This window comes from Jaculus jaculus, chromosome 6, assembly GCF_020740685.1.
Source record: "Jaculus jaculus isolate mJacJac1 chromosome 6, mJacJac1.mat.Y.cur, whole genome shotgun sequence".
Lineage (NCBI taxonomy): Eukaryota > Metazoa > Chordata > Mammalia > Rodentia > Dipodidae > Jaculus > Jaculus jaculus.
The window spans coordinates 143,330,470-143,402,558 of NC_059107.1; the positions used below are offsets into that span (position 1 = coordinate 143,330,470).

The following is a 72,089-nucleotide window of genomic DNA, read 5'->3' on the forward strand; positions in this document are numbered from 1 at the left end:
CAACAGGTCCGGTGGAAACCTGAGTACCTACATGTGCCTAGAGTATATGGCCTCTCACAGCAGACTTGAACTTGGCGCCTCAGGGCCTTCCAGAGAAAGACTATGGCAGCATCATAGATGGAGACATCTTCCTGCAACCCCAGACGTGGTATTAACCATAATTTCAATCCCAGTCTAGCATGCATTTAAGCCATACCCACTAACAGCCAGGTCTTGCTGGGGCAGAGGTCAGGAAATTTGGTGGCACAGAGCAGGAGGGCCAGCTCACCTTGTCTACGAAGATTTGAAGGTGAAGTGATGTCTTCCTGATGCGGCCATCTCCAGAGGTTGCCCAGATAAAGAGGCAAGGAGGGTTATTAAGGCCTGGGGCACGGCTTCTGTAAACTCCAGAGGCAACAGGGGTCTCGTTGAGTTCAGTTCCCTGATTGCTGCTACAGAGAACAGAGGGACAAGAAACAAGGGTCTGGGGTCCCTGGACGGGGGGGGGGGGGGGGGGTCGGTTCTTAGGTGCATGATGAAGCTTTTATTCATCTTGAGAACAATGCGCAGCCAGTGAGGAATTCAGTGTGGGTGTGAGGATTGGCTCAGATGTCTTCATTGAGTCCTAATGGCATCCGTGTGCCACACCTTGACAGCCTGCTCTGGGGAAGAGGTGCACATATATGTGCTACATGGCTGTGGCCTCGGGTTTACTATCAGCCTGACGTGCAGCTGCTCCTCGGACCTCATCTGTGCTTATGCCTGGCTGTAAAGCTATTTCACGCCCCCGACCCCCCAGGGGAATAAAAGGCATGACTGGTGGCTGAGAGCTGTCTGTAAGGCCAGACCTCAGAAAAGCAGAAGACTTGTAAATGTTTCATGAACTTCACTCTGGGTGCCTGCTCTAGCGAAGAGCCCATTAAGCCCCGGCAGCAGAGGGGCAGGTGTTGTGCTGGGCTGGTGACTGTCATGTCACCTGGGGAAGGGTCACTCAGAGAGAGCCGCAGGCGAGCTGGGTGAGGCAGGAGGGGCTGGAGCTGGCTGCAGATGCTGCTGCTGGTCTCGGGACCCCTTGTGGGCTGGAGCCCACGTTTGCTTCTCCAGCTGCAGCCAGGGAAGGCGACAGGCTGTGCTCAGTGTGAGCGTGGCTGTCCAAGACAGCGGCCACAGGCTGCTGCAGAGCCTGTCGGCTTTTGGAAAGGGCTGGATTCCTAGCCAGCAGCCCCTCAGCCCCTCTCTCCTTTTTCTTTCTCCTCTCTCACTATCTTTTTTTTTTTTTTCTTTCTGGAGAGAGAGAGAGGAGAGGGTTGTCTCTTCTTGAAAGATCTTGTCTGGAGTTCACCTGCTTTTGGATTTTAAGTCGTTCCCTCCATGAGGACTGGCTTCCAAGTATTCTTCAAAGCAAACACAGTGTCCCCCACGCCGGAGATGAGAAGGGGTGAGAGTGTCTGAGACCGCCTGCTAACCGCTCTGAGCTGTGCCCTATTCAACATGCCTTTTAAAGCATTTGATACTTTCAAAGAAAAAATTTTGAAACCTGGGAAGGAAGGAGTGAAGAATGCCGTGGGAGATTCACTGGGGATCTTGCAAAGGTAAACTCTGTGCAAACCTCAGATTTATTTCTAAGTAGACTCACGCTGCCAACATGGGAGAGACGTTGAAGTGTATTTATAAATCCACATATTATTGAGGAAGAGCTGCAACTGGCTGCCTTCTAGAGCTTCTTTCAAAAAGAAGTTCGTGCCTGGGAACATCAAAAGCACTGGGGTTTTGTCAGCACCAGGAGAGGTGTGGGGAGTACTAGTTCAAATTAGGAAAGTACCTAGGCAAATCCTCTGTTCCTCAGAATTAGCAGTTACTGGTAGTGATATCACCTATGTCTTAATTATTATTGAACCAGAGAGATCTAGGGATGTAAAATCTTATATTCATTTAGAGGTAATGATGGAGCCATTCTTTAAGCTGAAATAAATTTCAGAGAAGTTCACTTGAGTTTTCATTACAAATGATAGTTAAATATTTGCAAATTTTAAGCTTTAAGTATAAAATAAAGTGGCTCTTGAGGGGGAAGGAGGGTACTACCATGTGTTATTATTTACAATCATGGAAGTGGTTAATAAAAAAAATAACTTAATTAAAAAATAAAGTGGCTCTTTAATGTATAATTTGCAAAAGGGATAGTTACAAGATAGTTGGAAGAAGGCACTAATTCCTTAACATAGAAAATCTCACATGTTAGCAGTGGGAAAATGTTAAGAACAATGAAAAAATTTGATGAGATTTTTGGTCCATGCCAAAAATAAATATTCTACAAGTAAAATATGTTGCTGTCGGCAGGGAAGTTTGCCATAAATGAATGAATTAATTTGACATTTCAATTTGTAAATTTTATGGACATAGTAAATGTTTTCTCAGGCTTTACAGATGAATTAATCAGTAGCCTTTATGTGTGAGGTAGAATGATTATTTTCTTTCTCTATTAAAAGAAGTGTGAAAATAGCCTTGATAAGCTTTTTCATGTTTGAATAATTATTTCTAATCCTGCTGAGTGAAAATGCCACCTGGCATCTCCTTTTAACTTTTCCACATTTTCTTAAGTTAAAAAGCATTTGCATTTAAAGGATTGTGTCTAGGTAAGCTACAGTTATTTCTGAGATTCTTCCCATTTCCTGTATTTTTTTTTTTTTTTTTTTTTTTGGTTTTTTGATGCAAGGTCTTACTCTAGTCCAGGCTGATCTGGAATTAACTATGTAGTTTCGGGGTGGCCTTGAACTCATGGTGATCCTCCTACCTCTACCTCCTGAGTGTTGGGATTAAAGGCATGTGCCACCACGCCCGGCTTTCCTGTATTTTTATAACATGCGTTTCTGTTGGTGTAGAATTGTTTCTTGTATCACTCCCGATAGGCAGTAATTTAATAAGTGAATACAGCCGGGTACCTTATTATTTTAGTAATTAACAATAAAAAGACTTCCATCAGCTCTGCTGAATTATTACGTACAGACGAACCGCAGTATAAACCAGCCAAATATAGAAGTGATTGTAGTAACATCTTTAACTGAGTGTTTTATCCTTCTGTTGATCACTCCCTAGGTAACACCTTATTACAGCAACATTTGTTTGATTATAAATGAAAAAAAAAAAAAAAACCCACAATAGCTTTATTGGCTTGTTCAAGTGATGACAAGGGAATCTGGCAAAATCAGCAATGAAAAAGAAATGTCTAAAACCCAGTTGAGCTAAGTGTTATCCCCTTGGCCAAGTCCATTCTTTTTATGATGTAAAATTTGTCCTCATGATTATGTACTGAGTTTCATCCATTAAAAGTGTAGGCATGTCTTTCCCATCTTATTACATAAAATAATGAATCATTTTCTTTTGAAACATTAATTGCCTTTCTGAAAGATTATTGCTTTCTTACTTAGGAGACCCTAAAAGCTTGTGTCACTGTGTGGAGGGGTAACCTGTATGAAGGGTTCTTCATTTACCAGTTCAGCTTGCTGATGTCTGTAATGAAATTAGTAACATCAGTCATCTTATGCAGTCTTAGCTCAGAGCTGAACTATAAGTTTAGGGCTCTTTGAACAGCTAGCAAATGCTTCGGGATGAGAATACATGAAATGAATATTATCTCTTCTGTAGTAATTTGAAAAAAAAAAAAGAGGCAGACTGGGACTTCTTTCAGTGGTCTCTGGGTCGAAGCTGTGGCAGAAATAGGATAAAAGGACACCAGTTGACCAGTGACCCAAGCTGCTCCTCAGTTCTAGTGGTCTTTGCAGCATAATTGTCCAGACCGGCTCTGCCACGAGCTTGCTGTTAATTACAAGTCCCTAAGATAATTTTATGCAAAGTGTCCTGTCTATAATGTGCCTGTCCAGCATATAATGGACCTTGTCTCCTTGTCATGTTGATTTTCACATAAAACCAGGTGACAGAATCCAATCTTAAAAAAAAAAAAAGATAAGAAACCACCCAGTTTTAGGCTTTGCAAGGTCACTGAGAAGGTGGAACTCTTGATTTTTAACTGATCAGGTGGTAGGAATCGTAGACACAGACCTCTTGTGTTTTAGACTGAGTGCATCATCTCAGTGGAATTCTCAAGAAGCCTTTTAAGGAGGGAGGGGTTTTCCTGGGCAGGGGAGTGTCAGCAGCCCTGGGAATCCTCTTAGAGTTCACGCATGGGGTTGATTACAGCCCAGCATCATTAGCCCTTCTGGAGGAAAGTTACTGGGGAGAAGCGGCTCAACGATTACTTAAGCTAAAGGTTCAGTAACGTTTTCGAGTGTAGGGAGACAGAAGACTCTGTCCCTGATTGTCTAGCCAATATCAGACTTTACAGGTGATGAAGAAGATATTAAACCTATTAATGAAAGCCCAGAAATTGACGTGCAGATCTGTTCAACTTCTGTGCCAGTCACCGTGACCTCTGCTTACTCATCCACAAAAAAGTAAGAATGCTAAACACACACTATGTTCCAGGCATTCTAAGTTTATTCAAACCTAATTAAAACCCCATGATGGGCTGGAGAGATGGCTTGGTGGTTAAGGCACTTGCCTGTGAAGCGTAAGGACCCAGGTCTGAGTCCCCTGAACCCACTTAAGTCAGATGCATATGGTGGTGTGTAGGTCTGGAGTTCGTTTGCAGTGGCTGGAGGCCCTAGTGGGCCCATTCTCTCTCTCTCTTACACACATAAATAAATAAATTAAATATTTTAGATGGGCATGGTGGTGCACGCCTTTAATCCCAGCACTCAGGAGGCAGAGGTAGGAGGATCACTGTGAGTTCAAGGCCACCCTGAGAATACATAGTGAATTCTAGGTTAGCCTGGGCTAGAGTGAGACTCTACCTTGAAAAACCAAAACTATAAAATATTTTTAAAAACTCGTGAGGAGGGATCATTACAACCATTTTGTACATGAGGAATTCAAGGCATAGAGAGGCTAAGTGAGTTGCCTGTGGTGACACAGCTTATGAACAGCACAGCTTGGATTTCAAACCAGAAGTTCTGTGTGTATATCCTGTTCTTCGCTTTTGTTTTCAACTGACACATAGTAATCGTGCATATTTAAGGCATGTGGCATGGTGATTTGATGCATTATACAATGTAATTATCAGATCCAAGTCATCAGCATTTCCATCTCCTTAAGCACACATCATTTCGTTGTATTCGGAAGCTTTGGACTCCTTTCTCCTGCTCTTCATTGGATTTGCAGTAAGTTGCTGTAAGCTACAGTTACCCCACTATACTGTGGAACCCTAGAATGTATTTCCTCTCTCCCCACTTGGTCTCCTTATCTGCAGTAGCTACTGGAAACCATGATTTTGCTCTCTTGTTCTGTGAAATCTATTCTCTCTCTCTCTCTCTCTCTCTTTTGTGGCACTGGGTATTGAATGTAGGGCCTCACACATGCTAGTGCACATCTTTACCAGGGGCTCAGAAGCATGCCAGGAACTGTGTCTTGTATGTTGGAAATTTCTCTGCTACAGATGCCTAGCTTTATTCCAGAATATATGCCATAGTCCTCCTTTTGGGTTTTGCTAGAAATCCCATGTGGTATGTTTCCTACACAGTCTCGTTTGGTATCAGAGAGGTGTTGGATAGCATGACCCTTGTGGCAAGATGGCTCTTATTGTAGCCTGGACCACTCTCTTGTTTTTTATCTCATTTAAAACTAGCAGCCTTTTATGTCTTGGACTAAGTGGCTTAGAACAGTGGTCCTGAGTATGGAATATGGCATCTCTAAAGCCCAACGAGGTCTACTAAGCACCATGCTTCCTTCTTAGTGGTAGAAAGTCCAAAGTGCATGACTTCCTTTACGTGGGAGGGAATGTTCCGACGTGCCCCAACCACCAAACACCTGTATGTGGTGGGCCTATAAATCTCTGTAGCTTTTATGCCTCTTTCTGGGGAGCATATGTTTTTTATGAGGCATCTAGAGTACCTGCTTAGAAGATTTATAAAGCATAACATCATCTATTGGCTATAATAGATCAATGTGATATTCTGTAGAAATTCGAGGGTCTTTCTGTGTTATGAGGGAGAGCAAGACCATGAATATATAATAAAATCCAAATGATGTCAATGCAGACTTCTAATTCTCTTTCCTAAAGGCCATGGAAAGCATGCTTATATCTGGAGGGACATGCTGTATGTCTGAGTTAGGTGTGGATTAGTCCTCTGTCATATACGGTGATACATTGATCTTTATTTTTAATAAGTCAGGCTGGTGAATTAAATGGAAGTATATTAAGGACTATTTCCTGTATCCTATTAGAAATAATCTCTGTCAGTCTGTATAATGTAATGCTCTTTTTTTTTGTTTGTTTGATTTATCATCCTATCCAGGAATGGAAGTTTCAAGGACTTCCATTTGCCTCATTACGTAAGTCAAGGAATTAATATAAGTGTTTTTCCAAATTCTAAGTATCTCCATCCTAATTATATATGAGGAAATGACCCCTGGGTAGGTTTATGGACGTATAAATCTATCATAAGATGGATGTGGGCCAGGAGTCCACTTAGAGCTTGAACTTCCTAACTCCCAGTCTAACAAGCGACCTGATAAGCTTAAGGACTGCACACACCAGTATCAACTTGACCAATATCGATCTGACAGTCCTCACTACCATTGCCACTCCAAGTCTGTGGTCCTTGCCTTTGCTTCCCCTGGCTTCAACTCTCCCAGGAAGTTTTTATCCTAATTGGCACCACGGTGGACCAGCACCTTGTATGGTAAGACCCACCTGCAGAGGGCAGTGCCTCCTGGGCTTCATAGTGGCACTCCAGCCCCTATGACCACTGTATTTAAAATAGTAAAAAGGATATTCCTCAGGCCTCCTAGGAATATAATTCGTGTGTGTGTGTGTGTGTGTGTGTGTGTGTTTTAAACATTTTTTTTTAAATATTTTTTTTGTTCATTTTTTTATTTATTTGAGAGCGACAGACACAGGGAGAAAGACAGATAGAGGGAGAGAGAGAGAATGGGCGCGCCAGGGCTTCCAGCCTCTGCAAACGAACTCCAGACGCGTGCGCCCCCTTGTGCATCTGGCTAACGTGGGACCTGGGGAACTGAGCCTCAAACCGGGGTCCTTAGGCTTCACAGGCAAGCGCTTAACCGCTAAGCCATCTCTCCAGCCCTTAAACATTTTTTTTGAAAGCTCTGTGTGTGTATGATGTGGTATATGTGTATATTTGTGTATGTGAGTCTGTGTATTTGCATATGTGCCACAGCGCATGTGGAAATCAGCTGTCTATTCTCACCTTCTTTGAGGCGGGGACTCTTGCACACCACTTGCTAGCCTATGGTTTTCTGGGGATTTTTGGCTCTGTACTTCCCATCTTGCTGTAGACTAGCTGGGGTTATAGACATATGCTACCACATCCAGCTTTGTGTGGGTTCTGGGGATCTGAAGCCAGGTTGTTGTGTTTTCATAGCAAGTGCTTTTATTATACCCACTGAGTCACGTCATCAGCCTCACCTGAAGGTTCCACAACCTTTCAAAACAGCACCACCATCTGGGGATCAAGCGTTCAAACACACAAGTCTGCAGGAGACATTTCACATCCAAACCATAGCAGTATGTGGTATTTCCCTTAATCCTCAAAACAGGCTTTAGAAGTGTGATTCCCCACATTTTACAGCTCAGAATCCCCTAACAAATCCTTACCAGAAGCCAGCAAGTGAATGGATTTTAAAAACTCATAAAATCACCAGTAAGTTCTGCTCACTTTGTGTGTGGCAGGGGGAGGGGGTGAGAGCATGTGTGCGCACAGGTTCGTGGAGGCCAGAAGACAACTTCCAGTCTTGTTCCTCAGGTACTGTGCCCCTTTTCTTTATCTTTCTTTCTTTCTTTTTTTTTTTGAAACAGGATTTCCTATTGGACAAGAACTCACCAAGAAGGTTAGACCGACTGGCTAATGAGTCCAACCTAGGGATCTGTCTCTGCCTCTCAAATCCTGGAATTCCAAGTGTGTGCTATCATGCCTGGCTTTTTTATTTATTTATTTATTTATTTATTTATTTATTTTGAGGTAGGGTTTTGCTCTAGCCCAGGCTGACTTGGAATAGCATATGATTTGGATGTGAAATGTCCCCTGCAGACTTGTGTGTTTGAACGCTTGGTCCCCAAATGATGGTGCTGTTTTGAAAGGTTGTGGAACCTTCAGGTGAGGCTGATGACGTGACTCAGTGGGTAAAATAAAAGCACTTGCTATGCAAGCATGACAACCTGGCTTCAGATCCCCGGAAACCACACAAAGCTGGATGTGGTAGCATATGTCTATAACCCCAGCTAGTCTACAGCAAGATGGGATGTACAGAGCTGAAAATGTAGTAGTCTCGGGGTAGCCTTGAACTCAAAGCAATCCTCCTATCTTTGCCTCCTAAGTGCTGGGATTAAAGGCATGTGCCACTGTGCCTGGCATGGCTTTTTAATTTAATTTTATTTTTTATTTTAACTTTGATTTTGGAGATGGAACTCAGGTCTCTCAGGTCCTTTGTTTGCAAGGCACTTTACTGACCTATCTTTCTAGTCCTCTGATCACTTCTGTGTGCAGAATGTTAATATTCTTACCTACGAAATGAAGAACCTTCTCTATAATTGGGTGGGAACTTCTGGAGTGTCAGTCAACAGTTTTGTAGGTGCCCAAGGGCTAGTTAGCATATTTTAAGCGATTGAACTGGGGGCGGGGTTGGGATGCTGACTGGTCAATTGTGTGTGAGAACAATGGGCAGAAACCTCCCCAGTATGGAAAGGGCTGACAGCCCACAGTCTGCAGCTTTCTATATTTGGAGAAGCAACAATGATGGATGTCACACTGGAAAGAATAGGGATTCTCTGATCTAAAAGACCAAACACAGGCAAACAGGGAGGGGGAAAAAAACCCACCCACATGGTGTGGATAGCTATTATGGATAATTAAAGTTCTCCATTTCTTAAGCAAGCAGTTCTTCTCCCTCCCTTCTTAGTCTTAACTAACCCCTCTGTCTAGCCCATCCTCCCTCTAAGGTTCATCTTGGGGCAGGAATGAACAGATTCTTACGGATTTCTAAAGGCTGTAAAGTCATGAGTGATGTATGGAGTTATTTACCAACTCAATTCATTTGAATGAGAATTGATTGTGTCTAGGCACTGTGCTGAGCACTGGGAATAAAGATGAGGAGATAGAGCTGGAGAGATGGCTTAGTGGTTAAATGCACTTGCTTGCAAAGCCTAACATCCTGGGTTTGATTCCCCAGTACCATATAAAGCTAGATGTACAACATGACACATGTATCTGGAGTTTGTTTGCAGTGAGGCTAGGCCATGGAATACCAATTCTCTCTCTCTCTTCCTGCTTGCAAATAAATAAATAAATAGATAGATAAATAAATAAAGAAATGTTTTTTTTTTTTTCAAAGATGAGGAGGGCTGGAGAGATGGGTTAGTGCTTAAGACAGTTGCCTGTAAAGCCAAAAGACCCAGGCTCGATTCCCCAGGACCCAGGCAAGCCAGACGCACAAGGTGGCACCTGAGCAGCTGGAGGCCCTGGCACACCCATTCTATCTGTCTCTCTCTCCAATAAATAAATAAAATATTTTTTTAAATATGAGGAGATGCTCCCACCTTCTCAGCATGCCTGCCAGGTGGGGAAAGTATTTATTCACTTGTGTATGCAAAATCAGAAATACTTATTACCTACTATGCTGAGAAGAACAAAATTTCTAACTCAATGTGATAAATGCTCTAACAGAGGAATGCATAAAACCCTTAAACCTATAAAACCCCAGGTGGCTCAAGGTGTGGCTCAGTGACAGAACATGGGCATAGCATGTCAGAAGCCTTCACGAAGACCAAAACCAAAACAAACCACTCGAAACGACACTAAGGGAATGGCAAGGATGGCACAAACTTTAACAGTTAGTCAATGCTTACTTATTTATTGCTGGTGATATTTTACACTGTGTAAAGTCTTTAACAACAGCTCTTTGACATACCGTGTTTATTGACAGACGAGGAAGTCTGAGATTCACAAAGACCAAGCCAGCTGCCTAAGCCACGTAGCTAGGGGCTAAGTGTCAGAGCTTGCAGTGACATGCAGGTTCTCACAGCTTGCCTATAAGAGAGAAATATCTCTCCAGGCTGGAGAGATGCTCAGTGGTTCAGTGAGATTTCTGTGTAGGCATGAGGGCCTGAGGGGGCCTGAAATGCCTGAGTTTAAATCTCCAGATCCCACGTAGAACAACTGGGCATGGTCACACATGCCTGTGACCTCAATCTCTTAGGGGAACAAAGACCTGGGAATTGCTGGAGTTGTTGGGGGTGTGGTTGGTGGAGGCAAGATCTGAGATCAGTAGTAGACTCTGACTCACACAAGACCTAAGAAAGGGCAGTGGCACGGGACACCCAACTTTCCACTCTGCCCATAAGTGCACCCAGTTGCAGACAAGCACATGGGTGCTGCAAGAGTCCTTACACTACACATGAATAACACACACACACACAGAGGCAAAAAATTATTTTTAACCCAATTTCTTAAAACTAGGCAAGTGTTCTCTCACTAAGCAATATCCCCAGTCTTCTCATTATTTTAATATTTTTAAAGCAAATCAAATCTGGTTTGAGCCCCCTCCATGATGGACATTCAATTTTTTTCAATTTCAGTGTCTCCTCCTGTTGCAACCAGGCTGGAAAATGACTCACAGACAACCAGGAGGTCCCCGTAGTTGGCCCACATATGCTCGTGATGCCATGGTCCCTTAAAGTGGTGGCTCAGCTGTCACACTGGGCAAGGGAAACTGGGCCCCAGGCCCCAGGCCCCTCCTCTTTGCTCTCATATCCAGGTCAGGCAGCCCTAGCTGTTGCTCCAAGAGCCCACACTTCCTTTAGTTGGGGACATCTACCCTTTTCTCATCACTCCCTCTCCTCCCATAGCATTGTGCTCTTTGCCTGGAAAGACTCAGGAAATCCTAGATGGTGCAGGCGCACAAGAGTGTGTTTGGGTTGGTTTGGGTGCTCTCAGAAGCAAATGGCAAGACAAGACTAGGTATGGAAGAGGTTTATGAAGAGTAAATGGGCAGGGGTGTCTGGGAGAGCATTTGAACCACATGCTTTCTAGGGAGAGAAAGAAAGAAAACAAGGACGTTTTGCCAAAACACTTTGCCTCTTGCAGGAGAGGGCCTGCCTATGTCCCTGCTGCACTCCGCTGCTAAAAGCTCTTTCACTTATCAGGTCTTTACTAAACCATTTCAGGCATCCATCGTTAACATCCCTATGACCCAGATATTATAATCAGCCCATTTTAGAGATGGGGACCCCTCATCCAGTTCATATGTTGATGTTCTCATTCCTAATCCTTAAGAATATGTTTGTGTTTGGAGACAGGGTCTTTTATTCTGTTTGTGAGGTCATTTGGAGAGGTCATACTCCAGTTGATTTCGAGCAGGAAAAAGCCAAATACCCAGAACGATACTCATCTGAGCCGTCAGTGGTGCTAACGAAGAAGATGACAAGAGCTTTTCAAATGCAGCCCTTTTCCCATGTGGACCTTCCTCTTTTTTCCTCTCTTGGTATACTTTTCCTTTTTGCTTAGAACACTTTCTTCCGCTCTCTAACACTGGCTTTTATGTTCTGTCCATTCTTCTTTTCACGTAGAAAAATCGATGGCACCCGTGAACAGGAAGACGACATTGAGCTGACTGAAGAGGGGCAGCCGGCGCGGGCATCCAGGCCACGCCCGCCGCCCTGTGACTGCAGCTGCTGTGGCATCCCTAAACGGTACATCATCGCCGTCATGAGCGGGCTGGGGTTCTGCATCTCCTTTGGGATTCGATGTAATCTTGGAGTTGCCATTGTGGAGATGGTCAACAACAGCACAGTATACGTGGACGGAAAACCAGAAATTCAGGTCAGTATCAACTCATGCCAGGAGCTGTTCATTCACCCAAATGACGAAAGTGTAGAGTGACAACCGTGTGCCGGGCTGTGAACAATGTGACAGGGTAGAACGGTGCTACGCTGGTGCTCATGGAGATGCACAGTAAGCAGCAGCTTGGGGTTCTAGTTGCTGTTTATGATCCTCAAGCCCATCTAGGAGAGGGTATAGCCCAGATTTTAATATTGTCAGAGGAGAGAGGGGAGGAGAGGGAGAGGGAGAGGGAGAAGAGAGCTGGATTAGACAGAGAAATTATTTTTTCCCCCCATGAACCAGGAAGCAGAATGTTTAAGTAAAAGGAACACTGTGACACTGGAGAAATTGCTCAGTGATTAAGGCACTTGATTACAAAGCCTGGTGGCCTGGGTTTGCTTCCCCAGTACCCACGGAGAGCCAAATGAACAAAGTGGTGCGTGTGTCTGGAGTTCGTTTGCAGTGGCAAGCAGGAGGCCCTGGCACGTCCATTCTCTCTCTCTCTCTCTCTCTCTCCCTCTCTCTCTCTCTGCAACTAATGAAATAAAAATATTTTAAAAACAAGAAGGGAACACTGTGTATGAAGGACTATAAGAGAGATAGACAGATGCACAGACACACTGTGCTGTATTTTATAAACTGAGATTTGAGACCCCCACTTTTCTTTTTCCTCTGCCCCTCCCTTCCTCTCTCTCTCTTCATCTCTTTTTCTTTCTTTCAAAAAGAAAGGGAGGGAGAGACAGAATGGCAATGCCAGAGCCTCTTGGTAGTGCAAACAAACTCCAGGCACATGTGTCTGGCTTTATGTGGGTACTCAAACCTGACCCAGCAGGCCTTGCAAGCCTGTATCTTTAACCATTGAGCCATCTCCCCAGCCCCAGCCTGCACATTTCTATGACATGAGCATCTTCGACATCTTGGTGAACTTTTTGCTAAACACAATGTTTTAAATTCTTTGCATGAAATACAAAGGACTATAAAGACAGACAACTAGTCGAGTGTGGTGGCACACACCTTTAATCCCAGCACTAGGGAGGCAGTGGTAGGAGGACTGCTGTGAGTTCGAGGCCACCCTGAGACTACACAGTGAATTCCAGGTTAGCCTGGGCTACAGTGAGACCCTACCTTGAAAAACCAAAAAAAAAAAAAGACAACTATATTAAAATTTAGATATAAAATATTTACAAATCAAATCTGTGATATAGAAACATATGGGCTTCTTTACTAACACACCAGATGACAAAATCCAGTGGTGGTGTGCCGGGGAAGTTGAGGTTCTGTGGTGCTTCCTGGAACCCCAAGCCCTGAGTTCATGTCTGCAAACTAACCAAAGAATTAGACTTTTAATTTTATTCAGATTTTATAAAAGAGTGTAGAAAGGAGAAGGCTGGGAGGTAAGGGGAGATAAAGGGGGGAGAAGAGAAGTATACCACGTGGAGCCCAAAAGCCCATGTGGGCCGCCTGTAGCTCATCAGTCCATGTGACCAAATATGGATCTGGGGAAAAAGGCGTGGAAAGAAAACAGAAAAGAAAGTTCGAGGAGCTCCTGCCATGTGGGGAGCTGGAGGAGATCAGGAACCCATGCAGAGTAAGGGCTCAGAGGCCCTCCTGGCTGGGCCTGGCCTGGGGAACATCTCACCCACAGCTGGAAGTTCCCAAGTGATCAGAGAGTGAGAACGCCTGCCCTCCCTTTGCAAAGGTAGTTATAACCTTAGGGTGGTGGGCTGTCTTTTGGCCTGGATGAACCACAGGGCCGGTTGGTCAGTTAGGGCTAGGGGTTGTCACAGGAAGAGATTAGCTCTGGCACTTGAACTTGACCAACCACAATGTTGAAATCCTATGAAAGACCTCCTTCCCAGGAGGGTCCTGCTTGTTTGTAGTAAAACAGGTCTCTAGGAAAACTAAGAGATTAAAAAAAAAAAATTAGATTATCTTTGGCTTTTAGCAAGTGCAAATTTTCCTGTCCTTTTTACCTTCAAGGGTCCAGTCACCCTAACTCTATCCTCCTTCAGTGGGTCTAAAAGTCACTGTAATTTTAAGTTTGAAGTATGAACAATAGTTTTGAATAGATTTGTGGCTTGTGGTACCTGTTTATTTTTGCAGAAAATGCTAAATTTCAGTCAGTAAAGATATTGATGTTTTTCTATACAAATTCACAGATACATAAGATTGTATCCATAGACTCTAGGATGGTCTCTGCCCAGTGGAAGGAGGCTGGATGAAAATGGGGGCCTCCCCTCAATTCAGAAGCTGTTACTGTTAGAAATAAACTCTGATGTGATTTAATAATACTGTTTTATGAGTCACTGGAAACATGAAATCTGCTTTACTTCTTAAACAAGAACTAATAAATTATTGAGGTTATGGAAGGGGAACAAAAAACCAAAAGGAAAGTGACAGTGTATGCCCATCCAACAAACGTCTGTTTCAATGAATTGAACACCTCCTGGAATGACTCCAGGGAAGGATCTGTCCATTTTCAGAGGGGTGAATCAGAGTTTTCTGGTACCTGCCTGTATTTGGGGAAGTGCTTAGATCAGAGTCCCAAACCAGTGCCTGGGAAGTCACGCTCTGCCAGCTGCGTGTGGAAGAAGATGCGGCATGGCGCCGGGTCTGTACCGTCTGCGTCCTGCGTGGCTCTGCAAGGCAAGGACACTTCCCGCGTGACGGGATGCTGGAATGGTCTTTCCCATGCCCCATCTACTCAAATCACCTGGCACAGTCTCTTGCCAAGTACTGGCTTGAAAAAAATTGATGTCAGTCTACTAAAAAAAAAAAAAGTCTCTAGTTGGCCTGCAAGCTGGCTTTCCTTTTTTTCTTACTGAGATTATTCTGCCGGAGGAAAATGGCACCATGGAGATTCTTTAGTCCCATTTTAATGCCACAGCTGAATTTGTCAAAAAAAAAAAAATCCTGTTTTTTTTTTTTTGGCGGGTGGCGGGGAGAGAATGAAGGGGATGAGACAGAGGTAGAAGTGCATTATTGCAGTTTTTAAATAAAGAATGATACATAGTAGTGAATTCTCAGATGTGTATCACATGCATTCTTTCAGCCTTTTGTGAGGAAGGCTTGCTGATTAAAACTTGTCTAGTGAGGTCCAAATGGAATGAGATGCTGTTTGCATTCATTTGTTGCTGAAAGGAAAGGCCTGGGTCAACAGTCTCTTTGAGGCATATAGAGAAGACAGCTTGGTAACAATGCCAGTGTGCCATTGTGACTCCTATGGTTTTACTCTCTGAAGTTTCAGAGGAATGGATTAGGTTCCAAACTATGCTTTATATCACTGTGGCCTCTAGAGCAGGATTTTAGGAGCCTGGTGTGGTGGCTCATGCCCAACACTCAGGAAGCTGAGGCGGGAGGATTGCAAGTTCAAGGCCAGTCTGAGATAAATAGCAGGACCCTATCTCAAAAAAAAAAAAAAAAAAAAAAAAAGGAGTTGTTGCCTCTCAGGGGCTCAAGCATAACTCCAGTTTATAGCAGGTCATTCCATTCCTCTTCTGTCCAAAGCTGAGCATGCCCAATGGGGTGTGACAAAGTACTCTAAATGGCTAGTATTTCTGTTTGTGTGCCTTGTTTTGTAGGGAAAAAAATAGATATTTTACACAGAGATATTTTGGAATCCTCCTTTTCAAGAAAGGGAGAGAAGGGAGAAACATGAAACAAATACAGGGCATGTGTTCTATAAGTGGTAGGAAGGGTAATTTTAGTTGGTGTGGGTAATTGCTTTTTAGTTTAGATTTTCTAGGTTATAGCTCAGTGGTAGGACATGTGCTTAGCATGCTCAAGGCCATGGGTCTAACCCCCAGCTTTGCTCTCCCAAATATGAGTTAAAACATGTAGAGCCCTTAGCGTGTTGTCTGGCATATGGTAAGCAATATATATGTACTTGTAATTATTTCTCATTGCCCTCAAGAGAACACCATGTGTTTTGTAAGGTTTAAACGATAGCCTTTAGAGTTGCTGGAGCCTACTTTCAAACTTGATGCTGATATTAGCTCTGGGGCTTTGAACATGCTACCCCAGTGTCTGGTTAAGGTTGGCTGGTTGCAGAGAGTAGAACCAGCTCGGGTTAACAATGGGATCAGTGCAAGTTGAAGGGGAATCCCATGAAGGCAGAGCACAGAAAGCAGGACTGTGGGACGCATGTGTAAGTCAGTGGCCTGGATAGGATGAGCCAGCCTGGGGGGAGATGGGACCCAGGATGTACTCCATCCAAGGAGGAGAAGGAGTCTATGTAACCCTTGCTGAGCCAGGAGCAGAGGCCCTGCTGGGAGTGCGGAGGTGAGGCTTTACCCTATGAGAACTAGAAAATTCTTTGCTAAGATGAGAGGGGTTGGGGACCCCAAGGGCTTTTTTTATTTTCTTCTCCAAGTCTCCTCCATTTCCCCAGGTTTCTCAGTAACCTGCTCTCTGTTTTTCACTCTGGCTTCTCCTTGCCTCCAGAGCTGAATCCCATGAGCCAATGGCTTGGTTCTCCTAATCTCAGTATGTAGCTAGCTGTGCTGGCATAATGGTTTATACTGGTTGTCAGTATTTTTTTTAAAAGAGAGAGAGAGAGAGAGAGAAAGAGAATTGGCATGCCAGGGCCTCCAGCCACTGCAATCGAACTCCAGACATGTGCACCATCTTGTGAGCCTGTGCGACCTTGCTCATCTTGTGCATCTGCCTTATGTGGGATCTGGAGAGTTGAAAATGGGTCTTTAGGCTTTGAAGGCAAGCACCTTAACCACTAAGCAATCTCTCCAGCCCTTGGTTATCAATTTGGCTGGATATAAAGTCACCTGTGAGGGATTATATAGATTAGATTAGTCTCTGTGCATATCTGTGAGGGGTTATCTTGATTAGGTTAATTAAGGTGGTTCATAAGATGGGTCTCATGAACCATTCTGTAGGCTGAGGTCCTAGACTATACAAGAGGGAGAGAGCCGGCTGGGCAGCAGCGTTCATCAGTCTCTGCTTCTTCACTGTGCTGAATGTGACAAGTTATTGTCAACTTCTGCCACCACGCATTCCCTACCATGATAACATGATAACCTGGAACTATGTGTAAGATGAAATTCAACCCTTCCTCCTTAAGCTGATTTGTTGTCTGGTATTGTGTCCCAGCGACAAGATGGTAAGTAATCCAGCTGGTCAGTGGGGACTAATCTTATAGACAGGGGAACAGAATGCTCATGGAGGAAGGGTAAACAGGGTGACAAGAATCATCATTTCTAGCAACTCTTTGTTAACCCTCAAGGCCCCAGTTATAACACGGGAAGAAAAGAACTGCTTGTAGTTCAAGTGAGATTATTTCTCTTCTTATATTAGTTCCCAAAGTCTGTCATTACCCCAAACTTGATGGCTTAGCACAAAAGAAATATATTCTCCCTTGGTTGAGGAGACCAGAAGTGGAGTGTTGGGGAAGTTAAGTTGGAGACTTGGCAGAGCCTCACAAGAGTCGTATGGCATCTCTAGTGGAGAGACCATCCTTAGCTCTGCCGCCAATGGCGCCAGAAGTTCTCATGTGTGCGACTGCATCACTCATGGCCTCTGTCCTCATGGTCCTGATTTCCTGGGTCTTCTCGTATCTCAGTGACACTTGTCACTAGACTCAGGATCCAGCTGGATAATTCAGGACATCTCCTTTCCAGATCCTGAAAAGATCCTTTTCTCCTAAAGGTCTTTGGGCTGCATGGGTTTCATGTGAATATCTTTTGAGTACTAATATTCTACCACCAAACCACATCCCCAGCCATTATTATTATTATTATTATTATTATTGTTGTTGTTGTTGTTTTTGAAGGTAGGGTTTTATTCTAGCCCAGACTGACCTGGAATTCACTACGTAGTCTCACAGTCTCCTTGAACTCACCATGATCCTCCTACTTCTGCCTCCCGAGTGCTGGGATTAAAGGCGTGTGCCACCACGCCCAGCCCCAGCCATTATTTTAGTTCTTATTTTGAGGCATTGCCTCACTTAGTTGCCCAAGGTGGACTTTGACTCACACTGTAGTCCAGGCAAGCCTTGAACATGACTCCCTGCCTTATTTACCTCACGGTGTGTTTTCTTTTCTCCTTAGCACACATCAGTGTTTACTGTGTCACTGTGTGTGTGTGTGTGTGTGTGTGTGTGTGTGTGTGTGTGTGTACACATATGTATATCTCTCTCCTTTCTCTCACTAGAAAGTGACTGTATGGGAGCCGGGACTCTTCAGTTCATTGCTACCGTTGCCATATCCCAAGAGATAGTTGCCAAATATGAAAGGAAGGACCCCTGGGCTGTGCTGTGGGGTTATCACCAGAAAATGGTGTTCAGTTCTCTCATAAACATGGCCTCATTGGATTTCTTGTTTCCAGACAGCGCAGTTTAACTGGGATCCAGAGACGGTGGGCCTTATCCATGGGTCTTTCTTCTGGGGTTATATTGTGACACAAATTCCAGGTGGCTTCATTTCAAACAAGTTTGCTGCTAACAGGTAAGACTGTGATGAGTATTGCCTCGGTCATGATATGGCTGCTCGCCTCTATAAAAATGCATATTCCTTCTCTATTCAGGGCTGCAGACTGGCAATAAACAGCAATTTAAGCAGGTGCAATGTACAGATATTGATCCCAAATTGTTTTGTTCTTAAAAGGGTCTGGATTATTTTAGTTTTTGAGGCAAACCCAGCAGACTGGCCTTTTTTTTTTTTTTTTTAAATTTGAGATAGAGTGGGAGTGAGAGTGAGTGAGTGAAAGAGAGAAAGAGAGAGAGAGAGAGAGAGAGAGAGAGAGAGAGAGGGAGAGAGAGGGACTGAGAAATGGCGTACCAGGGCCTCCAGGCACTGTAATCAAACTCCAGATGTGTGTGCTACTTAGTGTGCATGTGCGAACTTGCATACTTGTATCACCTTGCATCTGGCTTACGTGGGACCTAGAGAGTCGAACATGGGTCCTTAGGCTTCACAGACAACTGCCTTACCTGCTAAGCCATCTCCCTAGCCCTGGATTTACTTATTTATTTATTTGTACAGTCTCATTTAACTGATTCTGTGGTTACAAAGATGAGTTCTGAGCTTCTCTCTATGGGCCTTGGATTCCTCATCTGTGAAAATGAAGCATTGAATTAAGCTGTGTTTTAGACCAGTGGTCTTCTGTACTTGTATGTTATGTTAATACCGCCAGTATGATAGAGGGTATGTCTTTTATTTATTTTTTATTTTCTGTTTATTATTTTTATTTTTATTTATTTGAAAGCGACAGACAGAGAAAGAAAGAGGCAGATAGAGAGAGAGAAAGTACGCCACAGGGACTCCAGCCACTGCAAATGAACTCCAGATGCGTGCGCCCCTTTGTGCATCTGGCTAACGTGGGACCTGGGGAATTGAGCCTCGAACCGGGGTCCTTAGGCTTCACAGGCAAGCGCTTAAACACTAAGCCATCTCTCCAGCCTGGGTATGTCTTTTAGATGAGAAGATATGAGTACCAAGGTCCTGTAGATGGGAACATGTCTTAATACTATTTTTTAAAGTTTTATTTATTTTAGAGAGAAAGAGAGAGCGAGATGCAAAAATGGGCAGGTAGAAAGAGAGAGAGAATGGATGTGCCAGGGTCTCTAGTCACTGCAAACAAGCTCCAGACGTGTGTGCCCCCTTGTACATCTGGCTTACTAGGGCCCTGGGGAGTCAAACTTGGGTCCTTTGGCTTTGCAGGCAAGCACCTTAACGCTAAGCCATCTCTCCAACCCTTTTAATGGTCTTTAAGATTATTTGGTGGTAGTCTGGTTGTCACTAGAGGTATTTAAGCAGAAAAAGGTGACCACTTGGGGGAGCTGTTGTAGATGGTTCCATGTTCCAGAAAAGGAGTGAACCAAACGTCCAGATACTTTCCAGTATATTTCCTCATATGATATTACATAAATCACTTTCATGATGTACTTCATATTTTTAGCTCTTGAAATCAGCTTAGTGATTACCGATGACTACATTTTTTTTTTGGAAAAAGGGAGAAATAGAAGATAATCCAATAGAATAACAAGGAATTGAAATGTTCTGAATGCATTTGAAACTTGTCCCAGTTACATCTATGTGTATGAGTATAGACTAGGCTTTAGTATACAATATGTCTAAAGTATCAAGGTCAACAATTTTCAAAGTCACTACCATAATATCCAAATATGTATAAGAATTACTATCTTTTTGCATGTGTTTTCATGTTCGTGTGTGTGTCCCTGTGTGTGTGTGTGTGTGTGTGTGTAAGCCAGAGGACAACCTCTTGTGTCATTTGTCTCTGGCATTATCTACTTTTATTGAGACAGGGTTTCTCATTGGCCTAGAGCTTGCCCAGTAGGCCACATTGGCTACCCAGTGAGCCCCAGGCTTCCACCTGTCTCAGCGTCAGTGCTGTTATTACAAGTGTGTGTTAGACACCATGTCTGGCACTTTTACTGGGTTCTAGGGATTGAACTTGGGTCAACATGCTTTTAAGGCAATCATTTCACCAACTAAGCTATCTTCCTACCCCAGAATGACTATCTTCACCTATGTATTTGCCTAATTTGCATATTTTACTCCCTATTATTTATTATATTCTTTTTTAAAAAATAATCAGATAGTCTTCATTAATTGCTGCTTCAACCTGTGAGCTGAAACAATCATACGTAATAAGATCTTTCTAGTATGTAAGGAAAATGGAAGTAGCACTGACCTATGGGAGGAGGGTAGAGAATGATGCCTGCTCTGTATTTTTCCCCAGAGCTCTCTAGGCCTGGCAGGGAGGAGAGAGAGCAAGTGATGCTTGCGGGAAAGCAGGGAGTTGACAAGTTCACGCTCGTCTTGCACGTGGGTGGTCCCAGGCCACAAGCTGCCTGTTGGACCAAAAGTCAGGATTCCTGTCTGGTCTTCTGAGAGTAACATGGGAAGCAACAGAACACACTAATTACTCTCTGGCTACTATGTCAGATACCTGACCAGAAGCAGCTTGTGGAAAGGGTTAACTTTGACTTACGGTTTCAGGCATTGCAGACCATCGTGGCAGAGAAGGGCATGATAGCAGGAGCAGGAAGTCAGCTGGCCACATTGTGTCAGGAGTTACGAAGCAGAGTACAAACAGGAATTAGGGTTGGGCTGCCACCCCACCAGCCCAGACACCCACTTCCTCCAGCAAGGCTCCATCTCCTATAAGTTCCGTAATATTCCCGAACAGCACCATGAAATGGTTTGGATGAAATGTTCCCATATAGCCTCATGTATTTTGAACACTTGGTTCCTAGTTGGTGTCAGCTTGGGAGCTGGAGCCTTACTGGAAAGGGCGTGTCACTAAGGACCGACCTTGAGGTTGTTTAGTCCAGCCACTGGGTGTTCAGAGCTGGTTCACTCTTGTGGCTCCTGTCCTGCTGCTGTTATGTGGCAAGATGTAATGCCCAGCCTTTGCTCGGCCATGCTTTTCATGCCATGATGAAACTTCCTGTCAAAACTGTAAGCTGAAATAAACCCTTTCCTCCTCTAAGCTGCTTTTGGTCAGGCATTTTGTCCCATCAACAAGAAGCTGACTGCTCCAAAGGAACCTTAAACATGCAGAACTTAAGAAGATAGGGAAGTTCACATAGAAAGAACAAGGTTGAATGTGGTCTGTAGGAAATCCTACAACCTGCTAGGATATCATCCAGGTGGGATATCCCTATGCAATCATAAACATGCCCATGATTGGTCTATGGACTAGAAGTTGGGAATCAAAGCAGCCCAGGAGTCTACTGTGGGGCACACCAGATTCTAACACACTATTTTTATGAGTAAATCTTTTGTTTTTCCATCATGATTATTTGTGAACTGATGTCAGGCTGGTTGCTGATGTTTAATAGAAGTATTTCATTCATCATTGCTCTGCCCAATAACACAGCACTTTTGGTCCCCTAGGGTCTTTGGAGCTGCCATCTTTTTGACATCGACTTTGAACATGTTCATACCGTCTGCGGCCAGAGTTCACTATGGCTGTGTCCTGTGTGTCAGGATCTTGCAGGGTCTAGTGGAGGTAGGAGAGACACCTTATTTAAATGTCTCAGTATTACCCAGGAATGCATGGCCCTTTAGGAAGTTCAGCTTTTGAAGGAAATCCCTTCCCCAGTTTTTCTGTTGCCCACCTTTGCTGCTATTGCAGCTCCTTGGTGATTGGTATGAGCATGAATATTTTAATTAAAATTTTTTGTGTGGCTTCACATTTATACACAGCAAAGGGCCATTCATTCCATAAGCAGTTTCAGAGACAATCGATCCCAACCTCCTTCCTTTTACCAGACGATGAGACAGAAGCTCCAAACCTTCTTCACTTAGCAAGAGCTCTTTCCATGAGGAAGAGCAATTACATGCCTTTGCTAATCAATCTGGGAATGTCTAGCGGTATATTCTGGTAAGGAGATTTTTCTCCACAGAGCAAGAGGCAAGATTTAGAACCAGGTGGTAAATATATGGGCTTTGTGGCATCTATTACAACAACTCAATTCTATGGTTACAGCACAGAAGGAGGCCCCAACAACGTAGAAGCATAGCTGCGTTCAAATTTATACAATGAGAGTTGAATTTCATATGAGTTTGATGTGCCAGGAAACAGTATCTTCTTTTTTTCTTCCTTTTTTTTTTCTGTCCACTCTAACGTGTAAAAACCTTGCTGGCTATAGAAAAACACACGGTGGGTCAAACTGGGCCACTGCTTGTCAGCTTCTGATCCAGCGAGTCATTGCCCAGTCCCTGACATTCACCCCTCGCTTTGCTGCATCCATGTACGGCATGTGCTGTTACTCATTGTTTCTGCCTGGATGGATCCGCTTTAAAATCCACCCCATACCCCCCAAAAAATCAGTCTCTAAGCATGGTTCTTTTTGAAATCATGGGTTTGATATGGGGTTGCATTCTTTTTTGTCTAAAACATACATTTCGTGTGTCTATGTAAATATATACATATATAGGTAGTATAGCATTTTTAATTAATGATGAGCTATGACCAGTGGTGTAATTCTAGCTACTGAGGAAGCTGAGGCAGGAGGATCTCAAGTTCAAGGCCTATATAGGCCACAGAGTGGGTTCAAGGTGAGCCTAGGGAACTTAGCCAGGTTGTCTCAAATGAAAAATAATAAAGTGCTGAGGATATAGTAGTGATTGAATACTTGCCTAGCATGTGTAAGGCCCTAGGTTACATCCCCAGTAACACCACCACCAAACTAATCCAATCGAGGGACATATGTATGTCACACTGGGAAATACCAGTGTGGGGATCAAATGTGGCATTCATAGCTATGATCACTAAGTCCCTGAGTGACTATGAGCTTAGATTCTGTCTTGAAATGAGAGGATGAACTGAGTGATCATGGAAGGTTCTTCCTACACTGTTATTCTTAACAATGAATGAAGTACACATCTAAGCTTTCTTCCAGTTCCCCATCATCCTCATATTTTATTTTATTTATTTATTTGAGAGCAACAGACACAGAGAGAAATAGGCAGATAGAGAATGGGCACGCCAGGGCCTCCAGCCATTGCAAACGAACTCCAGATGCGTGTACCCCCTTGTGCATCTGGCTAACGTGGGTCCTGGGGAATCAAGCCTCGTACCAGGGTCCTTAGGCTTCACAGGCAAGTGCTTAACCACTAAGCCATCTCTCCAGTCTCGCTCCTCATATTTGGACTGTATTGGAGTTTCAGTATCAGTGCTATGAGTCAAAATAGGCAAGTTACGTGCTTTAGTGTCTGTTTTAATCTGTTTGTGCTCCTACAGCACAATGCCACGTCGTACAGAAGCTTATTTCTCATGGTTCTAGAGGCCAGCAAGGTCACGGTCCAAATACCAGTAGATTCAGTGTCTGGGGTGGGCCTGCTTCATGGTCCTACACAGTCACCTCCCTGTGTTCTCGTCCTGCAGAAAGGGCAAGGAGGCTGTCTGGGGCTTCTTACATAGGGGTATGAATCTCATTCCTGAGGCCTGCACCCTCACACCCGTGTTGCCTCCTCAAGCTCCCGTTCAAACACCATCACACTGGGGATTCTATTTTTGCATATATGGTGTTTTGTTTTGCAGCTTGAAGTGTAGCGGATTGACCTAGGGCCTCCTGCGTGCTAGACAAGTGCTCCTCTACTGAGCTATGTCCCCAGCAATTTCAGCATACAAATTTGGAAAGGAACATAAAATTTCAATCCATAGTGTGTATAAATTGTGCTTCATATTGCAGTTTAATGTGAAGAAATGGCTGTCATGTTTCAAAGAGAAAGAGTAATTGAAGTCAAGTTTCATCACTGTCTTTTGCTTTTTTGAGACGAGGCAGTCTCATGTATGTAGCTCAAGCTCGCCTCAAACTTGCTATGTAGGTGAGGACAACCTTGAACTTCTGATCCTCCAAACTGCCTCTACCAAAAGTGCTAGGATGCCCTGCAGCTGCCATCCTGTGCAGCTAGTCGTCGTTCTTTGACTCTCCTTTCAGGGGGTGACCTACCCTGCCTGCCATGGCATGTGGAGCAAGTGGGCGCCACCTTTGGAGAGAAGCCGGCTGGCCACAATGTCTTTCTGCGGTAAGCTTCTCAGCACCTGGACAAGATTCATTTCGGAATTCTTTGGGTTTCAGATAGCTGGATGTTCTACCAAGACCTTTAAAAATAATTCATTTTTTTTTTTCACATAGCAGAATTCCAGAGGTGAGTGGCTATTGTTGATTCTGCAGCTCACTGAGCCATCAAGGGCTACTTACTTTCTGCTGTTCAGGCCTTAGTGATAGCATTCTACTCTGGTGTTTACTCCGTCTGACCCTTTCATCAGGAAAGCAAAAGATTTCTCAATGTCCACCCCCCACTCCTGCTTTCTGCTCCACAACCACAACTAGGCTTCAGTTTATGTTCCCTTAGCCCCAACTGCGTCATGTCTTTCTAACTGCAGAGACAGTTAGGATGGCAAGTACTTAGCTTTTCCAGCCTCTGTAGTAGAAAAAGACAGCAGATAGTGTGTTCTAAGTGGTTGTTGGATTAGCAAACTAAGGATATTTTCCAGGGACCAAAATGGAAGAGATGGGATTATCGAGCTCCTCCTTCTCTCCTTGATTTTGACATCAAACGTAAAGTGCGATGCTTATGCAACGTTGCACAGATGCTATCACAGAGCCGGGATGAAACCATTTGACTCTTTTTATTTATTTATTTGAGAGCGACAGACACAGAGAGAAAGACAGATAGAGGGAGAGAGAGAGAATGGGCGCGCCAGGGCTTCCAGCCTCTGCAAACGAACTCCAGACGTGTACGCCCCCTTGTGCATCTGGCTAACATGGGACCTGGGGAACCGAGCCTCGAACCGGGGTCCTTAGGCTTCACAGGCAAGCGCTTAACCGCTAAGCCATCTCTCCAGCCCCCATTTGACTCTTGATATGGAACCTTCCTGACACACCACTGCCATGTACACATTATTACAGAGATATTTAAATTCTTTTTTTTAATTTAAAAATTTTTTAAATTATTTATTTAAGAGGGACAAACAGACAGAGAAAGAGGCAGATAGAGAGAGAGAATGGGCATGCCAGGACCTCCAGCCACTGCAAACGAACTCCAGATGCGTGCGTCCCCTTGTGCATCTGGCTAGTGTGGGTCCTGGGAAATCAAGCCTTGAACTAGGGTCCTTAGGCTTCACCGGCCTAATGTTTCAAAGAGAAAAAGTAATTGAAGTCAAATTTCATCACTGTCTTTTGCTTTTTTGAGATGCTTAACTGATAAGCTATCTCTCCAGCTCTAAATTCTTGTCCTTATATTCCAGGTAAAATGAATCAGAGCCCATTTATCTTACCCCCAAATAAATAAGTGACCCCTGAGTAGTGATGCAACATTAATTTCTGGATCCCCAAAGTTCACCTTGCCAAGGTAGCTTCATTCCAAGCATCCTTTTGGGAATGTGCATGGCTAGGAGAGTCAGTGGAATCAATGTTCTAAAGGGTACACCTCAAAACTGTACAAAGTGAGAAAAATGAGAGATATCAGCACAGTTGTAAAATAGATAAAAGTTGCTTTTATAAATGAGGGGCACATGAATGTAAGAATGCTTTAGACTAAAAAAAGAAACAAAGTGAATTGGAACTGCCTGATTATTTTTTAGACTATTATCTTTATTGTTGTATTATAGTATAGTTAAGAAAATTAGGTAGAGTTTACAAAACCAATTTCTGTCTATAAAAGAATCACTTATGAAAAATTTTACTGTTATATACTATGTTTAGAATACTTTTTAGTCACATTATTTGAGAGAGGGAGAGGGAGAGAGAATGGGTGTGGTGGTTTGATTCAGGTGTTCCCCTAAACTTATGTGTTCTGAATGTTCCCAGCTGATGGAGATTTGGGATTTAATGCCTCCTGGAGGAAGTGTATTGTTGGGGGTGGGTTTATGGGTGTTATAGCCAGTGTCTCCTTGCCTGTGTTTGGCACACTCTTCTGTTGTTATTGTCTACTTTATGTTGGCCAGGAGGTAATGTCCACCTTCTGCTCATGCCAGTGTTTTCCCCTACCATCATGGACCTTTCCGTTGAGCCTGTAAGCCAAGATAAACCTTTTTCCCAAAAGCTGCTCTTGGTCAGGTGATTTCTGCCAGCAATGTGAGCCTGACTGCAACAGCAATATTGGTACCAAGGAGTGGGATTTCTGCTAGACACCTGACTGTGTGGCTTTGGCCTTTTGGAGCTTATTTTCAAGAGGAAAGTGAAGGATTTGAAACCTTGGCTTAATAGATGCCTTACAGTGCTGTAACTCCAGCTTGATAGACTATTCTGATCAGAGTTAAAAGACTTGAATGCAGTAAGAACTATGGACTGTGAGATCTGGCTTGTGAGGGTAAGAAAGAGCATTGCCTGGACTGGGCTAGAAGCAGTTTGTGTGAGAGGCTTGCTGTTATGCTTGTATCATGAGAACTTGTGCAGGGTTGCTTTGCATAGAAACAGACTGATGTGAACAGGGGGATATGGCACAGAAATAAAATAAAATCTTTGGGCAGAAATTGCTGCCAGTTCAGCTGCAATTGTATGAGAGATTATAGCCATTGAGATTGGGTCATTTGACCTGCATTAGGACAACAGAAAGAATGTAGCCTGGTTGCTCAAGGAGTGTCCTGTTCTTCAAAGTTTGCTTTATTTCCCTCTGGATTAACAAACTGACACCCCACCTGGTATTATAGAGTATAAGAAATGCAGGAAAGAGAGGGTCTTTGAGTTTGCAATGTGGTCTTGTGTTTTGGAAATGGCCATGGGCAGTGTGAAGCAGGTTTGCTGGGTGCCTGCATGGAAACTCGAAGGAGCCATGAGGATGAACCATGGGTTGCAGTTGAGACCTAGTTGAGGTGCCGGAACCATGAGATGGCTGCCAAAGAGATGCCACCCTTGATGAAATTTTCCAGGACTGTGAGTAGCCTAGCTGGAGGGGCTGAATTGGAACTCCAGAGACTCGCTACTAGTGAGAATTATTGGACTTGTCGATTTGTCACTGACTAGAGTTGTTGGGCTTGGATCTACAGAGTTTGGTGTTTGCCCTGGTTTTAAATCTTGTATCAGCTGAATAATTCTTTGCCATGCCCAATGCCATCTTTTGCAGTGTGTTTATTCTGTGCCATTATTGGTTTTTTTTTGTTTATTTTTGGTATTATGGCTCAGTTAAAAAAATCTTGAGTTATGATGATTGCTTGAACATCATTAATATTGATAAAAACTATGGGACTTTTAAAATTGGACTCAATGCATTGTGTTTAATATCATGTATGGATATCAGTTTATCAGGGCCAGGAGTGGAATGTGGTGGTTTGATTCAGGTGTCCCCCATAAACAGGTGTTTTGAATGCTAGCCTCCCAGCTGATGGAGATTTGGGAATTAAAGTCTCCTGCAGGCAGTGTATTGTTGGGGGCAAGCTTATGGGTATTACAGATGGTGTCCCCTGGCCAGTGTTTGGCACACTCTCCTGTTGCTATTGTCCACCTGATGGCCAGAGGTGATAGCCACTCTCTGCTCATACCATTATTTCCCCCTGCCTTCATAGAGCTTTCCCTTGAGTCCATAAGCCAAACAAACCTGTTTCCCACAAGCTGCTCTTGGTCAGGTGATTTCTGCCAGCAGTGCGAGCCTGACTGCAACAGTGAGCATGCCATCCTGCCACTGCAAATGGATTCTAGATGCATGTACCACTTTGTATGTCTGGCTTTATGTGGGCCCTGGGGAATTGGACCTGGTCATTAGGCTCTACAAGCAAGTATCTTTAACCACTGTAAATCTCTCCAGCCCTGATCAAATGTCATTAGAAAAATTTTGCAAAAAATTGTTTTTTTCTTTGCTTAGAATTGATTCTTAACTATTAGCTCAAGATTTTTATTCTAAGGAGATATAAAACATATCCATACTTTTGGGACTGGATTGCAGTGACTGAATGGAAGAATTGGCCATTGACTCCTGATTATTATCACAGCTAAGTAGTGCTTTCTACTTTACTGAATTTCAGATTCTTCATCAAAGGAACTGACATCCTTTTCCATGCAGAGCTTCTTTTGTAAAATCTGAGTTCTCATTTCCTATTCAGTTGGGCTATTCTTTTCTCAGCATAGTCACCAATATCATCTTTTTTCCCATAAAGAATTTATTTTGGGGCTGAAGAGATAGCTCACATCTGGAGGATTTTTTTTTTGTTTTTGTTTTTGTTTTTTACAGTGTCAAGAGACCTGGAGCATCCATGTTCTCTTTCTCTCCCCCTGTCTCTCTGCTTGCAAATAAGTAATAAATAAAAATATTAAACAGTTTGCATTTGAGCTGGGCGTGGTGGTGCATGCCTTTAATTCCAACACTCAGGAGGTAGAGGTAGGAGGATTGTGAGTTGGAGGCCACCCTAAGACTACCTAGTGAATTCCAGGTCATCCTGGGCTAGTGGGAGAGATTGATTGAAAAGAAAAACCAAAAAAAAAAAAAAAAATTGCATTTGAAGCTGCTAATTGATTCTTCCCCCATTAATCCTCCATAACATTTCCTTACACGGGCTTCCTGAATTGTGAAGGTGGTATGCTGCACAAATTGGTGTTCACATTGGTTTGTCTTTTGGGACGTGATCACTGGAGGGAGTTGTGAGAGAGTCTGGCTATATAACCTAAGCCAGCCTTCAACTGATGATCCTTCTGCCTCTGTCTGTCTGTCTAGTGCTGTGATCACAGGCATGCACTACCACAGCCACAGGTCTGCCTGATTTTTAAGCCAGCTTGCTTTTCCCAAGACAAGCTGACTTGGACTTTTTTTTTCAAATTTTTATTAACAACTTCCATGCTTATAAAAAATATCCCATGGTAATACCCTTCCTCCCCCAACTTTCCCCTTTGAAACTCCATTCTCCATCATATCCCCTCCCCTTCTCAATCAGTCTCTTTTATTTTGATGTCATGATCTTTTCCTCCTCTTATGATGGTCTTGTGTAGGTAGTGTCAGGCACTGTGAAGTCATGGATATCCAGGCCATTTTGTGTCTGGAGGGAGCACGTTGTAAGGAGTTCTACCCTTCCTTTGGCGCTTACATTCTTTCTGCCATCTCTTCTGTATTAGACCCTGAGCCTTGGAAGGTGTGATAGAGATATTGCAGTACTGAGCAATGTGGTCACTTGTTCCAGCACCATGATACCTTCTGAGTTGTCCTAAGGTCACTGCCATCTGAAAAGAGAAGATTCTCTACCAGAAGTGAGAGTAACATTAACATAAGAGTACAAACATTAAGAGAAGAGCTTACTGGGTAGTTTGATAAGCATAGTATATACATTTAGCCAGACAGCAGCAGATGTTACACCCATGGAATGGGCCTCCAGTCCAATTAGAGGGAAGTTGGTTTCCACCATGATAGATGTGTCACTATTGCACCTGTTGGCTCATTTGGCCTGGCTGGCCAAATATAAGGCTTGCAGTATCCAATGTTGAGTATCTTCACTGGTGATTTCTCTTTCTCCCATTGTACTGCATGCAGAATGGCTTTTTCCAGCTTTCTGTTAGCTGGTCTACATGGAAGAGGTTTTCAGCTCAATTCCAGCTGGATTTCTCAGTGGCCTTGCAGCCCATAACTTGGACTTCTTTACTAAGGGGAGCTCAATCAATCAATTAATCATCAATCAATATTTCCCTTTATCTCTGTTTAGTTCTTTCTTACTGTCTCTTTATTTCTTCTTCTTTTTAATTCTTATTTGAGAGAGAGAGAGAAAGAAAGAGAAAGAAAGAGAGAATGGGCATGCCAGGGCTTTCAGCCACTGCAAACAAACTCCAGATGCATGTGCCACCTTGTGCATCTGGCTTATGTGGGACCTGGAGAATTGAACCTGGGTGGTTAGGCTTTGCAGGCAAGCCCCTTAACCACTAAGCCATCTCTTCAGCCCTTTTTATTTCTTTTAATCACCATCAGTACCATAAAACATCCCTTGGAATTTGGGGGTGAGGTATTTTCCATGTCTGTTTTGTGTCTCCTTTGAAATGACATGGACAGCTGAGATGTGGTTAGCCTCACATGTCTGGAAATCATCTCTGGTCTCTTGTTTGCCAAATCACCTTTCTACCCTACAAAAGTTGCAGCCAACCCTAGAACGTGTAGAACTGTATCCACTGACTGTGGATTGTCAGGTCCTTGGCTTGTTTCCTGTAGATGGTTAATCAGTAAGGCCTTTCATTTTGACTTGCCAGTAAAATAAGAGTGACTAGTAGCCACTCCCCATTCTAAGGGTGATTTTTATAGCTTTACATGAAATGGTTCGACTCTCAATGAAAGGTCAAGGTCACAGGCTTTATTGCATTTCTCAGCTAAGGTATGGCCTCCTCAAAGAGTAGTCAATGAAAAATGTCACCTGAAGGAAACCCAGGCTTGAGTTTACTCAACTCTTAATCTCAAATGATACTGGAGTGGGAACAATTCGAGAAAACACCTAGTCACAAGCCACTATTTCAGCAATGATGAAACTGAGAAGAAAAGATTGAATTTCCATGACTAGTGAGGACAAAACTGGGTCGTCTGTCCTGCATCCACTTCGGCTCTGCCCCTCGCCATGGCAGGTGTGGACACTGAGGACTTCATCTGCCCTCGGCGGTAAATACACACAGCACTGAAGTCCACTCTGCTCTTCAGGGCAGCCTGAGGGCCATGTGTGGAGGGAAGACAAGGCTGGAGCTGTGGCTAAAAGGAAGAGGAAGAGTTTGATAGACAGGGAGGGGAGACAGGCAGTGATTCCAGTGGTAGCTTTCCCAGTGACAGAATGCTTCCTACAGTGGGGAGTGTAGCAGTTACCTTCTCACTGCTGGGACACTCAGCCCGAACACCTTATGGAAGCAAAGGGTTTATTTCAGCTTACAATTTTGAGGGGAAGTATCGTCATGGGAGGGGAAGCATGGTATGAACAGAGAGCTGGACATCACATCTCCTCTTCAGCGGGAAGGAAGGAGAGAGAGAAGGGTGTGGGGGGGGATGCTAGCACTGGCAAGCAGGGCTGGACCATATGACCCTAAGGCTCATCACCAGTGACATGTCTTCTCCAGCAAGGCTCCGCCTCCCAAAGGCCCCACCAGCTGGGAATTAAGTGTCAGAATCAAGCTTAATCTCAAACACATGAGGATATGGGGGACTGTACAGTCAAACCACCACAGGGAGTTATTAATAATGTGGGGGTAAAGAAGACCAAGTTTGCATGATTAGAGTAAGGGTTTTGCAGTCCCACAAACCTGAGCTCATCTACCATAAACCTGCCCTTAGATCTCTGTAACCTTCGGCAATTTATTTCTCCTTCTTTTAAACTTGTTTTTCCTATAAAATGGGTGATGATACTAGTATCTGTCCCTGATGGAAAGATGTTGAGTGAAAGCACAGGTACAAACTTAGCACAGTATTTGCCTCACAAAAACGACTCAGTGCATGGTAGTGAGTGGTTAAGTGGGATTACCTAACCCTCCTGCTTCCCTGCCCAGAATGCGAGACCCCGGGGCCGAAGACTACCTTCTACACACACACAAACACACACACACAGACACACACACACACACACACACACACACACACACACACACACACACACACGAAAGGGGGTATGAGGAAGAGGCACAGGGGGAGAGAGAAAGAGAGAGGTCTTTTCCTAACATATGCTTGTAGTTCTCACCTTATTGCTGTGAGGAATTTGGAGGCTTAAGAAATGTGCTTTGAGCTGGGTGTGGTGGCGCACACCTTTAATCCCAGCACTCAGAAGGCAGAGGTATGAAGATCACCGTGAGTTCAAGGCCACCCTGAGACTACATAGTGAATTCCAGGTCAGCCTGGGCTAGAGTGAAACTGTACCTCAAAAAGAAAAAAAAAGAAAAAAGAAAATGTGCTTTGTCATTATGAATGTGATAAAGCAGCAATAATTGGCATTTGTGCAACTCATTCAGCTCACAAAACATCTTGTGACATGGAGCTTCAATTACCCTCCAACCAACCCCAGGAGATGACTATTTCATGACTGTCTTATCTCTGAACAAGTCTTTCCATGTCCTAGGGTGTCATATTCGCATTCTGGATCCCAGGTTGTACCTTTCTCGCAGGGTCAAACCCCACTTAACAGTTGTGATTTTTTTCTGCTTTCTGGGACATCTCCCACTTCTCATTTCCTAAAGGTCTTCCTCGGTGTTGGGCCGTGGGGAGTGGAATTTCCTTCTATGTTGCTTCCTTGTCTCAAGTCAAACTTTTCTCACTTGTGACCCCAAAGACATTTTAGAGAGCGGCTTTTCAATTAAGATGGTATTTATTGGCAGCTTGTAGGGGCTTGAGTTTACCTACCAGATATCCAGCACCAAGAGAGACAGGGAGGCCAGGTCACTGATACTAGCCCTTGTTATCTTGTCTAGACAAGATAATCACCCTCACACACGTAAGGGTTTACAATGTTAAGTATTTACAAAGCAAGAAATTTCAAAGGACAAAATTGCAATTTTAGGCTCTTAATTGGCTTTATTTTTGATTCTATAATCAACAATATTTTATTTTATGAGATAGAATGATTTTTCCAAATAGGCCAAGCAGAAGGGTTGGGTTTGATGGGCTGTAAAGGGCTGACAGAAGCAGAAGCAAGTACTGAAAGCAGGTTGGCCTTTTGACATTCCTTCCCATATGCGGCAGCAGAACAAAGACACAGACAATAGGAAAATAGTTGATCAGCTAGACTAGCCCTTCGGCAAGCCCCGGAGATCCTCCTGTCTCTACCTGTCCAGTGCTGGGATCACAGGGGCAGGCCAGTACACCTGGCTTTTGCATGCATACTGCGGATCTGAATGTAGGTCCTCAAGCTTGTTCAACAGGCATTTTACCCACAGAGCCATCTCCTTAACCTCCCCATTTTGAGTTTTAATCTGCTGTGAGGACCTAGTAGAAGAACTTCATCCAGACATGCCCTGTGATAATTTTTACTCAAAATAAATAAACTTTAAAGTGTAACTATTAGGAAGTAGATGGAGACAACAGCCCTCCTGCCATCCCAGAATTCAACTGCTTTCTGAGGTGTGTGCATGTGTGTGTGCATGTGTGTGTGTGTGTGTGTGTGTGTGTTTATCAAGACTATAGAAGCACAATGCCTCTAATAGTTCGGTATATGCTTGGAATTGTGAGGTCTGAAAGGCAGGTTCCATCTGTTCCCTTAAAACTTGCTATCTTCAGCTCCCAATATTGTTATCTAGTTTCATTTTTTTAATGAGAGAGATAGAGAGAGAGAGAGAATGGATGCACCAGAGCCTTCAGCCAAAAAACAAACAAACAAGCAAACAAACAAAACCTTCCAGATGCATGTGTCCCCTTGTGTGCATGTATGACATTGCACACTTGTGTCACTGTGCGTCTGGCTTATGTGGGACCTGGAGATTCAAACATGAGTTCTTAGGCTTCACTGGAAAATTCCTTAATGCACGAGAGAGAGAGAGGGATGGAGGGAAGGAGAATGGGAACATCAGGGCCTCTAGCCACTGCAAATTAACTCTAGATGCATGGGCCACTTTGTGCATATGGCTATGCATGGGTATAGGGAACCAAACTCATGCCTGTTAGGCTTTGCAAGAAAGCGTCTTAACTGCTGAGTCATATCTCCAGCTCCCTAGTTGCATTTTAAAAACTTTTCTCATCTCCTAATTCCAAATTGTTATGTCTGAGCAAGCTTTTTCTTATCCCTGGATTGTCTCCTTAATGAAGTTCAAGGGCATCCTGGTGACCTTCTCCTGGAAACTCTACTTGGGAGTTGGGGTATAGCTCAGTTGCAAAGTGTTTGGGTTCAGTCCCTGCTCAACACAAAATTTCCTGTACACTGGGAAATTTCCAGACTTTTCCCATGGAGGTATCTGACTCGGACTCAGTTCAGTTCATTCCAAACCTTACCCTATGTGTTCTGTATAAATTGAGAAGGCTTTCACAATGATTTCCCAATGTCCCTTAATCTTTTCCTGGTTCCAGGTTCCTATGCAGGGGCAGTGGTTGCCATGCCCCTGGCTGGGGTGTTGGTGCAGTACATTGGATGGTCCTCAGTCTTTTATACTTATGGTGAGTGATTTGGCCTCATGAGTTCACATGGTGACTCGACCAAAATATTGTACTGTATGAAAACATGGTTAACAGTTTGTTATATGAAAATAGAAATTACTGGGCTGGAGAGATGGCTTAGCAGTTAAGTGCTTGCCTGTGAAGCCAAAGGACCCTGGTTCGAGGCTTGATTCTCCAGGACCCACGTTAGCCAGATGCACAAGGGGGTGCACACGTCTGGAGTTCATTTGCAGTGGCTGGAAGCCCTGGCGCACCTATTCTCTCTCTCGCTCTCTCTCTCTACCTATCTGCCTCTTTCTCTCTATGTCACTCTCAAATAAATAAATAAAAATGAAAAACAACAAAAAAGAAAATAGAAATTACTAAGACTGGTTTATTGTACAAATAGGAAACTACTTGTAGTTGATTTAATGTTTATATAAAAGATGATATTTAAAATTTTTTTTTCTGTTTTATTTATTTATTTGAGAGGGGCAGACAGAGAATGAGGCCGAGAAAGAGAGAGAGAGAGAGAGAGAGAGAGAGAGAGAGAGGGAGAGAGAGAGAGAGGGAATGGGCATACCAGGGCCTCCAGCCACTGCAAACGAACTCCAGACGCATGCGCCCCCTTGTGCATCTAGCTAATGTGGGTCCTGGGGAATTGAGCCTTGAACCAGGGTCCTTAGGCTTCACAGGCAAACGCTTAACCGCTAAGCCATCTCTCCAGCCCAAAAAAGATGACATTTTTTAACAAGCAAAATATTCTTTTTAAAAAAAATCAACAAAATACTTTTTCCTCATTGAAGTTATTATTATTTGAGAATATCATAAAGATTGAGAAATGTAGAGGAAAATGTGACCATATGCCTGAGCCTTTGTTTTTGAACTGCAGGTATGTTCGGGATTATTTGGTACATGTTTTGGCTGTTGCAGGCCTATGAGTGCCCAGCAGCTCACCCAACCATATCCAGTGAGGAGAAGGCCTATATAGAGACAAGTATAGGAGAAGGGGCCAACTTAGCTAATCTAAGTGTAAGTATAAATGGAAGGATAAAGTCTTGTCTCTTTTCTGTGAGTGTGCTCCTCAATGATTGTGTCAGCCTCTTTTTTAAGGCCTCTTAAAAAATTTGTATGAGAGAGAGAGAGAATTGGCATGCCAGGGCCTCCAGCCACTGCAATCAGACTCCAGATGTGTGCACGGTCTTGTGTGCGTGTGTGACCTTGTGTATCTGGCTTATGTGGGTTCTGGGGAGCCAAACCTGGGTCCCTAGGCTTCACAGGCAAGTGCCTTAACCACTAAACAATCTCTCCAGCCCTGTGTTAGCCTCTTCAACAAACAAGACATTGGTATCTTCACTAAAAATCTCATGGTATTTTTACTCCCCAGAAATTTAATACACCATGGAAAAGATTTTTCACATCGATGCCAGTTTATGCCATCATCGTGGCAAACTTCTGTAGAAGCTGGACCTTTTATTTGCTCTTAATAAGTCAGCCTGCTTATTTTGAAGAGGTCTTTGGATTTGCAATAAGTAAGGTAAAATACACGGATACTACAAATGTACTCATAGTTTAATTTTCTTGATTTTACTGAGACTACCTTTGTGTGAAAAATTATTAAATTGCTGGTCCTCATTCCTAACAGTGCTGTGACATCTAACACCTGTAGGGCAGACATGCCATTCATTTTGTGCATACTGTATTTAATTTAATTTCTTCTTAGTAAGGAGCAGAGTTATTTTAGTTCTACCTAAACTCAAAGTGATTTTGAAGTTAATGCAAAGACTGAATATTAAACAAAGATGAAAAAGATTTAATGGAGGGCTGGAGAGATGACTCAGCAGTTAAGGCACTTACCTACAAAACATAACAATCCAAGTTCAAGTCCCCAGTACCCACAGATACACAAGGTGGTGCATGCATCTGGTGTTCATTGGTAGTGGTTGCAGGCTCTGGTATGCCCATTCTCCCTCTCTCTCTCTCTCTCTCTTTTTCTCTTTTGGGCATGGTGGCACACACCTTTAATCCCAGTACTGGGGAGGCAGAGGTAGGAGGATCACTTTGAGTTCCAGGCCAGCCTGAGACTACATAGTGAATTGCAGATTAGCCTAGGCTAGAGTGAGACCCTACCTCAAAACAACAACAACAACAACAACAACAACAAAAGATTTCACGGAGTGGGTTTCTCTCCTTTTGTACTATTCATTGGGTAGCAGAAAGAATCTTGAGGCTCCTGGTTCAGACCACCCTCTCTCCAGAGTGATGATTGTAGCAGGGACAGCCATTGCTTGTGATGGTTTACAAAGAACCTCTTTGATGTCTCCAGTCATTATCATTAGGTTCTCTTTATTTTAGGGAGGGAGGCTTTGATGGTGAAATATAAACTAGCCATCATAAGAAAGGCAAAACCTCCTTCCTTCAAGGGCAAGCACGGTAGTAAGCAGAAGTAGGTGTCTGTGCAGCTACAGGTCAGAAGAGACCACAGAAGGACTTAGTTCAGTCGCGTGGCAGTGGCTGCCAAGTGCACTGCTTTCCATGGGCCGGGTCCTGTGCTTGCTGCTGGGGCCTCTGTGATGAATAAACGTCATCGCTTCTCTCAGAGGGAGTTTCAATCCGGTAGAGAAGACAGTTGGTTTACACGCAAAGCCCTTCCCCATTCAGTGCTTTTTATGAAGTCAAACCTCCCTGGATCCTGTTGGGTGACTGAGTTTGGTGGTGGCTGTGGGACCGTGCAGCAGGCGCGAGCAGGGAAGTAGGCAGCCCTCTCACAAGTCATTTAAGTTCGTTCATTGTCACTTTTCCTTTCAGGTGGGTCTCTTGTCAGCAGTTCCACACATGGTGATGACAATTGTTGTGCCTATTGGAGGGCAACTGGCTGATTATTTAAGAAGCAGAAAAATATTGACCACAACTGCAGTACGAAAGATCATGAACTGTGGAGGTACGGTGGACTTCATAGGGGGACTCCAGTGGCTTTTGTGGAGCAGACAGAACTGCAGAGTCTGGTTGAGAAGTAGCATCTAGACATGGTCGTGGGTCTTAAATACCCGAGTCCATCCCCTAGCAGATAGCCGAGTCTGGTCCACACACTCCTACCAAGTGGTCATCTAGTCTACACTCATGAAACCTGAGGTAGGGCAACTTAGCAAATGGATGATGGATCAGGACACACTTAGAACCAAAGCAATGTTTCGTTCATTTTCTCAAGCCAAAGAAATATGACTTCCAGCTAAATATGAGCTTACTATTTTTCTTTTACACACATCTTTCTGCATTTATTTCTGCTTATATTTATTTTTCTCTTTGCTTTTCATATATATATGAAATTAGATACATACATATGACATAGGCTATTTTCTTGCACAATTGAATAAACTTTATTTTTAACATTTGTTTGTGCATAGGATACATGCACACACATGTAAATACACACCATTCTCTTTCTTGGTTTATTTATTTATTTAATTTATTTTCTTTTTCTTTTTCTTTTTCTTTTTCTTTTTTTTTTTTGAGGTAGGGTCTCACTCTGGCCCAGGCTGACCTGGAATTCACTATAGAGTCTCAGAGTGGCTTTGAACTCATGGCAATCCTCCTACCTCTGCCTCCCGAGTGCTGGGATTAAAGGCGTGCACCACCACACCCAGTTTATTTCTTGCTTCACACTTTGATTTTGCAAAGGCAAAGTTAAGATTATTTCCCCCCCAAAAAAGCTAGTAGGTAGAATTAGTCATGAATCCCTGCAATGTTTATGACTGTTCACCCTATTTAACTTCTCCATTTTCTTCTTAGCTAATTTGTTTTGCTGTTTTTTTTTTAAATACTTTTGGATTGAAGATATTTCTCAGTGGTCCAAGGCACTTACTTCCAAAGCCTGATGGCCCAGGTTTGATTCCGTAGTACCCACGTAAAGCCAGATGCACAAAGTGGTACATGCATCCCGAGTTCACAAAAGGCACTAGTATCTCCATACTCTCATCTTCTTCTTTCTTTCTGTCTCAAATAAATAAAAATATTTTAAGAAGTTTATTTACTTACGAGAGAGGGTGAAGGAGACAATATAAGTGCACAAGGGCCTTTTGCTGCTGCAAATAACTCTAGACACATGCGCTGCTTTTTCATTTGTCTTTATGTGGGAATCCAACCTAAAAAAAAACCCACTCAGGTTTGTGGAAACATGGATTAGTTCTTTCTAAATCACTCACAGGGTAATGACAGTTCCCCCTCTGTTTCCCTTTGTAGGCTTTGGCATGGAGGCAACACTCCTCCTGGTGGTTGGCTTTTCCCACACCAAAGGGGTGGCTATCTCTTTTCTGGTGCTTGCTGTTGGATTTAGTGGCTTTGCTATTTCAGGTAAAGTGTCTCTTGTGTTTCTGGGTTGTGTGTATAGATACATCAAATCTTAGGGAGGAGGAATGACAAAGAAGTTGTACCTTACTTCAATAGCCAGGCCATTTGTAACGAACAGGGCCACTGCTTTGAGTTTCATCAAGGGAAGTGAATTGTAAGATCACCAAGGATGAGGTTAGAAGCCCATTGGAGGAGGATTGTCCCTACTTACTTTGTCATGGGAAAAGACACAATGGCAGGTGATGTCCCTCAAGTACCAGGAGAGCCCTAAGCATGTGTCTGGGGCCAACTGCAGGTTACCCTGCCTAACGAGGGTTCCTGTGACTTTTTTCATTCCTCACCTTCTGCTAGAGGACTGATAACATTAGCTCAAATGGTAACAGAAAGTTTTACATAATTGTGTTTGTCCTAAGACATTGTGAAGCAAGTGGTAATATCAGTATTTTACTGATATTTACCTAAAGCTTATAAAAATGGGTACTTTGCTAATGTCACAAAGTTGCTGGAACAAAATACCCAACCAGAAACAGCTTAGGGGAAGAAAGGTTTATTTTGGCTTACGGTTTTGAGAGGTTTCATCAGTGGCAGGGAAAGCATGGCAGGAGCAGAGAGCGGGTGTCACATCTTCATGTCAGTGGGGAGGAAGTAGGGAGAGCCCAAGAGCATCAGGCAGGGCTGAGCCATAACACTTCAAAACTTGCCTCCAGTGATATATTCCCTCTAACAAGGGCTCCACCTCCCAAAGGTTCTACAAACTTTCTACATAGTGCCCCAGCTGGGACAAAAGCAGTCAAGCATATGAGTCTTTGGATACCTTCCACATCCAAACTACCACATAGGGGTTTGGAGTATCAATAAAAATTAATAGAGCTGGGCTGGAGAGATGGCTTAGCAGTTAAACGCTTGCCTGTGAAGCCTAAGGACCCCGGTTCGAGGCTCGGTTCCCCAGGTCCCATGTTAGCCAGATGCACAAGGGGGCACACGCGTCTGGAGTTCGTTTGCAGAGGCTGGAAGCCCTGGCATGCCCATTCTCTCTCTCCCTCTATCTGTCTTTCTCTCTGTGTCTGTCTCTCTCAAATAAATAAATAAATAAAAATTATAAAAAAATTAATAGAGCTGATGATCAGCTATATTAGGGGGTGAGGATACGAAAGACAGAATTTGCTAAGCTATTTAAATTCTCATCCAGAGACTGGGAAGAAGTAACAGTAATGCTGTAGGTTATTGAGAAGATAACTGAGCTCTTTCATCCATTCTTTCCCACTTCTAAGTAACTGTTCACAGCACTGGGGATACTGCGGTGTACCAAGCATTTGCCCTCATAAAATGTACATTTTGGTGAAAATAAGGTATTCAAAGTTCTTAACCTAGTGCTAGAAGCAGGACCACATTGTAAATATTCACTGTTATTACTGTTCAGCTACCGTGCACACTAGTCCCGCACTTCTGAAGTTTCAGTGTACACAGAAATGGCCCCGACTTTTCAGAATGTGAATTTCAGAATCCTGAATTAGCAGGTCCAAAGTGGGGTTGGTTGATTTCTACTTCTTGAAGGAAGCTCTATAGAGTGAGTGACATGTGATGTTGATTGGTAGTCCACTTCTCTTTTTTTTTTTTTAAATATTTTATTATTTATTTATTTATTTATGAGAGAGAGAGAATGGGTGCACCAGAGCCTCTAGCCACTGAAAATGAACTCCAGATGCATGTGCCATCATGTGCATCTGGCTTACCTGGGATCTGGAGAATAGAACCTGGATCCTTAGGCTTCTCAGGCAAGCACCTTAACTGCTAAGCCATCACTCTAGCTTGCCCTCTTCTTTTCCTTTCTTTTTTCTTTTATTTATTTATTTATTTGAGAGTGACAGACACAGAGAGAAAGACAGATAGAGGGAGAGAGAGAGAATGGGTTCGCCAGGGCTTCCAGCCTCTGCAAATAAACTCCAGACGTGTGTGCCCCCTTGTGCATCTGGCTAACGTGGGATCTGGGGAACCGAGCCTCGAACTGGGGTCCTTAGGCTTCACAGGCAAGCGCTTAACCACTAAGCCATCTCTCCAGCCCTTTTTTTTCAGTCTGGATGGGAACACAGGGCCTTGTACATGCTTGGCAAATCTCTCACCACTGACTTGCAGCTACTTCCCTGGCCCTTGGCTTGTTGAGACAGGGTCTTGCTATATATTTAAGCCTAACCTTGAATTCCCTACGTATCCCAGGCTGGCCTCAACCTCCCTCCTCCTTCCTTTATTTCCCAAGTGTTGGGAAACAAGCACGTGCTGCCCCATCTACTGGCAGTCTATAATTTGAGTAGCAAGAATAGAACAATCGTGACCTGCTTTCAGTGGGACCCTGAGGAAAACCTTCCTTTGATAACTGTGTGATGCAGAAGAGATTCATGTCCTGTCCCTAGAGATACCGAAGCCTTTGGGCTCACATTGCTTCCTTTCTCCTGGATTGACAATTAGTTCCAATCAGGAGAAAAGCTCATGTTCTTCAATGACAGCAGCTGCCTTTTTAAGAAAAAAAAAATTATTTATTTGAGAGAGAGACAGAGGAAGAGGCAGAGAGAAAGGGTGCACCAGGGCCTCCAGCCCCTGCAAACGAACTCCAGATGCCTGCGCCCCCTTGTGATCTGGCTTACGTGGGTCCTGGGGAATTGAACCAGGGTCCTTAGGCTTCACAGGCAAGTGCCCTAACTGCTAAGCCATTTCTCCAGCCCCCAGCAGCTGCCTTTTTAAAAGTGCTTTCTCCATGTTGGCCACTGTTAAAATATGGTTTTTCATTCTCTTCACAAATCTGGTGTTTGTTCTCATCTCACAGGAGAGGAACATTGCTATAACTTTCTAGAGGTGAGAAGACAGGGGCCTCAGGTGCTTGAAGTTACATAAGATATTGAGCAGATGACATTGGGATAAAGGTGAACTTGACTTAACAATGACATGCATAGAGGAACTATGGCCATGGGGGTGCTCATCTTTCAGATCTTTGTAACATCGTTTTTTTGTTTTGTTTTGTTTTTTTTGAGGTAGGGTCACACTCTGGCCTAGGCTGACCTGGAATTCACTATGTAATCTCAGGGTGGCCTCGAACTCATGGTGATCCTCCTACCTCTGCCTCCGAGTACTGGGATTAAAGGCATGTGCCACCATGCCCGGCACATCTTATTTTACACTCTTTTTTTTTTTTTTTTTTTTTTTTTTTTTTTTTTGCTTTTTGAGGTAGGGTCTCACTCTGGTCCAGGCTGACCTGGAATTAACTCTGCACTCTCAGGGTGGCCTTGAACTCATGGCGATCCTCCTACCTCTGCCTCCCGAATGCTGGGATTTAAAGGCATGCACCACCATGACCAGCAACGGCACATCTTATTTTTAAAAAATATTTTATTTATTTGACAGAGGAAGGAAGGAAAAGAGAAAGAGAGAGAGAAAGAATGGTCATACAAGGGCCTCCTGTGCATCTGGCTAACATGGGTCCTGGGGAATAGAACCTGGGTCCTTTGGCTTTGTAGGCAAATGACTTAACTGTTAAGCCATCCCTTCAGCACGTGTTTTGTAACATCTTAACAGGGCACAAATAGGGATGTCTGGCACAATTTAATAGCTGGTCATAGACAAGAAAGATGTGATGAGAAAAGAATCTGTGATGCCTGGTTTGGAAAATGTCCTATGAAGAGGAAACAGACTCTCCCAGCTCATGTATGATTTTTAAAATCTGCTACAAAAGTTAGTATCTCAGTGATTTCCCTTTCTGAATACCAGGCTTGTGCAGTTAAAAACCTAAATGGCTTTGCTAACATTATCTTTAGCTAAATACAAATGCCTAGACCGCCTTTGTATCAGAATATAATACTCGACAATCATATTAATTGCTTCTTATCTCTGAGTTCTTTTCTAATAAAGTACTTATTGAATTCAAATTACACAAAGATTAATGAATCTTGCAGATGTTTTATGTTCTCATTGTCTGGCACTGTGATCTAAAAGAGAAGGTGTATTTGTTGTTGAAAAAAGTTTTTATTAAAATTTATTCCTGAATGGAAGTAGAGAGGCAATCAACCAATGTGCCAGTTTAGAGGAAAATTTTGTTTTCAATCCTATTTTTAGGTTCTTTACATAGAATATAGAATTTTTAAAAAGTAAAGAAAGTAAAGTTATGAATAAACAAAACTCACAACCCTTGCTATAGTTTCAGTATCTTTAATTAATAACAAATTAAACATGTTTTTGAGGGACTGTTATATGCCAGGTACTTTGCTAATTCAGGGAAGATAGTGGCACATGGGCTGATGGATGACCATGTCTTATGACCATACATGTGTTCAGTTGTGGTGGCATGGGCCTGTGGAGCCAGCTCCTCAGAATGCTCAGGAGACAAGGAGGATAGCTTATGTCTGTGAGTTTGATAGCCTCCTGGGATAATATCTGCAAGATATAAGCACAAAGTAGAATAAAGTTAGAGGCTGGGGAGATAGTGCGCTTATAATCCCAGTGCTGGGGAGCCAGAGACAGGTGTATCTCTGTAGCTAGCTCACTAGCCAATTAGTCTAGCCTACTTGGTGAGTTACAGGCCCATTAGAGACCCAGTTCCAAAAAGATGAATGGCTTATAAGGTACCATACCTGATGTTGTCCTATGGCCTCCATAAGTACATACACACATATGTAAACACATGTGTACCCACAGGAACATGCACATACACCATAAATAAATAAACTTAAAAAAACAAAAGAAAAATGGATATGCATAAATGCTGGCTTTTAGTTTTAGGTACCATGTAATTAACACATATTAATTTTAATCCAATTCTTATAATAGTTTGATAGGAATGATTATCCTCCCCCACCTCCAGTTTATAGATGAAGAAAGGTCAGGGAGGTTAAATCTTTAGTTCAGTTTGTGTTGTAGTCAAGCTTCTGGTATTGAGGTCTAACTCAAAAGACAGGGAGATGCTTAGCTGCAGCAGCAACTGTGGTGGTGACATTGATGTCCTTTGTACTATAGTTAGAATAGCTTATTCACCAGGGGCCCCACCACCTGTGTTTTCCTTAAATCTCATGCCATAACATCTTTAAGAGGTAAATTATGGTGTTATACCCATACTATAGATGAAGAAACAAAGGCCACAAAAGTACTTGATTACATAATGGAAATAAGCTTTGACCTCAAATGTACAGAATTCAAGTCAGTTAGGTACGTGAAATCACTATGTAATTACTAAGGATTCTGCCAATTTTCTCTTCCTTTGCGTGTACATAGTACTATGTGGTGTTTGTGTGTGGTGAATGTGCGTGTATGTGCTGATGCAGTGCGCCAAGGGAAACAATCTGGTGTCCCCCTTCACCTCTTGTCTGTCTCCACTTATAGTGGAGTGGATTACTGGACCTGGAGCTATCCATCCACAACCTAGCTGTTCTCCTGGGTTCTGCAGACTCAAAGTCAAGTGGTCTCAGGATCCCTCAGGCTTGTGCAGGAATTACACTTAGCTGCTGAGGCATCTCTCTGGCCACAGTTCTGCCAATGGTTGTGCAAACATTTACTATAAGAGAATGTCCTTTGCCGCACGTCTTTAATCCCAGCACTTGGGAGGCAGAGGTAGGAGGATTGCTGTGAATTCGAGGCCACCCTGAGACTACATAGTTAATTCCAGGTCAGCCTGGGCCAGAGTGAGACCCTACCTCGAAAAAAAAAAAAAAAAAAGAGAATGTCCTTTGCCATAAAGCCACAAAAGCAGGCTTATGTATGGAGACCCTTTAGGGGTAAGGAGGACTTATGTATGAAGGCCATTCAAGAGTGAGGAGGGGCCGGGTGTGGTGGTGCACACCTTTAATCCCAGCACTCGGAAGCCAGAGGTAGGAGGATCACCCTGAGTTCGAGGCCACCCTGAGACTGCATAGTGAATCCCAGGTCAGCCTGGGCTAGAGTAAGACCCTACCTTGAATAAACCAAAAAAAAAAAAAAAAAAAAAAAAAAAAAAAAAGGTGAGGGGCTTATGTAAGGAGGTTGTTCAGGAGTGAGCAGAGGACTGGGAAATGCCGAATTAGAAGACAAGGTTTTTTTTTTTTTTTTTTTTTTTTTTTTTTTTTTTAATAGGATTTGATTGTTCTTCACTCTGAACAAATGTGGTTTAGGCTTTAGGCTTTCAATTTTACCCCAAACACTGTTTTGAAGTTCCAAGTCTTCTGGGCACACCTGCTGCAATTCACCCCATCAGAGCCTGGGCATGCAGTGCTAACAAACCAGCTTTTTCTTGTTTTCCTGTTCTGCAAACACACAGGCTGGCAATGTCCAGCGCAGTCCTTTGGCAGAGTATCCATTAAACATGTGGTGGAGGATATTATACTGACTAGTGAGCATTGAGGCAAACCACCTAGTTCCCACAAGGTATTCAGATTCTGTTCCTGACTGACTTTGAGGTTTTGGCTTCACTTAGGTTTCAACGTGAACCACCTGGACATTGCTCCTCGCTATGCCAGCATTCTCATGGGTATCTCAAATGGAGTCGGAACCCTTTCCGGAATGGTTTGTCCCCTTATTGTTGGGGCAATGACGAAGCACAAGGTAATAGTCCCCTTTGTGGTTAAGGGTCACAGTACTGGAAAATGAAAGCCTTACACAAGCTTGAAATCTCAGTGACTCCCTGTAGCCTGTAAATATGTGCCCTTGACCTTGGATGCCTAGCGCAACTCCCTCCTCCTTCTCCTTTTCTCCTCTTCCTCTCCTGTTTTACTGTTCACTGGTGGCACCAGGGTTAATTGATTTGACATCTTCTGATGAGATCATTAGGGAAATAAATGTTTTAGGAAAAATAGGTGAAGACCATTGCGACTCTTTAGAGACATAATGAGGAGAAACAGAAGCAATCAACCTGCTTTGTAACTCCAATTGCTGAAACTTTACAGCTTATTATTTCTTTATGTAACTTAGCAGCAGTTGCAGCAATTACTTTCTCATTGCTGGGGCAAAACACCTGACCAGAAGCAGCTCATGGGAGGAAAGAGTTTAGTCTGGCTCACGGTTTTGAGGGGAAGTTCCGTCATGGTGGAGAAAGGATGACAAGAGCAAGCAGCCAGGCAGCTGTTGCATCTCCATAGCAGCTGGCAGGAAGTAGTTGGAGTAATGGGCTTTGAATCGAGTTTCCTTACCCAGAGCCTGCCCCCCCAGGGACACACCTCCTCCAGCAAGGCTCCACCTCCCTATAGCTAGCCCCACAGCTTTCTCAACTGTGAGGTCCAGCAGGAGACCAAGTACTGAAAACACCTGAGCCTTCGCAGGACATTTCATTCAAAGTGTCACATATGTCCAGCAAAAAGTATCACTGCTGCTACACACCTTGTTCAGAAGAAAGTAAGCAAGACATAGCAACCCTTCTGAAGAACCTGGAAGTGTGTGTGTGTGGCATTTGGCCTTCACTGAAGCCTTGTGTGTATAGGCTAGCAAGGGTGGTAGAGGGATCCTGTAACTAGCCAGAGTTTAGACACAGGCCACAGGATTTCTCTGTCAATCTAAAAAAAGAATCAGGAAACTGTCTCTCTCTTTTTGTAAAAAAGTAGTTATTGGACACAATGAGGTTTTTACCTGATTTTTTAGTTGGATTGCTTATTACAAATATGACTTCAGGTATTCCCCCATAGCCATAGAGAAGAAAATGTAAGGTAACTTTTCTTGCTTTTTGGTAGAAAAGGAAGGTGAAATTAGGAAATTGATGGACTGAAAATCAGTGTCTCCTTTGTTTATGCGATAATGAACTTGGTAACATAACTATTAAATCCAAGATATTATTATCTTCCCCTTGAGTTTAAAATCAAGTTCCCATCATTTTCTTTTGCTCTTTTTTGATTTTCTATTTTTCATACATGAGCTACAATTATAAATAAGTTATTGACAATCAAGTCTGAAAGACTTTAATGACTAAAATGTTGTTATATATTCAACAAACAAGAAATACTGCTGATATTTAAAGTGGTGGTATTCCAGGACAAGTTTAATTCAGCTGACAATGTGAAGGAAACACCAGTTGTACATTTCAAGGAACCATGTAGCGGTGCAACACATATTTTTAATGTTTATTTTGAAATATTTTAAAACAAAAATATTTATTCACTGCAGTCTTAACTTTCATTTTTAAGCACTTACATCTCAAGTTAGGTCACGATCTTGGTCCTGAATGCTGCAAGTTAGGTCACGATCTTGGTCCTGAATGCTGATTTTGACTCATGTCTACCCAGGAAGCACAATGTGTTCTTTGAGGGGTTAGTTCTTTTTTTCCATCCTTCTTTCTTCTTCCCTCTCCCCTCCCTTCCTCTCTCCCTCCCTTCCCTTGTTCCTTCCTTTTTCACTAGAGACCTTTAGTACACACTGCTATTCTCTATTTTTGGGTAAAACATTAATTGCCACTTTATTTCCTTGTTTAGACCCGTGAAGAATGGCAGAATGTGTTTCTCATAGCTGCCCTGGTACACTATAGTGGTGTGATCTTCTATGGGGTCTTTGCTTCTGGAGAGAAACAGGAATGGGCTGACCCAGAGAATCTCACTGAGGAAAAATGTGGAATAATTGACCAAGACGAATTAGCTGAGGAGACAGAGCTCAACCATGAGACTTTGCTAAGTCCTAGAAAAAAGATGTCTTATGGAGCCACTACCCAGAACTGCGAGGTCCAGAAGAATGAATGGAGACAACAGAGAGGTGCAGCCTTGGAGGAGGAAGAGCTACCATCTTACCAGAATGAAGAGGGAGACTTCTCATCTACGTCCTAATGTCCAAGGGCCCTATCTGTCTTCCCATCATCTTAGAACCAGAAAGTACCCATACCCAATCCCCATAGCCTAGCTTGCACGAGAGTCAACCATGGGGACATAGGAGGTAGGAGGGGAAGAGGTGGAGTTTAAATCAGCAATAGATTAAAAAAGAGAAACATTTTCTTGCAATAATATGACTAGGGAGCTTGTTCTCGCTTGATAAAATAATTACTTATTCAGAAAGGAATGACTAGAACATCAAGGACTATGCTGTTCAGAGAAATATGAAAGGAAATCCCCATTTGGCCTGGAGGAGAGTAAATGACAGTTGGACCACCACTCTAAGGGCAGCCACACAGAGGAGGTTTTCCTATTACCAATAAAGGGAACTGCTCATGGAGGCCTTCTATCGTGCCAGGTGCTTTGCAAACATTTTAATTTAATCTCCACACCCCTCTCATGTACATTTATTACCCCCCAGTTTGCAACTAAAGAAACTCAAGCAACAGATTAACCTGCCCAAGGTCATTTTGCCAGGTACCACAGCTGAGACTGGTGAAGTCCCAAATCAGCAGTAGTTTTAAGAAAGAAGGGCACAGCTCGGTGTAGGAAGACACTAATAGTAATAAATGCTGAAAATGGAATGAGTTGTTTGTGGGTATGAGAGGTGGAAAACTTTTAGGTTAATATGGCAGAATGGATTCAAACATAAGAGAGTCTGTATTCAAAGAACTTCATGGTCCTATATTACCTGGAGAGTTAAATAATTCTGGAATTCACAGTCCTTTTTGTAAGAAAAGGGTGATTGACTATGACGCAGATTCAGTAATGAAACAGAGAGCAGTGTCTCCAGCAGCTAAGTGACATAATTCAATTTCTAGGCATCCAATGGCCCGAATGGCTGGAAATTGTTAACCATGGGTTGGCTATTAAATTTAAACCCTCTGTATTCAAGAATGTGCTTAAATAATGTCCAAATTGCTTATAAGCCCTTAGTTTAAGGAGTAGTCTCACGCATTTTATTAGGGGAAATTCTTTTGAACAGGACTTTTGCTTAAATCAATGTATACCATCAGTGGTTTTTTTTATTAATAATAATGGAAACTGTGATCATAACGAGTCTATCTGGAATGATACTCAGGGAAAACACAGAAATGCAGCAGCAGGTAAAAGGGAAATAGTCAAAAGAAAATATCTGAGAAAATTAGACCTGTAATTGGTGTTGCAAAATCCATCTTTGGTTGCACCAGACAATAGTATGAGTACTCTCCAAATGTGTTTCTTTTTCTAAATGTGTTTTAAAAATGTAATGTTGGCATGTAAATGTTTATTGAAAATAAATTATTTTCTTGTTCATTGGTTTTGAAGATCTTATTTCTATTTTCAGAAGAAAAATTTAATATAATAGAAAAATTATAGATTTAGATGTAGTTTGTTATAGAAAAATGTTTTTTTTTTAAGTCTCATTTTATTTCTGGTCCATAGTTGTACTTTTAGAGTTATAATATGTTTTATAAAGTGAATAATATAATAAATAAAGTGATAGCTTTTCATTAAGTTATATTGTTTATATAATTTGTGTTATCATACATTTTTCAGTTCCTTTAATGAGGAGATTCATATAAGTCCCTTAAAATAGCTCCTGGCATTTAGAAGGACTCAATATATATCATAATCATCATCATCTTTTAGCATCTTGAGAAATTGTCAACTGTAAGGAAATAATGCTATGTTACTTTCATACATGATCCATAGTTTCTTATAAAATTGTTCTGTTTTCTAAGTTAAAAAATCAGAAATTAATGGTAGCCAATATTTCCTTTCTTTGTGTGTACTAATTAAGTAAAATAACTATATATGGAAAAATTCCTCATGGTAATCTTTAAAGTAACATTGTAGATTGTGACAAAGTTGTATTTTTTCAGTCATTTGGAGTCAATCATTTGGTGTCATGCAGAATTTCCATATTTTGCTCACAACTTGCCCTTATAGTATTTTTTTAAATAGAGGCCTGGCTCATGACATTAAAAGCTGAAAAGCACATATTTTGTTGTGATTTTTTTTCCTGCGCAGGTTGCATGGGACAGATAATTACACTTGAATAACAGACAAATACAATTTGCCCATCTTTGTTATTTGGCTTGAAATGTCTTTTTTTGTAGAGCCATCCTTGGAAGTGGAGCATGAAGTCTAGTAAGAAAGGAAGGAGACCTACGGGTACTGGATTCCTGAGATCAGAAAGTCTTTATGGCTTTTGTAGATGTTCAGGGTTGTTCAAGTTACCTTCTCATTGCTGGGACAAAACACCCCACCAAAAGCAGCATATGGAAGGAAAGGGTTTATTTTAGCTCATAGTCTCCAGGGGAAGTTTCATCATGGCATCACATCTTGTTATATCACCTGGGAGGTTGCAGCAAGAGAGAGCTTGCTAAATGCTCAGTAGGGATGGAGTAACAAATCTCAAGGTCTGCCTCCAGTGACACGCCTCCTCTATGGAGCTCCACCTTCCAAAAGCTCCAGCAGCTGGGGATTGCGTATGAGGCTTAATCACAAGCACGTGAGGTTATGGGGTACACTTCACATTCAAACAACCACAGGTGTGTTCTTGAATATGAATATCAAAATATGTGTGTTTTTAAAATAATGCTCTATGTCTCTTTATCTGTCAAATAAATGAAAATATAAAAAAAGGGATGGGTAGGGAGACAGCTTAGCAGTTAAAGGTACTTGCTTGCAAAGCCTGATGGCCTAGGTTCAATTCTCCAGTACATGTAAAGTTAGTTGCATAAAGCGGCACATATGTTTGAAATGCATTTGCAGTGGCACAAGGCTCTGGCATGCCCATACTTCCTTCTTACTCTCTCTTTCTCCCCCCCCTCTTTCTATATCTCTCTCATTAAAAAAAAAAAAATAGACTTCCTGTTATGCTTGCCTGGATGTTAAATTCAAAAGTAATTATTTTAGCTAATTACATCATCCTTTCGCTCAGGGTAGAGCTTTTAGAATCACCTATGATTTAGAAAATTTCCTCCTCTCTCTTCTCTGCCATGTTCCTTTAATTCCTTTCATTTCCCTTTCAAAAATTCTGCTATCAGTGCCCAAGATGCTATTTTTGCTGCTTTCTTTCTGTATCCTCTTTTTAAAAAGTTTCTAATAATTTATCCTGTATTTTCCAGCCTTTTGTCTATTTGTATGTCATTCTGAATACCTTCCTCTGGTTTATTTTTTTTAACATATTTTTATTTATTCACTTGCAAGGAGAGAACGAACATTGGCATTCCAGTGCCTCTTGCCTCTGCAAATGAACTCTAGATATATGTACCACTTTGCACATTGGGTTTATGTGGCTCCTGGGGGATTAAACCCAGGCGAGTAGGCTTTGTAGGCAAGCACTTAACCACTGGGCAATCTCTCCAGCCCTATGTTTTAGTGTTTCATTTCTCCCCTTTTCACGAACTATGTGCCAATATATCCATCATGTTCTTAATTTCAGTTATTAATATTCAACTCTAAAATTTTTATTGGTTTTTCTTTCTGTTGTCTTGAAACATTTTTAGTTTTCTGCTGATTTTCAAACTTTGTATTTTATTTCCTGAAATATGTATGTTAAGTTTGATTAAGATCAACATAAGGACACCATGTGATTTTGTTTATAACTTTGTTTAAAATATTTTATTTATTTATTTAAGAGAGAGAATGGGCATGCCAGGCCCCCTAGCCAGTGCAAACAAATGCCAGAAACATGTGTCACCTTGTGCATCTAGCTTACATGGGTAATAGGGAATTGAATTTGGATCCTTAAGCTTCACAGGCAAGTGCTTTAACTGCAAAACCATCTCTTCAGCATTCTGTCTCTATTTTTGTTGGTTCTGCTGGACTTATCTGGGTCTGTGCTTGACTTTTTTTGATTGTATCTGATATTATATTTGGAAGGTTGTTTAAATAAACAACTTTAGGGTCAAACTAATGCCTTTTTTTTCTTCCAAGGAGGCCTTTACATTTTCCAGGAGGCTGTGGCCATTAGAAATATGTAATATACTATAGTTCCAAGGTCTGAGATATTCTGGGCCATCCAGATGATTCAAGGCTGGAGTATTGTTGTGTGAGGATGATTTGAGGCAGGGGCATTATTGTGTGAGGATGATTTGAGGCTGGGGCATTATTGTGTGAGGATGATTTGAGGCTGGGGTACTGTTGTGTGAGGATGATTTGAGGCTGGGGTACTGTTGTGTGAGGATGATTTGAGGCTGGGGTACTGTTGTGTGAGGATGGTTTGAGGCTGGGGTACTGTTGTGTGAGGATGATTTGAGGCTGGGGTACTATTGTGTGAGGATAATTTGAGGCTGGGGTACTGTTGTGTGAGGATAATTTGAGGCTGGGGTACTGTTGTGTGAGGATGATTTGAGGCTGGGGTACTGGTTCTATGAAGACTCTTTTGCTGCCAATTTTTCTGTTTGTCCTAAAAGAATAATGTATCTATCCATAGCACATTAGGGTCCCACCCATCTACTGTACTTTTGCCAATGTCTAATTTTTATCTTCTATACCAGACCACCAAACATGTTGCCCAGTTGTCCATCCAATAGTTTCATCAGAATTAACAAAACAAGACGTGCTTCTGTCAAAGCAATTGATTACCCACCTTAGGTAAAGGGTAAGAACCTATTGCTGAAGACACCTGTGGTGGTTTGATTTGGGTGTCCCCCACACACTTAGGTGTTCTGAGTGTTAGGTTCCTCTGTTGATGGTGATTGGAAATTAAAGCCTCCTGGAGGCAGTGCATTGTTGGGGTGGGCTTATGGGTGTTATAGCCAGTTTCCCCTTGCCAGTGTTAGGCACACTCTCCTGTTCCTGTTGTTGACCTGATGTTGGCCGGGAGGTAATGTCCAATTTCTGCTCACGACAGCACTTCCCCCTGCAATCATGGAGCTTCCCCTCAATTCTGTAAGCCAAAACATGGGCTGGAGAGATGGCTTAGCAGTTAAGTGCTTGTCTGTGAAACCTAAGGACCCCGGTTCAAGGCTTGATTCCCCAGGACCCACGTTAGCCAGATGCACAAGGGGGCACATGTATCTGGAGTTTGTTTGAAGTGGCTGGAGGCCCTGGTGTGCCCATTCTTTCTCTCTCTCTGCCTCTTTCTCTCTCTGTATGTCGCTCTCAAATAAATAAACGTAAAACAAAAAAATTTTAAAAATAAAAAAAAACAAACTTTTTTTTTTTTCCCCCACAAGCTGCTCTTGGTTGGGTGATTTCTGCCAGCAATGTGAACTTGACTGCAACAATAATAGTTGCTATGGAGGAGTGATGTCATTTACAGCTACACACCTGACTGTGTGGCTTTGGCCCTTTGGAGCTGATTTTCAAAAGGAATGTTGATGAATTTGAAACCTTGGCCTAAGAGATGCCTTGTAGTGCTGTAAGTAGAGCGTCATGGACTATTCTGGTCAGAGTTGCAAGACATATATGCAGCAAAAACTATGGACTTTGGGGTTTGGCTTGAGAGGGTGAGAAATAGCTATACTTGGATTGGACTAGAAGCAGTTTATGTGAGAGGCTTGCTGTTATACCCATGTTCTGAGAACTTGTGCAGGGTTGCATTGCATAGAAATGGACTGGTATGAGCAGAGGGATATGGCACAGAAATAAATATTTGGGCAGAAACTGCTGCTCATTCTGCTACAATTATAGGAGAGATTACAACCATTGAGGTTGGGCCAGTTGTTTTCCCCAGCTGCACTGGGGAAACAGGAAGAATGCAAACTTTTGAAGGTGCCTGAGTGCTCAAGGAGTGTCCTGTTCTTCAAAGTCTGCTTTATTTCCCCCTGGATTAGCAAAGTGGTACCCCACCTGGTATTATGGAATATAAGAAATGCAGGGAATAGAGGGTCATTGAGTTTGCAACACAGTCTTGTGGTTTGGAAACGGCCATAGGCAGTGTGAAGCAGGTTTGCTGGATGCCTACATGAAGACCCGGTGGAGCCATGAGGATAAACTGTGGATTGCAGTGAAGACTCAGTGGAGGTGCTGGGACCACAAGATGGCTGTCCTGGATGAATTTTTCCAGGACTGTGAGTAGCCTAGTTGGAGGGGTGGAATTGGAACTCCAAAGACTTGTTGCTGGTTAGAATTATTGGTTTTGGAGACTTGTCACTGACTAGAGTTGTTGAACTTGGAGCTACAGAGTTTGATGTTTGCCTTTTAAAAATCTTGTATGGGTTGAATATTTCTTTGCTATGCCCAATTCCATCTTTTGCAGTGTGATTGTTTATTCTGTGTTACTATTATTATTATTATTTTGGTATTATGGCTCAGTTAAAAGATCTTGGATTATGGAGATGTTTGAACATCATTAGGATCGATTTAAAAGATGGGCACTTTTAAAGATGGACTAAATGCATTGCATTTACATCATGGATGGTTATCAGTTTACGGGGACTAGGGGCAGATGTGGTGGTTTGAGTCAAGTGTACCCCATAAACTCAGGTGTTCTGAATGCTAGGTTTCCAGCTGATGGAGATTTGGGAATTAATGCCTCCTGGAGGAAGTGTATTGTTTGGGAGGGCTTATGGGTGTTATAGACAGTTTCCCCTTGCCAATGTTTGGTACGCTATCCTGTTCCTGTTATCCACATAATGTTGGCCAGGAGGTGATGTCCACCCTCTGCTCATGCCATCATTTTCCCTTGCCATTGTGGAGCTTCCCCTCAAGTCTGTAAGCCAAAATAAATCTTTGTTCCCACAAGCTGCTCTTGGTCAGGTGATTTCTTCCAGCAGTGTGAACCTGACTGCAACAACCCCACAGGCTGCTGATGCAGAACATTGAGAATCTTGAAGGAAGCCATTTCCCAGATGGTTAGCTTGTATTTTGCTGAAAAGTATTCCATGAGCTGCTGGGGGGAAAATAGCCAAGACTGTTGTGAGCAAGCAGGAGGCACTGCTATGTGAAAACAGCCAGCCTGACAAGATGTACACACCTGTGTAATAGTGCCACACAGCCTAGGTAGATAACCAATGGCTCTCTGATTGGCTAAGAGATCCACTCAATGGAAAGGAACCCATAAGTGGAGTTAGGAACCACCCCAGAATCCTATAGACACCAAGATCATCGACTCCTATGAGAAGCTCCCACTAGACTTTGGCCAAAAGTGAGGGTTATGCTCATAAAAATCTCTCTAAATTAACAATGCTTATCCCATTTAAGCTATCCTGATATCACTCTCCATGGGACAAACTGTTTTTATGTTTTAGAAAGCAATGAGAAGTGAGGACAACCAAAGTCTATCAACAAGATAGGAATAGATAGCTGACTCCGTGTCAGCAGATGAACCACCCCTTGCACCACAGCCAGGGACCCAGGTGAAGCCACCGAGGAATTGATGAGATGAGCAAGAGCACTGCTTCCACGGAGAGCCTGACAACCTGTGCCAGGATCATGGACAGAGACACTGAGGACACTCAAAATGCACCAAAGCAGAAATCCAGAAGCTGTTGAGCACTGAACACTAAAGTAGACTTAGAACATTCCCACTAAAGCTCAGGGAATTTTGTGGAAGAGGGGTGGGAAGAATGTCAGAGTCACGGAGTGGGAGGGAATACCCAGAGGCATAGCCCTCCCCGCAATGACTGACTGCTGCTCTCATGACTCATAACCCACAACTCCATGGTGAATACCAGCGATCCCACGAAGGAAGGCCTTCAGTGGAGTGGGGGCAGGGAGGACGGAAATGATGGTACCAATACATGATGTATCCATACCAAGTTTCTACTTAATAAAAAAAAATCATACAAAAGAAGAAAAGAAACAGAGAAGAGTTAACAAATGTTCTCAGTAAAAAAGTGATCTTAGATTTCATGCTCATTTCCCTGGTTTTCATCTCTCAGTTGGTCAGAAGATATCTTGGTCATTTTCACTACCATATCCTATTTCCAGTGCTTTCAATCAGAATTGTTTTATTTTTCTTTTCTGTTTCTGTCTGTTGAGACAAGGTCTCACTGTAGTCCAGACTGGTCTTGAGTTCATGGTGATCCTCCTCTTCCACCCTCCCAGGTACTGGGATTATAGGCATGAGCCACCTTGCCTGGCTCAAAGAGAATTATTTACAAAAATGTTTTGCTGGAACTGAAGAGGTAGCTTAGTGGATAAGGTGCTTGCCTGTGAAGCCTAAGAACCAAGGTTCAATTCCCTAGGACCCGAGTAAGCCAGATGCACAAGATGGTGCGTGCTTCTGGAGTTAGTTTGCATTGGCTGGAGGCCCTGGCACACCCATTCTGTCTATCTGTCTCTTTCTCTTATTGTCTTTCAAACAAATAAGCAAAATATTAAAATAAATGTCTTATTTAGCTATTTTAATGGAAAGGTTGTTCTGAATTACCTAGTGTATCTTTAGTGAACACCGAAATTTCTTTTTATCATCAGATGCTTTCTTAAACTACTCTGTTTCCCTAGGAGTACTGTAGTGATAAACCCCAAATCTCAGTGGATTGAAGTAATAAATGTTTAGTTTGCTCTTGTGTTGCACACCGAGTGTGGATTATGTTTGAAATCTAGGATTTTTTCTCCACTACCATCAGTCCACTATTTCAACATATCAGTTCTGTCCCCACAAATAGTGAAAGGAGAAGTAAGCATGCACGGTTTTCATTGCCTCCCTTGGAAATGACCTTATCACTTTTGTCCCAATCCATCGGCCTACACTAGGCACATAGCCTCAGTGTTAGTTCAAGGGTGGCCAGAAAACAAAAAGGAACACGAAGATCACTGAGGCAGCAGAAACTTTATCTGCCCGCCAGCCTTATCCTTGACTCATCCTATGGACGGGGTTCCTGGACATTCTAAAAAGGAGACTATGAGCTGAGTACCAGCATTCCTCTTTCTCTGCTTCCTGGCTGTGGTTGCCATAGGACCAGCTGCCTCATGCGACTGCTGCAATGACTTCCTCACTATGATGAGTGCAAACTCTGAGCCCAAACCAACATAATTAGCATTCCTACACTTTGTCAACAATTTTGACAAGATTTTGTCATAGTGATGAGAAACATTTGATGATTTAATACTAAGCATTTATTATAAAGAAATGATTTTTCAGAGAATTTAAATACAAATCTTGAAAAACCATATTTTAGTTTTGTTATTGCTGCTTTTTTAAAGCTATTTGAGAGTGTCTTGCTACATAGCTCTTGTGGACCTATTATTCACTATGTATCTTACACTAGTCTTGAACTCATGGCAATCCTCCTGCTTCAGCCTTCCTTGGGTAATAGGAATGCATCAATATACCTGACTCCTTAACATCTAATTGAGATTAGTAAATTAATCTTTTTCTTAATTCTCAATTTTTTTCTGTGCTATAGAATGAGCCTAGGGCCTCACATATGCTGAGCTAAGCACTCAGTCCTAATAATTAAATCTAATGACATACTAGGTTTGACTTAATGAATTTAATATAATTAAATACCTAATTTAAGTTCAGATTTATATTTTAATTTAGTCCTTTAAAAATAAGTTTATTTAGCTGGGTGTGGTGGTGATTGCCTTTAATCCCAGCACTTGGGAGGCAGAGGTAGGAAGATCACCAGGAGTTCAAGGCCACCCTGAGACTACTAAGTGAATTCCAGGTCAGCTTGGGTTAGGGCGAGACTGTACATTGAAACCACCTCCTCAAAAATTCATTCGCATTTGTATGTACATATGTGTGTATGGACTTGCACATGCCATGGTGTGTGTGGAGGTCTGAGGACAGCTTTGAGCTATCTGTGCCCTTCTTCCATTCTCCTTAGACAGGGTCTTGCCACTGAAAACAAATGCCAGACTAGTTACCTAGTTATCCCACTAGGTGGATTCTTCTGGCCTGTCTCCCAAACTCCTAAGTGCATTGGAATCACAGCCACATGAGTCCCTTTGCACTGGGCTTTGTATGGATGCTGCAGAGGATAGAACTCATGACCACAGGCTTTGCAATCGAATACCTTTAACTCCTGAGCCATGCTCCCAGCTGTATATTCTATCTAAACGTAATTTAATCTTGATCTTCACTCTTTTGTTTATTTTGTTCTGTTCAGCTTCTCTTAAGTAGCATTAATTCCAGAAATGGTGTTCAAGGTGAGGACAGAATTCCATTTGTATTAGTGAGATGCATCCAAACTGACAAATCTGGACTAAATCCAAGAACAGGCTCAGGTGAAAAACCAGATGAGTAATTGAGGTTCCTTCTCAGCTACTGTCTCATGTGAGATATAAAAACCAAGGGCTACTGAACCCAACACTCACTGGATGGTATGTGAGTATATGTGTGTGTGTTTAGGAAAGGAGAGGTTTTCCAGGCAGTTGAATTTTTCCAGGATCCCTTGTATGGAAACAGCAAACACCATCTAGCCACTTGTTACATAACCTGCAGAGCAGATGCCCAGTGGACAATGTTCTTCAAAATATGCCATGGTATTTATAAAAGATTAAGTGGATGATGGCTGACTTATTTACGTGGCAGAGAAGATGTAGGTATTTATATCTGCTTTCTAAAACTATAATTCAAAAATTTTAAATACATGGGGAAAAGAGGAGAAAAAAAAATCACATTCAGGAAGTTGAATGCAGATCCAGGAACCCTAACTGACTTCAGCAGAACCAACTAAGGAAAGAAGGCAGCTGTCTTGTGTGACTGTAACCAGGGAAGGCTGTGAAAATAAAGGCTCTGACACCAGCGCCTCCAGAAGATGGTGGGGGAGGTGAGATTGGAGAAGGGCGAAAACAAGGATTTACAGAATGCTAGAATAACCTTATTTAGCAAACCCCATAGAAAATGCACTCCTAGACCATTTGTAGCCCTGGGGCCTAGTTTAACCAAGAAACTGGCCCTCTTTATTCCAAGCGGAGGATGGAAGATTCTCCACTCAAACCACACCTAAATGTCAGCTCCAAGTAGTCAAGGTTTTAGTCTATTTTGGTTGCTGTTGTACGTGAACTTCTGAGAACTGTCTGGCATTTAAGAGCTACTTGGTAAAGATTTATCAAATGAAGGAAGCAAAAAACAAATGAACTGGGCTGGAGAGATGGCTTAGTGGTTAAGTGCTTGCCTATGAAGCCTAAGAACCTTGGTTCAAGGCTTGACTCCTGAGGACCCACATTAGCTCGATGCTCAAGGGGCGCACACATCTGGAGTTCATTTGCAGTGGCTGGAGGGCCTGGGGTGCCCATTCTTTGTCTATCTATCTGCCTCTTTCTCTCCCTCTCTGTCTGTCACTCTCAAATAAATAAATTAATTAATCAAAACAAAACAAAAAACCACAAATGAACCTTATTAAACAGGAAGAAATTAAATACAAGTTTGCATATGGAACCCTGAAAAGTTCAGCTGCTTTTCTGGGCTGAGCTCACAAAATGCTGCCAGCCAGGCTTGTATCTCCTCAGCAGGTGGCAGAGGAACTCATGAGGGGAAGGGTGGAAACACACTAAGTAAAAAAGGCTTATAGTTATTGATTTTAGGGGTTCCCATCAAAATAATAAGATCTTCACTCAATTATTTCCTGCAGGACTTGCCCAGTAAGCAGTAGAAATTTCACTTTTGGTTGGTTCACTCATTCATTCATTTGCTTATTCATTCATTATCGAGCCCCTTTAGTGAGTATCACAATTTTAAAAATATTTTATTTTTATTTATTTATTTGATAGAGAGAAAGAGGCACACACACACACACACACACACACACACACACACACACACAGAGAGAGAGAGAGAGAGAGAGAGAGAGAGAGAGAGAGAGAGAGAGAGAGGGAGAGAGAGAGGCACAAGAGAGGGAGAGAATGGGTGCACCAGGGCCTCCAGCCACTATAAATGAACTCTATACACATGCACCACCTTGTGCATCTGGCTTACATTGGTCCTGGGGAATCAAATCAAACCTGGGTCCTTTGGCTTTTCAGGCAAGCGCCTTAACCACTAAACAATCCCTCCAGCCCAGCATCTCAACTTTTGAACACTTTCTATGTCAGATACTAGGGATAGAAAATAACTCTTTACTCTTATGTTTTGTACTGATTATACTCCAGAAGACAGACACAAAAGAACAGCCTGCTGACTAATATACCCAGGACATGCTATGTTGAACAGTAGTAAGTGCTAAGAATAAGCATAAACTAGGGTAAAGAGGATGGGGAGTGCTAGGGTCAATATGTGATATCGTTATATCAAGTGTCCAGGGGTAAAGTGAACTTTGAGCAGAGAACCGAAGGCAGTGGGGTATCAGAGCATTTTCAAGTAGATTCCAGACAGAGCAAAAACAAGAACAAAGGCTCCAAGTGGGGAAATTATATATAAAATTTCGAAGCATGGACTCACTCTAGCTCAGGCTGACCTGGAATTCACTATGTAGTCTCAGGCTGGCCTCATAGTTATTCCCCCTACCTCTGCCTCTCAAGTGCTGGGATTAAAGACATGTGCTACCACGCCCAGCTTCTGAGCACATTTAGATGTGAGAGGGAACATGAACTGAGACGTAGGAGGCTGGGAAGGAGCAGGTGTAGGGGGAAGGAACCAAGGATGTTAGAGTTGTTTGTTTTGAAGCTTTATTTGCCTCCCGATGGTAAGTGGGACTGACAGGCATGCAGTGGGAATAGTCTGGGATCCAGGGCAGAAGCCAGAGTAGCAAATGTGTGAGTAGGTGTCACACATCACACGGTTAACATTTAAAGCCGTGAGGTCCGGGAGATCATCATAATCCTAAGAAGAAAATGATGGAGCTCCAGCACTGAGAGACCAGGAAGATAAGTCAGCAAAAGAGATGGGCAAAGTAAGGTGGGGAGGGGACATCCAGAAAGTATCCCCCCCTGCAGCCCAGAGAAACTGGAATGGTAGGGAGGAGGAGTTATAGCCAAGCTTGTGTCCAGTCAGATAAGGTGGAAGCGGTATAGACCATGGGATTTAGCAACACAGAAGTCATGATGACTCTGGCAAGAACAATTTTTTAATCCTAGGATCATGTGCAATAAAAAGGTTCTCATTGTCTTCCTTTTACTTATGAACAGACAGGCAAGGATTGCCATACACTTTAAGAAAATTTCCAACACAAACAGGAAGAAAGGTACTTGAGGAAACCAGACTTCACAGTGGGTGGGATAAGCCTTAACTTAGAAGAGAGGAGATTGCATGCATGAGACACAAATAGAATTCTACTTCAAAAGGAGAGAAATATCCACAAGAGTAACAGAAAGGGCTACATAGCAAGAATTGGGAATCTGGGAGGTCAGTTAGGTGTAGACCAGGATTTGGCCACTGGAAAAAGGAGAGCATAGTTATAGAAAATTTAGAAAAAAAAAAAAGTTTTCCAAAAAATGTGGCATATATGTTTTTCATAGAAAAATTCAAAATAAAGCCAGTTGTGGTGGCATATGCCTTTAATCCCAGCCCTCTAGAGGAAAAGGTAGTAGGAACTTCATGAGTTCAAGGCCATCCTGAGACTATACATAGTGAATTTCAGGCTAGCCTGGTCTAGAGTGAGACCCACCCTCAATCAAACAAATTAATAAAAAATTTTCAAAATATTGAAAAATGTACTAAAGGGAATAAAATTTACCCAATTATCACACCAGATTTACATTTTCTTTATAAAAATCTTTATTTACTTTTATTTATTTATTTTTACTTTTTGTTTTTTTTTTGGGGGGGTGTAGGGTGAGTCTCTAGCCCAGGCTGACCTGGAATTCACTATGTAGTCTTAGGGTGGCATTGAACTCACAGTGATCCTCCTACCTCTGCCTCCCGAGTGCTGGGATTAAAGGCATGCGCCACCATGCCTGGTTACATTATAAGTAACTTTAGAATATTCCCTTTGGTTATTTGTTTATTTTGTGTGTGTGTGTGTGTGTGTGTGTGCGTGTGCATGTAGGTGCACACATGCCAGGTGTGCATAAGTCAAAGGACAACTTTTGGGTTGGTCATTGAGTTCCATCTGGCCTTGAAGAGAGGACTCTCAATGTTCACTGTTTTCTTTGAGAGTTCTCTGGAAACCCTCTGGTCTCCTCTTCCCTTCTTGCTTTAGGTGTGCTGCGATGATAGCAGCATGCCACAGCTTCTGGCTTTTTATCCAGGCTCTGGAGATCTGAACTCAGGTTTCCAGAATTGCACGGCAAGTGCTTCATCCACTAAGCCATCTCCCCAGCTCCAAGTTCTCTCTTGACATTCAACTTGCACATTAACATCTTTAAACAAAGTTAATATAATCCTGTATGTAGAGTTTTATATCTTGTTTTTCTCATTTAACCATATGCAATTAATTTTTATGTCATTACACACTTTTTGAGAATATTATTTTTAAAAATTCACTAAGATATGGTTTATATATATAGTAAAAGTACACTAGTCATGGGCTTTAATTCAAAATTATATATATATATGTATATATATATGTGTGTGTGTGTGTGTGTGTGTATACACACACATGCATAAATATACACACATATATCTGTGTAAGTACTCTCAAATGGAGACCACTAAATTGATTTCTATTACTGTACATTAATTTGCCTGTAGGGTCTCACTCTAGCCCAAGCTGACTAGTCTCAGGGTGGCCTCAACTTCAGGGTGATCCTCCTACCTCTGCCTCCTAAGTGCTGGGATTAAAGGTGTGCGCCATCATGACTAGCAACTTTATTTTTATTTATTTATTTGAGAGAGAGAGAGAGGGGCATAGAGACAGAAAGTTGGAGAGAGAAAATGGGTGTGCTAGGGCCTCTAGCCACTGCAAACGAACTCCAGACGCATGTGCCCTGTGTGCATCTGGCTTACATGGGTCCTGGGGAATTGAGCCCAGGTCCTTTGGCTTTGCAGGCAAATGCCTTTAACTGCTAAGCCATCTCTCCAGCCCTCATTTGCCCGTGCTTGATCTTCACATTTCTTGGGCTTAACTGGGCATTAAACCTAGGGCCTTGCTGAGGCTAGAGAAATACTCTTAACACTGAGCAACAGTCTCAGCTTCAGAATTTATTTTCTTGAGTCGTCTTTCCCTTGGTATAATATTTAAAATGGGTATTCTCATTGGGCTGATCAGTAGCTCATTTTTTTTTTGTTAAATGTAACAAATAATATTACATTGCATAAATGTACCAAAATTTTTTAGTTCTCTTATTGGTGGTCCTTTGGCTTGTTTTCAGTTGTGTGTGTGCATGTGCATTCATGTGTGTGTGTGTGTGTGTGTGTGTGTGTAGGTTTTATGAATAAAGCTTCAGTAAATATCCTTATATTTTTTGTACACATTTAAAAATTTATCAGCAGAATTGTGAGGTCATAGGGCATTTGTGCCAAACAACCTCCTATAGCGGTTGCACTATTTTACTTTCCTACTACTTATGAACACAAGTTCTAATTGCTTTGTGTCCTTAGGTCATGGGAAACTTATCGACTGGAGAGACACAAATATATGTCTTCACCCCAAACAGGGATCGGACGGCAGAGTTAAGTATGATTGTACCAATACCAGTTCGGTGAACCAATGAGTTTACTGGGGTTGCTTACAGAACATGGAGAGTGGTTATGTACAGGAATGTGAAACCCCCAAAGCAGCCACTTTGGTGGGGCTCCCTGTGTCAAAACTGCTTCTTGGATGCTCTTCCCTTAGTTTTGGGGCGAGGGCTTACTTGCAGAGAATGGGGACCCCAATGAATCCATATCTAGATGGGGATCATTGTTCCTTGATCTTTTACCCTCCACATACTCTCTCGCACCCAGGGGTCATGAGACCCCATGTATACAACTGGTGCAGGGGGTGATTTAGATCGCAGGTGGGGATCTGATAACCCTCCTCAGGTTTTTTTGTCATGAGTTGTCCCACTTGCTTTTGATAAACTCTGGCAAAGATTTTCACTGTTTTCAGGGTTGGAGGAATTTTGTCATACAACACCTTGCCAGTGAGAATGTGTGTTATAGTGATTGAGTGCTATTATTTTGCTTTATGCACATAGGCTAGTCGTTAGATATTTTAAGAAGTTCCTATGTTTTCATTATTACAAATTGTAGTGATGGAATTCTTAACTTCATCTGTAAAAGGTATTCTCAAAGGAAAATTAACTCAAGTTTTATTATGAAAACACTGGCATACTTTTCTCTCAAAGCATATAGCAGATGACTGTAAGATGGAATAAAGCACAGTGAACAACATTCCAAGGAGACATTAACGTCCTTGAGAAATTAATGGAACATACTGTGAGGTACTGGGAATAAACAGCCATAAAGGCTGGTTAAATATTACTACTTAAAGAACCATTAAAATTAATGCTAATTATATATTCAAAGTGAATCTCATTTCTCTGCAGATCAAATAATTATGCACAGCCAGAACAACACCTTGGCTTTTGCTAATTACACAATTTTTTTCACAAAATAGCCTTTTTCTATTTTAAGAGTTCTACTTGTTTCAAAGTTGTTTCCAAGATTTTAGGGTCAAAGATTAAAATATGATCTTTTAATCATCTGCATTTTAAAGAATGATGTGACATTTCATTGGTTATTTCCTGCATAACAGAATCAAAATACCATGGTGCTCACAGATTTTGTCTTTTTTCATATTTAGGAATAAATTCCACAATCAACTCTCATTATTTTATTTTTATTTATTCAGCATATTTTAATATCCTGATTTTCATCAGAATTTCTAAATCCTTAGTCCTGGTACGCTTGCTTCTGACTTATGGTGAGCTGGACAGAAGCAGGCCCTTTGCAGTACCTTCCTGATTGAGCTGCCCCTGGGTCCCAGGAGGGTGCACACATGGAGTAAGTAAGCCATAGCTCCAGTTTTGTTCCCCACTTTCCAGTTCCCTGGTCCCAGTACCCCTGATGCTGGCTTGGGGCAGCCCGTACCCTGCATATGGGCTGTAGAAGCAGGTTTTTTTTTTTTGCTCTGGCTTCCTGACTGATGGGAATTCTCTGTTCCCCTGAGACAGAGGGTGCATGGGTCACTGTGGGAGCTGGCCTCTTGCTCCTGGCTCCCCAGTTCCCCAGCTCCTAGATCCCCAACCCCCAGTTCCCCTGAACAGAAGACTGAGTGCAAGTGCAATGAGTAGGCCTGTGCTCCTAGTTCCCACCTCCCAGTTCACCAGGTGCCCTTGATGCCCTTGTAACCCCCACAACCTATGCATTTGAGTTATAACCCCATCCTGCTCTAAACTGGTTAAAATTTAAAACAGAACACTCATTGAAGATCCTACAAGGACAAATACCTGCTTTCTCAATCAAACAAGACTTTTATCCTGATATGGGTAGACCACAGAAATCCAGTGAAAGTAAGAAAACTGAGAGATCTCCTCTAAGGATGTCTAGTCCTACAATGGAAGCCTCCAATGAAAACATAGAGAAAATAACAGAAATTCAATCCAAAAATGAAAATAAAACAAGCAATGTGGTCCTGATCAAGAGAATTACTGAACTGGAAGCAAATCATCAAAACCAACAATTGCATAAATGAAATTGGGCAGAATCATATCAGAGCACACAGCTTTTGTCAATAGGGTTAACTTAATTGAAGAAAACCAGAGAGTCCTCAAAAGAGAGGTAAATGAATTGGAAATGAATTAACAAATACAGGATCTCAATAACCAGCTGATTAAGCTTAAGAAAGACAAAGTCAAATGCAAGAATGAATTCAGAAAGCATCAAGAAAATCAGATCTTGGCCTGAGATCACATCTCAAAGAAAAGATGGATATGATGCCAAGAAAACAAAACAAAACAAAACAAAAAAAAACCAAACCAAACCAACCAAACAAACGAAAAAACACAACAGAGAAGAGAAATCAATTGTCTTTTAAAACCCTCTCTGGGCTGTGTGGTGGCACATGCCTTTAATCCCAGTACTCAGGAGGCAGAGGTAGGAGGATTGCCATGAGTTCGAGGCCACCCTGAGACTACATAGTGAACTCCAGGTCAGCCTGAGCTAGAGTGAGGCCCTACTTCAAAAAATAAATAAATAAATAAATAAAATAAAATAAAATAAAAACCTCTCTGGAACCCTCGCTAACAGAATCATTCATGTGGAGTACAACACTTCTGAGCTGGGAGACAAGACAGAAGAAATTGATCAGGCACCCAAAAACTTTGCTAAGTTCAAAAAATCAAGTGAATAGAGTATGAGGGAACTGTGGGATGCCCTAAAATGAGCAAACATCCAGATCATGGGTCCACCAGAAAGGGAAGAAATCCAGCATTATACTTTCCTTACAACTTATTTCATCCATGTGTCTTATTTATGCTATATATTTTCTTTTATTTCTTTTAAGCCATGGTCAATCTCTAGCTTAGGTTGACCTGAAACTCACTCTGTAGCTCCAGGCTAGTTTTGAACTCATGGTGATCCTCCTGCTATAATGGAGTTTTGAGGGATCAGGGAAACTCCTTAAACTCCAAACTCTGTATTTTTATGTTTTAACAAAGCACTGAAATAAACAGACTGAGAATCATAGATTATGAACTATTACATTTATTTAGGGGAATCAGGGATGTGAAGGGGAATTCATAAACCAAGGAAAGGGGCTGGATGCACCCACATGGTCTAAGAGCTCATGTGGAAAGTGAGCATGGGCCTGGGGAAAAACATGAAGGGGATTTCTCAATGGAGACTTAACAAGGCTAGAGCTTTATAAACTAAAAGGCCATCAAAATCAATATAGAAAGAAGATCCTTTCCACTCGATCAGCCAGGCCGGTGTGGGAAGGACATGGTCTTCCCAGCATTGAAACATCTGAGATCGAGGTGCGGAAAGGCGAACAACCAAGAAGCAGGAAGGAGAGGAAGTTCCCCTCCCCACAGCCCTGTAAAGCTCTGTATCTTGAGCTCAGGGGGCTGAAGGCTTAAAAAGAGGTCAGCACACTTGAGTAGAGCATGAGGGAGATTGGTCTGGGCTCAGGAAGGGGTCTACACATCTGGTTGGGGGGGGGAGAGAGAGAGACTGAGTGCTGGAGAGCTGATTGGATGAGACTGGAGCAGATGCTGCGGCTTGCCTAAGGTGTAACATCTTTTGGATTTCCTCTCTTCTGAGCCTTCTCCTAATTGGCTACCTAGTAGCAAAGCTGTCTAACTAGTTCCCTCTCACTGTCTTTGTCTTCCCAGGGCTGGGACTAAAGACATGTACCACTATGCCTGGCTCTATGTTAGGTTTTTCCTCATTAGAATTCATAATCCATGAGGGTAGAAATTTTTTGTGTGTTCCCTTCACTGCTATATCCCTGGCACCTAGAATTGAGTCCACCAGATAGTAGATGTTGATCACATATATGTCAAATGAATGAACAGAATGAACGGACATGTTTAAATGTTCTGGCTGCTCAGCGTACCTAAAGTATCAGACGTCTTTAGTTTTGCCTGGAAGTAAAGTGCCACCGTGAAAGTCTGTCTAACTCATGCTGATCAAAAGTTCTCAAGAGTATAAATCTTTGACCAGGCTTATCACTTTGATTAAAAAATAATACTAGAATGAGCATTTGATGTATGCAATGTATTTGGTAGAAAAATAAGAGAAAACTTTGAAATCCTTGGATTTATGTAATGGAGGCTGTGGGGTACACAAGGGGGAGTACTTGATGATCAACTGCTCCAAGTTACTGTCTAAGAGGGTCTTGCACAACTGGTTAATTACTGAGAAATTCCAGGAAAAAGAAGCTGTATTCTAAATAAAAGCTTATCAGCACATACCATTTGACTAGTCTGTTCAAAGGTTCCTGTTGCCATCCATTTTGGCAGCCCCTGTATTCAGCTGAGGTGGCAGCAAGTAGCAAAGGTGGTGTTTACCTCTGGACTCATCTGTGGACTTCTAAAGGCTCAGTGGTGGGCAGTGTGGATGAGCCGACCCATCAGGAGGCCCAAGGTCCCACCAGCCTTTTCATCTCATAGTTGTCTGAATGGAACCCAGAGAGCCCAGATCTGTTAAATAAGGTCTGGCTGAAGAGAAATTATTTTCTAATCCTTTCAAAGTATTTTACTTGGGACATAGATTTAGGTACCATTCATTCTGGCGTTTCCAAATGCAGTTTGTTTTTGTTGATTCTCCTCCCCCTCATGCTCTATCCCCACCAGTTCCTGATGTCCTCCCCCTCACTGTTGACCTCTCTACCATCAGTGTCCTGTTGCTTTTCCCTCAAGTCTCTTCCAACTCATCTCCTTATGTTCACTTGTTACCCATTATACCTTGATTGGTTTTCCCCCCACATTTGCCCCCATATATCCATACTTACAGATACTACAAGCTAGGACCACATATCAGAGAGAGCAAGTAGGTTTGGTCTTCCTGATTTTGGTTCACTTCAGTTAATACTCTTCTTGGCAGGTTCATCCATTTTCCTGCAAATTCCCAAGTTTCATTTTACTGTATTGTTGAATAGAATTCCAATGTGCATCATGCCACATTTTCATTATCTACTCATCTGCCGACAGGCATCTAGTCTGAATCCAATTCTCAGCTATCGTAAATAGAGCAGTAATAAACATGGGTGTGCAGGTATCTCTGTAGTTGAGTGTGGAGGTAAAGGTAAAGTTGAAGAGAGCACACTGATTGTGCTTGGATCAAAGAAGACATGAAGACACTTTCTGTCACCTCAGCAGGACTTCAACCTTATGACACAGGTATGATTTTCCCACTTTATCTTCAAGATATGAAGTCACACTGAGATTAAGTAATTTACCCAAGGTCCCAAGTAAGTGATAGATTCAAGTATTCATTATCTTTGACTATGAAAATATTTGACTTGTCTCTGAATCACAATGTCTCTAAGTAGGAAACTCTGTTTTCTTTCTTTTCTTTTATGGTTTTTAAGATAGTGTCTCCGTCTAGCCCAGGCTGACCTGGAATTCACTCAGTAGTGTCAGGGTGGCCTTGAACTCAAAGTGATCCTTCTATCTCTGCCTCACACGTGCTGGAATTAAAGGCATGCACCATCATGCCAAGCTTAGAAACTCTGTTTTCTAAAGATCTCATAATTCATAAATAATAATGTGATAATAATAATAATGGCAACATATGTTTACTGGGTGCCTATCCAACAGCAGTCATTTCTAGCTTCTGGGAATGCATAAATATTTAAAAGAAGAAAATTCCCTGTCCCTGTGAAGAAATAGAAGATAAAAATCATAGAGCCTGATTTTGTTACAAGGTGATGAGTGTGATGAGGAAAATAGAGCAAGGTAAGGGGGATTAAAAGTATTCAAGTGGAAAGCTCAAATGTGGTGGTTAAGGAAGGCAACACTGGAGTGAGGCCTTGCAGGAGATGACTTGAACATCCCAAAGAGCAAGTGCAAAAGCTCTGACATAGAAACATGCCCTTTGGGCTTGAGGAATATCAAGAGAATATATATATATATATTTTTGAGATAGGGTCTCGCTCTAGCTCAGGCTGACCTGGAATTCACTATGTAGTCTTTGAACTCACAGCAATCCTCCTACCTCAGCTCCTCCATCCCTAGTGCTGGAATTAAAGGAGTGTGCTACCGTGCCTGAGAGAAAGAGAAAGAGAGAGAGAGAGAGAGAGAGAGAGAGAGAGAGAGAGAGAGAGAGAGAGAGAGGGAGAGTATGGACTTACCAGGGCCTCCAGCCACTGCAAATGAACTCCAGACGCGTGCACCACTTTGTTTGTCTGGCTTTATGCGAATACTGGGGAATTGAACTCTGGTTATTAGGCTTTATAGGCAAATGCTTTAACTGTTGTGCCATATGTCCAGCTCCATGCAGAATATTTTCATGTGAAACATGAGCACAGGGAGAGAGTAATAGGCCATGAGGTTAGGTGAAATGGAGATTCGATTATGGTACTTTGTAGGCTGTCATACAGAGATGTTGGCTCTTTCAGTGAAATAAGAGAGTCTGTATGGTGTTAGGCAGATGGGTGACAGGATCCAGATTTTATATTAAAAGCATCCCCTTGGCTGGTATCTTTTTTTAACTTTTTTTTTTGAAGCAAGCCCAACAGATTGGCTTTTGTATGTGAGAGGGAGAAAGAAAGAGAACGAGAGAGAGAGAGAGAGGGAATTGGCATGCCACGGCCTCCAGCCACTGTAATTGAACTCCAGATACCTGTTCCACCTTGTGGGCATGTATGTTTTTGCATGCTTGCATCACTGCATATGTCTGGCTTATGTGGGACCTGGAGAATCAAACATGAGTCCTTAGGCTTCACAGGCAAGTGCCTTAACTGCTAAGCCATCTCTTTAGCTCCTGGCTGGTATCTTGATGACAGTGAATGATAACAAGGAGGGTCAGACCAGATGGAAGTCTTCAACGATCCTGATGAGAGCTGCTGATGGCTTAGACCTGGGGTGGAAGCATTGATGACAGAGAGCAATGATTGGTTCTGGATAAGGTTTGCTGACAGGCTTGAGAGAAAGAAAGAAATCAAGAATGTCTTCCTGCCGGTGTGGTGGCGCACGCCTTTAATCCCAGCACTCGGGAGGCAGAGGTAGGAGGATCGCTGAGAGTTCGAGGCCACCCTGAGACTACATAGTGGATTCCAGGTCAGCCTGAGCCAGAGTGAGACCCTACCTTGAAAAACAAAAAACAAAACAAAACAAAAAAGAATGTTTTCCTATTTGGGATCTACCTCTCTCCCCCACCTGAATTCTATCAGCACAATTCCAGAGGGAATGAAAAGTTCTTAAACCTGCACAATGCATGTGACACATGCCAAAGTAGTTTGTGATATGAGAAGAACTAAAACACCATAAAGTTTTTTATCAAAACATTCTATACATGCTGTAATGTTTTAACTTCAAAGGAATAAGAGTCAACACCTAGTGTTGTTAGTTCCCCAGTTGGCACATGATTGAACAATCCATGGTCAAACAGATCACTTGGCCTCTCTAAGCCTCCATATTTCTTGGTGTTAAGTGGGGATTATTTTTCCACTTCAGTGGTGAGGCCATGGGAACTTTACGAGAGCAGAGACCTTGCTTGGATTACTGCTGGGCCCAGGCACTTAGAAAGATGCTTGACCCATAGTAAGCTCTCAGTAAAGAGTAGTTGCATGACTAACATGAAAGAGTCCATTCTCAAAGAACTTTGAGGAGAATACATAGATATAAGCAAGGTTAATTATTAGTGAACTAAGGCAACTGGCTGAGGCAAACAGCTTTGGGGGAGGCCTGAATTAACAAGGTAATTACTTTGCTTCTACTCAGCCTGTCATTCTGGGTTGCTCACATAACGGAATAATGAGGACACCTCCCTGGAGTTTCTAGCCCCTGGTACTTGCACACATTTTCATTAGCTAACCACACCTGGACAAGTTATATAAGAACAGTTTGATGAATATCATTTTTAAAAGTAAGAACATCTGTTCTCTTGCCTGTCTCATTAGAGAGCTTCTCTGAACCGTGTATCTGATGGGCAGTAAGGCTCACAGTGAGAATATAGAAGGCACACAAAGCTGGGGGTGGTGGTGCTTGATGTCTAACCTTGGATTCATGAATTAATATATGAAAGCAAATATAACTTGATAGCAAAAGCTCAGGAAGTTCTTCTTAGCCATCTCCCTCCTCTCTTTTCTAATCCATTTATGTTATACATATTTTGTGACATATGTTTTGTGGCAGGTGCTATTATACATGTATAGAATATGGAAATAAATGAGATATTTCTTGGGTTCATGAGGTAGTCACAAGAAACCAGTTAGGAAGCAATGTGGAAATCCGGGGTAGTAGCTCATGGTAGAACACTTGCCCAGCATGCATGAGGTCCTGGTTCAATCCCCAGCCCTGCAAAAAATGCTGCAATGGAATTATCCAATCTCTTTCCTGACATATTACAATAAATAAATGCTTGTGTTTATGCTCTTAAGTTTCCCAGATTTTGAGGTCTTTAGTCTCCTCATGTTGAAGGAAAGTGGCTTAAGCTGCCATTACATGTTCTGTGGAAAATCCAGAATCCTACACTACACTTTCTATGGATTCATATTGGCCATTTTCCCCTCTAATTTCTTTCCTGCATTTTGTTTTAGAGGCAAGCCCAACAGACTGGCTTAGGCAAGAGATAGAGATAGAGATATTAAGATAGAGAGAGAAAGGGAGAGAGAGAGAGAGAGAGAGAGAGAGAGAGAGAGAGAGAGAGGATTAACACACCAGGGCCTCCAGCCATCATAATCAAACTCCAGATGCTTGTGCCCTCTTGTGACATGTGTGACCTTGTGTGTGTGTGTGTGTGTGTGTCACCTTGTGTGCCTGGCTTATGTGGAACCTGGAGAGTCAAACATGGGTCTGTAGACTTTGCAGGAAACCACTAAGCTATCTTTCAAGCCCTGTTTGCCACTTTTTATTTGTCCTCTTGTCTCCTACTTTCTCTGTGTTCTATCCGAATGGGTTTACCACATGCAACCCCAAAGCATCACTCTCTAACTCAACACTATATGGAAGTTTGAGTTAGGTGTCCCCCATCAACGTATGTGTCTTGAATGCTTGGTCCTCAGATGATGGCAACTTGGGAATTGAAGTCTCCAAGGAGGACGGTTGTGGGCTAATAAGTGTTATAGCCAGCTTCCCCTTGCCAGTGTTTGGCACACTCTCCTGCTGCTGTTGTCCACCTGTTGTTAGCCAGGAGGTGATGTCCAGCCTCTGCTCATGACACATTTTCCCCTGCCATCATGGATTTTCCCTTTGAGTCTGTAAGCCAAAAGCTGCTTTTGGTTGGTTGTTTTCTG

The 72,089-nt window shown here is 42.5% G+C and overlaps 1 protein-coding gene across 2 annotated transcripts; it reads left to right on the forward strand.

Annotated features, from left to right (window-relative positions):
- The first annotated feature begins 1,412 nt into the window (after window positions 1–1,412).
- On the forward strand, window positions 1,413–48,443 carry Slc17a8 (solute carrier family 17 member 8). 2 transcript variants are annotated; one of them, XM_045153126.1, is made up of 12 exons: window positions 1,413–1,571; window positions 11,615–11,867; window positions 18,207–18,325; window positions 21,743–21,857; window positions 24,295–24,382; window positions 34,289–34,375; window positions 35,247–35,386; window positions 35,742–35,891; window positions 37,163–37,295; window positions 38,594–38,704; window positions 45,129–45,256; window positions 47,110–48,443. In XM_045153126.1, the coding sequence occupies exons 1-12, from the start codon at window positions 1,471–1,473 to the stop codon at window positions 47,452–47,454; spliced, it is 1,770 nt and encodes a 589-aa protein (XP_045009061.1). In that variant the 5' UTR covers window positions 1,413–1,470; the 3' UTR covers window positions 47,455–48,443. The 2 variants fall into 2 exon arrangements, with proteins under 2 accessions (XP_045009061.1, XP_045009062.1); XM_045153127.1 differs by lacking the exon at window positions 35,742–35,891.
- The last annotated feature ends 23,646 nt before the right edge of the window (window positions 48,444–72,089 follow it).

Coding starts and splice junctions, on each gene's coding strand:
- Slc17a8 (XM_045153126.1), top strand. CDS start 1,471: ATGCCTTTTAAAGCATTTGATACTTTCAAAGAAAAAATTTTGAAACCT. Junction 35,387..35,741: donor CCAACTTAGCTAATCTAAGT/GTAAGTATAAAT, acceptor TTTACTCCCCAG/AAATTTAATACACCATGGAA. Junction 37,296..38,593: donor AAAGATCATGAACTGTGGAG/GTACGGTGGACT, acceptor TTCCCTTTGTAG/GCTTTGGCATGGAGGCAACA.